The sequence below is a fragment of the Pygocentrus nattereri genome, chromosome 21, assembly GCF_015220715.1.
Source record: "Pygocentrus nattereri isolate fPygNat1 chromosome 21, fPygNat1.pri, whole genome shotgun sequence".
Classification (NCBI taxonomy): Eukaryota; Metazoa; Chordata; class Actinopteri; order Characiformes; family Serrasalmidae; genus Pygocentrus; species Pygocentrus nattereri.
The window spans coordinates 10,308,108-10,371,817 of record NC_051231.1 but is presented as its reverse complement, the minus strand read 5'-3'; the positions used below and the strand labels follow the sequence as shown (position 1 = coordinate 10,371,817).

The window sequence follows — 63,710 nt, the reverse complement described above, 5'->3', positions numbered from 1 at the left end:
CTGCTCGACCATGGAAACCCATTCCATGAAGCTCTCTACGCTGTTCTTCATCTAATCTGAAGGCCACATGAAGTTTGGAGGTCTGTAGCAATTGACTGTGCAGAAAGTTGGTGACCTCTGTGCACTATGCGCCTCAGCATCCGCTGACCCCGCTCTGTCATTTTGCATGGCCTACCACTTCGTGGCTGAGTTGCTCTCGTTCCCAATCACTTCTACTTTGTCATAATACCACTGACCACGAGGAAATCTCACGACTGATGGCGTACTATCAAGGTACCATGCTGGAATTCACTGAGCTCCTGAGAGCGACCCATTCTTTCACAAATGTTTGTTCCTGTGGCCATGGAAGTGATTGGAACACCTGAATTCAATTATTTGGATGGGTGAGTGAATACTTTTGGAAATCTAGCGTAAATCCAAGTAATGCTTTACAAAAGGCATGTCCTCATTCCCACGCATTACTGTCGACATCACGTCTGATGTCCATTAATTCCATGAACAGTCTGACAAGTTGATTCATCAGGCCACAGTACACATTTCCACTGTGCATGAGTTTGTTTCAGAGGAGCTTGAGCCCAGAGAAGTCGGCAGCGTTTCAGGATGCCGTGGATACATTGACAAGTGCTGTTTGTTGACAGGTATTCCTGAGCCCTTCCTGAGATATCATTACAGAAACATGACGGTTTTTAATGAAGTGCCATCTGAATGATTTAAGGTCACGAGCACTTGGTTGTGTTTTTAGTTTTTTATGCACAGAGATTTCTCCAGATTCTCTGAATGGTTTTGATGTTATGCACTGTAGAGGATGAAATAACAAATCCTCACAAATTACTCACTGATGAATGTTGTTCTTAAATTGCTGGATTAATTTCTCGCACATTTTAAGACTAGGCCTCTTTTGGATGTTCCTTTTATATAGGAGTGAAATGACATCACCACGTTACGATGTGTTTTGAACATTTCTCAGTATTACTATCTTCCAACTGTTTTGGAACGCGTAAAAGGAATCAGTTTCAAAATGAGCAAATCTAAAGGTTGATTAGCCTTAAATAGCTTGCTTTTTACTGTTTTTCGTTGAAATACAGGTCAGAGTGGAGAAACATGTCGCTGCTTACTGATCTTTTCTAATTTCCGTTTCTCACACTGCGTGAACTTCTTCAGCACTGAGATTTGTATATAAGTACCGCTTGAACACTTTAATCTGTGGTGCTCTGTGGCCGTTGACTGCCTTCATCCACTCAGACACAGTGAGGGTGAAATTCGACTCCAGAAGCCCTTTTAGTGCTACTCTAAACCTTTCACCTTTAGCGGCTCCAAAGGTTCAACCTTTGACCTTTACTAGACTGCTAACGTGTCTCTCCCCAGCCTTAGCCTTAACCTGAGCCTTCTACTGTAATAACAAGGCTTCTTTGAGTGAAAGTATCAGTGCATGATTCTTATTTGTATGCCACGATCAACAAACTGGAACAAAAATAAAACATACAATAGGAAATGTACCATTTTTTTGCACGGCCCACGTTTTATGTTTTACTTAGGAGCATCAACAGTAATTGTGCATTAAAATGTGCAGAAGTCTGAACTTTTACACACGACGTGTACATTTCTATCAATTTTGTAAAAACACATGACTATTCCCAAACTTTCAGTCGAACGTTGTCACTAAAAGTGTAATTTAGTCTGATTTGAGCTTGAATCTCTATGTGGGGACAACTTATTAAAGTCTTATGAATCCTATTATGCATGTTTTCGCATGTGCTGCACCACTGTTCACTCATTTCTACTACACTCGGTAACCTGCATTTCTAAGGATCAATTATTTTTCAAAAGCTTGCATTATTTTGCATGCAGTGCCACTCACTTAATGTCATGAGCCGCGGTCCGGCCTTATCGGGCTGCACGTTCATTACAGACCACAGACAGTAATCCTGAGAATAGTTCCTGACTGACCCGCCCAATAAGACTTCTATTAATATTGCTCTCTATCGGGCAAAGGTAGAGCTATTATTAGAGACGCGTGGAATGGGAAGTGGACAGTGGGTTGCTGTTGGGGCAAAGGAATTAACCCAGATCTTGTTTCATCTCAAAGATCAAACAATTACATAACTGCAAAATGCCACTACATACACTGTCCACTGCTTGTCCAGCATTTCTTATGGAATTAAGGGTATTAATAAAGTGTTTGGCCCCCTTTGCTGCAGTAACAGCCTCTACTCTTGTGGGAAGGCTAGATGTTGGAACATTGCTGTGAGAATTTGATTGCATTCAGCCACAAGAGCATAAGTGAGGTCACTCCAGCTCATCCCAAGCTCCATCGCCTCAGAGATCACAGTTCAACTGCTTCACAGCCCAGTGCTGAGGGACTTTATACCCCTCCAGCCCACACTTGGCATCAAGCATTAGTCTCATGTGCAGCTGCTTCTAAGCCCATTCTAGTGGCAATGCTCTTCTTCTGTGGAGATTATTCAAGTCATATAAACAACTGAACTCCATTGTCAGCAATTGGTGCACTAAAAAGTAGCTGGGCTCGCTAATAAATTAGATTCAGCCTAAGCCTAGAACAGATTTTCCAGAAGTGATTCACCATTAGCACCACAGTTTTGCCCAAGACTAGGCTTAATTCATGTCGTGGAAAGTGGCCCATAGTGTAGCTACCACAATAAACCCCTGCAGCAATGCTTAACTGTGAATTCTACTACTGATAAAGGCTGTTCACTGCGCTAAAAATAATTCAATCTTTGTTTTAGAGTTTGTTGTTGAAACAGATCAGTATTAAAACAGTTGCAGTTCAGGGGTTTGGTCGCATGATGGCGCCAAATAACAAATAAACGTACACAGTCAAACACGTCGTTCTCACATTCCCTCTTGGAGTTTAATACTTCGCACATGACCAAAGAGGCTGAAAAGTCACATGTTGTAGTTTTTGCTAAGGCATTTGGAGCAAAGCTGCCTGGGCCAAGCTTCAGATTTTCATTATGCAGTGTGTTTTTGTCCTTTTGTGTAGATAGCAGTGTGTCATACAACGCCTAAAACCACCAAAGCCTGTCTTTTTTAGATCTCTTAACCCTTGTGTGGTGGTGGTGTTTGTGGGACCCATTTTCAATGTTTAATAAAAGGAAAATAATACGATTTATTATTATTTCAACCCCAGATTCACTGGCCTTTGATCATTTGCTGTGAAGAACATACAAAATAACCCATTTTCAGTGTTAACACTGTTCAACCCCACACATTTATATTACACATGTGGTGTTGGGTTGAACCTGCGGGAATGAAAATGTGGAGGTGCTGCGTCTTTGACTCTGTTCCCCTCCTACATGGCCTGCTGTTAGTGTGTGTGTATGTGTGTGTGTGTGTGTGTACAACATGGACAGGCTGCTGACTGGCTACAGCTGCTAAAGTAGAACCCTACGCTGGACACTTGTGATATTTTAAACATCTGGTATTTTTACATAAATCGTTATGGCTGTATTGATTTGAACAAACAACACGAACACTACACAAGGGGTAAAGGGCCCCTATCATGGAAAAACAAAGGTTCTCACTTTAATAAGAATTTTGCATTATGTAACTTTTACTGCTCTGCTGAAAAATACATAGAAATCAAGTGTTTCTGTTCATTCTTGATGGTTTCATATCGTGTTTTGGCTTTCTTGATGGGTTGATATAACAATATAAAAGATCCTAATTATATAATAAATCGGTCAGTTCAGCTTACAGCTCGCCCTGCCCTTTCACGCTGATGTTATAAGGCACAACACAGAGCAGCCACTCAGAACAAAGGTCATTTGCATAATGCCACCTTGTATGTCTATTTTTGCTGTTTTTCTTTCTTTTCTTTTTTTTTATAATTTAAACATACTAGCTGCTGTTTACACTGTGTCGAAATTTCACGATGAACAGACGAATAGAAATGCTCTAAAATATTTTAGGGATAAAACTTTTGTCGTCTTACGCTGAGAGTTAAGAACATTTATTCCTTTTCCTGTAAAGTTATGCTTTGCCATCTTCAACATCAGTTTGATTTAAAGCACAAATCAGCCGGCGACCACTCTTAATTAATTTGAATATCGACTCAAAGGAAAGTAGCTGTTTCAGAAAAAAAGTACAAGATCACAAAACGAATTAAATAGTAAGAAAATTGTAAATATACTTAAAGCTGCAGCAGCAGTAGTAGCTAACCACACAAAATATGAATCGCTGAAATGGAGGTTCTCACACAGAATTGAATGGAAAAAGATAGTTTCAAGGTGCAAAACAAACTGGTTACCAGTGCAGTTCACTGTAGTCAGTTGCCTCCCTCAGGCAGAACATGTTCTTAATATTTTTGAAAATTGATTCATGCTGGTATGTTTGTATTTAGTGAAACTATTTAACATAAAAAAGTATTTATTATTATCATTTTTAATATCTTTAGATGTAGTCTTCAGGAGCTACTTACAGTGGGTAGATTTAAAGTTTGTTTATTTATTTTTTATTATTTGTCAAAGCTGGTTGGGAATATTTCACATATAATCTGCAAATGAGATTATTAAAATGAAGTAAAATGAAGTTTCACTCCTTTTCGGGAAAAAAAAACAGTTATATTTAAACATTTTCCACGGATTAAGCGAGTTTGGCGGGGCGGGGCCCATAATGACGATGCCTGTCAATCACTCAGGCTCAGCAAATCAAATCGCCACGCAGGCGTGAGGGGCGTGGTCGTCGTCGGTATCGCGTGTTTACCGCGACGCAGCCAATCAGATTCGCTCAGACTGTAATCCAGTTTTGGGGTCAAGACAGATTTTCTTCTTAAAAGGTCAGTCCTGGGGCAGGTTTTGTTGAGGGCAATCTGTCAGATTTAAAAGGCTGAATCTCCAAGAGTAAAGATGGTAAAGAGTGCAGAGACGGTAAACGCTACGCTAGTGCTATCTTACAGGGTAAATAAGTAATGTAACGTCGTTTTCTGAGGTTTAGCTTGTGTAGTAAAGCCCTATAGGGCCTGTCAGGCTAAAATGCTTTTAGATGCACAGTCACTGAGATATTTGAGTCCATATAATTAATGTCTTAAAGGGGAACCCCACCTTTTTCTCAAAAAGTCTGTCAAAATCTCAAAAACTCATTTAGAGTGGTTTGAGAAACTTGAAGACTCGGATTTCTTTACAGTGGTGGTGATGGGAACCAGGGGTCATAATGATTATCCAAAACCATCCAAAAACACCAGTGAACCTACGTCTCATCCGAGTGTTGATATGCTCTTGGCTGGTCTTCCCATGCAGGCCATCAAGCCTCTGCAACTCATCCAGAATGCGGCAGCACGGCTCGTCTTCAATCTGCCCAAGTTCAGCCATGTCACCCCACTGCTGCGCTCCCTTCACTGGCTTCCTGTAGCTGCACGCATCAGATTTAAAACCCTAATGCTTGCCTACAAAGCCAAAAATGGACCAGCCCCTGCCTACTTGATGGCAATGGTGAAATCTCAAACTGCACCACGAGCCCTTCGAGCTTCGAGTACAGCTCGGCTTGACCCGCCATCCTTCAAGGCGCGTGGAAGACAAGCGTCGAGAATGTTCTCTGTACTGGGACCCAGGTGGTGGAATGAACTCCCACTGGCTGCCCGAACAGCAGAGTCTCTTTCTGTCTTCAAACGTAGACTGAAGACTCATCTCTTTACACAGCACTTAAATGAGCACTGAATTATCAGCTGCACTTATATTTGATTGTATTGCACTGTGTACTGTAGTATATTGCACTGTATTTTATTGTATTGCACTGTGTACTGTAGTATATTGCACTGTATTTTATTGTATTGCACTGTGTATTGTAGTATATTGTATTTCATTGCATTGAACGGCAAAGAGTTCTGTGTTTAACTCTGTTCATTTTTCTCTGGGTATCTACAGTGACTTTTTGTTTCTAGCAGTATCTAAACTCAGGACTGTCTTTTTCTCTGACCTGTTGGTAACTAGCAAAAATACTTTCTCTAGATAGACAAAGCACTTCTTGTAAGTCGCTCTGGATAAGAGCGTCTGCTAAATGTGATAAATGTAAATGATATGTTATGTAGATAGTGGTAAAACGGGTAAATCTGAAAAACATATTTTCTTTGGGTACTAATTTACCTTAATGTACCTCTTTACCACGAATAGATTTTTAAACATCTAAAAAACTTCATCTCAACAACATTATAAAGCAATGTCCCGGGCACCAGGCAGCGTTTATGTAGTATCCTGTAGTAAACAGATTTCGAAAAAATATTAGTGATGGCTGAATACTGAATACTGTCCTAAATGAATTTAGTAATGCATTCCATTACAATACATGATAAAGTAATGTATTCAGAATATATTTACAATACATACTGGCACATGGGAAAACCTCTACTGTTGCAATCTTTATTTCATTTCACTGATCTTCGCTGTTACCTGTTGGCAGTTTACTATGTTTAATGCAAATTCTGCATATCACTTGTATGAAGTTACTATTATTATTATTTTTTGCACTAATCACCTGCTCCACTGCTGCTTCCACAATTCCCCTACCTGGGTGGAGTCCAGTAAAACACTTATGCTAGGCTAATCGCTCATTCACTACCAAAGAGATTGCATAGTTCAGTAACCCCTCAAACGAGTTTAATAATATGGAGATTATTAACTGATCACATTAGTCTGCTCAGGCTTTAGCAGAGCTCAGTAACACTGAGATAAATAACTGATCATCACATTGATTTATCAGTCTACTCAGGCTTTAGCAGAGCTCAGTAACACTGAGATAAATAACTGATCATCACATTGATTTATCAGTCTACTCAGGCTTTAGCAGAGCTCAGTAACACTGACATTAATAACTGATCACATTGATTTATCAGTCTACTCAGGCTTTAGCAGAGCTCAGTAACACTGACATTAATAACTGATCACACTGATTTATCAGTCTACTCAGGCTTTAGCAGAGCTCAGTAACACTGAGATTAATAATTGATCACATTGATTTATCAGTCTACTCAGGCTTTAGCAGAGCTCAGTAACACTGACATTAATAACTGATCATCACATTGGTTTATCAGTCTACTCAGGCTTTAGCAGAGCTCAGTAAAACTGAGATTAATAACTGATCACATTGGTTTATCAGTCTACTCAGACTTTAGCAGAGCTCAGTAACACTGACATTAATAACTGATCACATTGATTTATCAGTCTACTCAGGCTTTTGCAGGAATGTGGAAGTTTACAAAGAAGCATTGTCAATTTCCTTTTTTTGAGTATCTAACTTGCTGATTTTAAAGTAGTTAACAAACACGCTTTGATGTGTGTTTTCCAGCCCTGGTGGTAAATCATAGTAGTGGTCCAAATTTACTGTATAACATTCTTATAGAAAGCCTGTAAATACTTTTCATAAGGGGTCATTGAGCTGTATCAGTACAGCTAAATGTCTTACTGTTTTAATTGTGTACATCAGTGTCCACATTAAGAGCCATGTCTTTAGTTCCCAGTGAATTTTCTTGCAGAAAAGGTTGTGATTTCCAACTTTTCCAGTATTAGACTAAGCAGCGCTGGCTGAGGCGGAGCTCTGCACTTCCTCATCCAGGCTCCATCACGGGTGTGGAAAACACTTCAATGGTGGTTGAACTCGTTTGCTGTACGGCGAGCGGACAACCACATCGCGTTCATCATTATCATCATCCTCATCATCGCTGTTATTATACCGTTCTCTTCAGGTACTCTTCCCTCTCTAAAGGACTTTTCTTCGTAACATGGCCGCTCTCTCAGACTGGTTTTGGGACGAGAGGTTCTGGCTTCCTCACAACGTGACTTGGGCGGACTTGGAGGACCCAGCGCCCGGGGTGGAGTACCCGAAAGCCGGCCACTTGCTCAGAGCTTTACCCTTGGCCTTGGGGATCTTCGCGGTGAGGATAGTTTTCGAAAGGTACGCTGCTTTCGGGCCAGGGCGGCTGATTTTTCTCTCTCTTGTCTGTCTTTTTCTCACTGAATAGCAACCATCAGCGGATTACTCGAAAAATCAAGAACAAACTTGCACATGGAGCGGAAGAGGGGCGGTGTGTGTGACTGAACACAGAAATGCCTGAGGGACTTTTATGGTGCTTTGCTAGCTCAGTTTGCTCTTATTTTTGTAAAGGAAGCTGCATTTCTTCAGCCCATCCTCAGCTTACAGCAGCCTGTCTGCCACTTTCAGGGAAATTACGGAAACTTTTCAGTCTCAAGGCTCATTTACAGGCGTCATCTTCTTAACCAGCACCTTCTTGTTCGCATTTTCCCGTTCCACCTTAAATGGTGCAGCAGTTACAGGCAGTAGCCTCAGACGCAGGAACGTAACTGCTGCACCTTTTAAGGTGGAACGGGGAGATTCGAATAGGAAGCTGACTTCAGCCTCGTCGTTTACAGCAACGCTAGCTGAAGTTAGCTGTGTCTGAAGAACTAAGAACTGAGGGAAAAGGGCCATTTTTAAGGCTTTATAAACTTTAAAAATCGGCCTGTCAGCCTTGGCGCTCTCTCACCAACCTATAATTGAAAGCATGCCTTCGAGGCTACTTGCTGAATAGGACCTAAGGGAGAAGTATTTGTCTTGTGATCCAGTAGTGGACTGTATAATTGTCCATTGTTGAGTTTTTTGTCTCATGGCCTCCAGAAACCCCTGAGCGAATGTGAATGACAGCCGGCTGAGCCCTTTTCACAAGGCTTGCTGGCTAATGTTCGCTTTTCAGTGTGCCTTCTGTTTGGTAAAGATATTGGCAAAACAGCGACTGTAGGCTGTAGCTACCTGAACACTACACACTTAAAAAGATGGTTCTTTGTGAAGGCCGTGGTTCTGTTTTGGCTAGTGAGTTCTACATAGAACCATTTCATGCTTTTACATGGTGAAATGGTCCTTCAGGTGGATGGAGAGTGTTGTGCACAATTGAAATGATGTTTCTTCAAGGGTTTGTTAGTAAAGGACATGATTTTATATAGAACCACGAACACTTAAAGGACTCTTTGCATGATTTAAAGCATCATGAAAGAGTTCAGATTGATGGAGAATGTGTTTAAAGGGTTCTATGTAGTACCAAATAAGTTTCTTCTATTGTCACAATATCAGGCTTGGAATAATAGCATGACACTTCAAGAAGGTTCTGTATAGAACCACGTACAGCATATTCTCCACTCCAATCTGAAGAATGCTTTCATGATGCCAAGAACCGTTTAATCATGCAAAGGGTTCTTTGAGTGTTCATGTTTTCATATAGCACTGTTTTCTTTACTGAAGAACCCTTGAAGAGCCATCATTTTTATGTGTGTGTATGGTTGTATGGTGCTATTAAGAACCATTTTCAAAAAGGGTTTTGAGTAGAATCATATACAGCACGTTCTCCATCAATCCAATGGACCATTTCACTATAAATCTGAGTAACTGGGGGGAAAAAAGCATTTCATTAAATAGAGCTCATGGTTCTACCTTTTGGATTTACTGAAGAACCCTTGAAGAAGCATCTCTTTTAAATGTGTTGCTTAAATCTGTGTGGGAGAAGTGCTCTTAAGATTGCACCAAGTTGTAGGTGTGCTTTTGCAGAAGAATCTCAGTTAGCACCATTTCTCTATGTGCTAAGAACGTACTCAAAAAAAAGAAGAATTCCTTGAAAGCTGCTGGGAGCTGGATTGGATTAGATGTTAAAGGTTTACTTTAATCTTGAGATAAAAAAGGGTTCAGTAGGCCTCTGGGGGGTATGACTTGGCATGGAGTTAATTGGTCTACGTAATGATAAGGAGTCTTTACTTGAGGAACCAGTTTTAGATGATGATGCTGTCTAGCTCTTCCAGTCATGCAGGAGTCTTGCAGATTTTGTTTACAGTGGTGGTGATGGGAACCAGGGTTCACAATATCTACAGCTGAAATATAGTCATTTCATTTACTGTCCACACCCAAAGGAGAGCCTACAGATGTGTTTTGAGTTTTTAAAATTAATGTTGTTTGTGGTGAAATAGTGGTTAATCTTAAAAAATGTAAAAATAAAAAAAATGCTTTTCAAGTATGTTTTTTAGGCCAAAGTCTCAAAACTGAGGTGCAGCAAAGTCATAAAGGGAAGTGAATCACAGTTCTGTCTGTGTGACAAATTGGGGGGGGGCTCTGGTTCCTTTGACATCCATTAAAAGTAAAGTAGGTTTTTTCCTTCTCCTGTAAAGTTCTCATTTTGGAGATATGAGGTTTTGTTCCGACAGCAGTGATTATTCATAAGCATTTCTTGTCATAGCTTTCTTTTAAATGCATTAAACTCTTCAGACGTCTGGTTCCTGTCACCGCCACTGTGAGCAATTCTGACTCTAGAGCGAAGCATTTCACATCAACTACTTTGAATGATTTTGTTCATTACATTTACATTTACAGCATTTGGCTGACGCTCTTATCCAGAGCAACTTACAATTTGATCAGTTTACACAAGTAGGTGAAGGCAGTGTTAGGAGTCTTGCCCAAGGACTCTTATTGGTATAGTGTTTACCTAGGTGAGGATTGAACCCCAGTCTACAGCGTAGAAGGCAGACGTGTTACCCACTACACTATCCAACCACATATCATAACCATTTAGGTTTTCAAACATTTGGACACATTTTTGAAATTCCACATTAATGAACTTTCTGTGAAAGAAATTCATGAAGAAATTTATTTCAATTGCAGTGAAAGAAATGTGGCTTAACGTTTGCTGTGAATCTGTTTTGCTGCTTTGAGTGCTAGGCCTGGGTTAAATTTGGGCCTGGAGGTTGATACTTACAATCTTAAAAAAAGATGGTTCTTCAAGGGTTCATTAGCAAAGAAAATGGTTGTATATAAAACAATGAACATGCAAAGAACCATTTGTATGATATAAGGGTTCTTTGTGTCATGAAATGGTTATTCAGACTGATGGACAACTTATTCAGGAAGGTTCTATATAGTGCCGAAAAGGGTTCTGCTATCGTTATGATGTCAAGCTTGTTACAGTAGAAGACCCTTTTGGGCGCTGTATAGAACCCTTTTCAAAAAGGTTCTATATAGAACCATCTACAGCACCTTCTCCATCATTCTGAAGAACTTTTTCATGATGCAAAGAACCCTTTAGTAATGCAAGGGTGTTCATGGTTCTCTATGGAACCATTTTCCTCACTAAAGAACCCTCTATGACGAAAGCTAAACGTGAGATGGCAGTGGCACGGAAGGTCAGAGCCCTTTAGAAACCTTAAGCTGATTTGAGGCCCAGTCTGGGCACTGAGGGATGCTGAGTTTGCACACCGGTGCTACCTTTGAATGGGCCACTTGACTCCAAGTAGGACTAACTAATGTTTATTTCTCCAATATTGTCTGTTGACTATTATTTGATTAATCAGTGAATTGAACTACTCTCCCCTTGCCCATCACAGCACCACTGCCAATCAGAGTTCAGCAAGGGATTCTTCTCTTATGGTGCAGTGAAACAGCAGAAGCCAATCTTAAGCTTCCACATGTGATTTGTAAGGAGCAAAACCATGTTTTAGTGCTGAACTGCAGGCAAAGCCCCCCACCCAAGTCTCTTTTAACGTACAGTCAATAACAAAAGCAAAACAACATTACATGTTATTAGCATAACAGTCAATGGACCTTCAAAGTTCCAAAGTCATGCGTCATTTGTAGTTGCCTTCGTGCCTGTTAGCTGCTCCAGGTCTAAGCTGGATGGGGAAAAATGAATGGGATTTTTGATAATAGCTGCCGTCGCGCCCTGTGGTGAACAAAATGATCTTTTTATACTACGTACTTTTTTTCCCATTCTGTCTCACTGGATCCTCTGAATTCTGAGGTTGTTTAGGAGCTGAAATAGGAACAGTGCTACATCCTGCAAGCTAATACTGTTGAGCAATGAAATGATGTCACATGTAGGTAAGTCAGAACTTCAGCACTGTGTAATAACACCAACTATTGCTGCCAAAGCAACTTCACTACCACATTTGACAAATGTTGGTTTGTTTTGGGGCATTTTTGCATACTTACCTGTGTTACAGTGGGGCAAAAAAGGATTTAGTCAGCCACTGATTGTGCAAGTTCTCCTACTTAGAAAGATGAGAGAGGTCTGTAATTTTCAGCATAGTTACACTTCAACTATGAGAGACAAAATGAGAAAAAAAAAAAATCCAGGAAATCACATTGTAGGATTTTTAAAGAATTTATTTGTAAATTATGGTGGAAAATAAGTATTTGGTCAGTAACAAAAGTTCAACTCAATACTTTGTAACATAACCTTTGTTGGCGATGACAGAGGTCAAACGTTTCCTGCAAGTCTTCACCAGGTTTACACACACTGTAGCTGGTATTTTGGCCCTTCCTCCTGCAGATCTCCTCTAGAGCAGTGATGTTTTGGGGCTGTCGCTGGGCAACACGGACTTTCAACTCCCTCCACAAATTTTCTGTGGGGTTGAGGTCTGGAGACTGGCTAGGCCACTCCAGGACCTTAATGCTTTTTACAGAGCCACTCCTTCATTGCCTGAGCGGTGTGTTTGGGATCATTGTCATGCTGGAAGACCCAGCCACGTTTCATCTTCAATGCTCTCACTGATAGAAGGAGGTTTTGGCTTAAAATCTCATGATACACGGCCCCGTTCATTCTTCCCTCAACACGGATCAGTCGTCCTGCCCCCTTTGCAGAAAAACAGCCCCAAAGCATGATGTTTCCACCCCCATGCTTCACAGTAGGTCTGGTGTTCTTGGGATGCAACTCAGCATTCTTCTTCCTCCAAACACGACGAGTTGAGTTTTTACCAAAAAGTTCTATTTTGGTTTCATCTGACCACATGATATTCTCCCAGTCCTCTTCTGGATCGTCCGTATGCTCTCTGGCAAACTTCAGACGTGTACTGGCTTAAGCAGGGGGACACGCCTGGTACTGCAGGATTTGAGTCACTCTCGGCGTAGTGTGTTACTGACAGTAGCCTTTGTTACTTTGGTCCCAGCTCTCTGCAGGTCATTCATCAGGTCCCTCTGTGTAGTTCTAGGATTTTTGTTCACCGTTCTCATGATCATTTTGACCCCATGGGATGAGATCTTGCGTGGGGCCCCAGATCGAGACAGATTATCAATGGTCTTGTATGTCTTCCATTTTCTTACAATTGCTCCCACAGTTGATTTATTCACACCAACCTGCTTGCCTATTGTAGATTCACTCTTCCCAGCCTGGTGCAGGTCTACAATTGTCTTCCTGGTGTCCTTCGGCAGCTCTTTGGTCTTGGCCATGGTTGAGTTTGGAGTCTGACTGTTTGAGGCTGTGGACAGGTGTCTTTTATACAGATAACGAGGTCAAACAGGTGCCATTAATACAGATAACGAGTGGAGGACAGAAGAGCTTCTTAAAGAAGAAGAAGTTAAAGGTCTGTGAGAGCCAGAGATCTTGCTTGTTTGTGGGTGACCAAATACTTATTTTCCACCATAATTTACAAATAAATTCTTTAAAAATTCTACAATGTGATTTCCTGGATTTTTTTTTTTCTCATTTTGTCTCTCATAGTTGAAGTGTACCTATGATGAAAATTACACACCTCTATCATCTTTCTATGTAGGAGAACTTGCACAATCAGTGGCTGATTATACAGTGGGGCAAAAAAGTATTTAATGTCCTTTGGGTGAGCCGCAGTGTCAGCTCACATAGCAAAATTCATATGTCGACTTCTTAACAAACCCATAATTCAGAGGTAAAATGTACATATATAAAGCATATCAAGTACCGTATGGAAGTTGCAAAATCCTATTCATTTTTTCAGCTTAGGCCCAGAGTGTCTAATATGGGCATGATGTCAACTACAGAATGAATCAGTGGTCTGTCATGTTAATGCAGCCAAGAGTCATCTACTTTGGCCGGAAGGGGCCGTCCAACTGACACACCACAAGGCTTTTTTTTTTTTTTTTTGGCAGTATGTGTAGAGGCAAGAGATTTTCATGTGACAATATTTTGCTCGTCAGCTACTGAATGCTTAAAAAGGCCCCATACAGCTGCTGGTAGCCTACCATCAACTTCTATAACTCCAGTGCTGTCCTGCAAAGTGGGGGGGGGGGTTGGGTTGGGTTGGGTTGGGTTGGGTTTCAGCCATATTAGCCCCCATGGTACTAACTGATTTAGAACAGCATTGATGATGCGTTGTTTTGGTTTGGTTTGGTTTTGGTTTGGTTCCTGATTTTTTGGTAACAGTGCTGTGACGGTTTCAAAATGTACCAGTTGATCCAGGCTGTACATGAAAACTAAGCTGCAAGAAAAGCCCACTTTAACTTTACTGTTTTTGTGATGCCATGAAAAACAACACATTTACACAATTGCCTTTTCAGCCTAGGTAGTTCAACCCCATCCATTCACCCTAAGTTTATAAGGAGTGTTTCAGCCCAGACAGCTTAGTGTATGAGGCCCAAGATAAAGTGGCCAATCAGCAGAGCTCATTTACATATCTTTATATTTTAAGTTGGAAAATTGCCATGTAAAAATGAATGACAGTTTTTGTTACATAAAGCCACACAGACTTTATAAGTGGGCCTCAAGAAAAATGTAGGTGCAGTTTCTAGTTCTACAATTACAGACTGTAGTCCATCTGTTTCTCTGATGCTTTGTTAGCCCCCCTTTACCCTGTTCTTCAGTGGTCAGGACCCCCCATGGACCCTCACAGAGCAGGTACTTTTTTGAGGGATGGATCATTCTCAGCACTACAGTAACACTGATGTGGTGGTGGTGTTAGTGTGTTGCACTGGTCTGAGTGGATCATACACAGCAGTGTTGCTGGAGTTTTTAAACACCTCATTGTCACTGCTGGACTGAGAATAGTCCACCAACCAAAATTTCCAGCTGGCAATGTCCTGTGACCACTGATGAAGGACTAGAGGATGATTAGCTCACACTGTACAGCAAGAGATGTCGTCTCTCTCTTTACATCTACTGACAACGCAGCTGCATATAATAGAGTGGACAGTGAGTGGACACAGTGTTTAAAAATGAGTGTAGCAACAAAGAGGTGCTCATAATTTTGTCTGATCGGTGTATGTACAGACATTCACATTCAGAGTCGTTATTAAATTTCAGCAACACTTTAGCCTCAAAAACCTCATCAGTGACTGTGGCTCTGTTTGGGGTGAGAATCAGGTCTGAATAATCTCTGCAGCTCCGCACCAGAACTACATTTTTGGAGCTAACGCATAACTGCTAATTCACCAACCTTTAATAATGAAGACTGACGCACAGACTGTTGATCACACAGCATCGCAGAGAACGAAACAAATTGATAATTTGGAGATGAATGGAATTTTCTTGAATTTGCATTTATAACTCGCTGTTTTTCTGATACAGTTAATCTGCAGCAACTCGCAAAAATGAAGTCAGCTTCTCTTTACAAGCAGTATAATCTGGAGCCTTAAGCACCATTTAAGGTGGAATGGGACAATTTGAATGAGAAGCTGGAGGATTAGAAGTGACTTCAACCTCGTAAAAAGCTGAACATTGAGAGACATTTTACAAGAAAGTCAAGGAAAAGCTTCCTGAGATGGGAGAAAAGTGGCTACCCCTGAGATAAAGGTTAAAGCAGAGCAAAGTAAGTCAGAGTTTGCATTTATATTTTTAGCCTGTACTGTCAGCACATACTGAGACATACTTACAGCCAAGATGATAAAACGGACATAAAATGTTGTGGCTGTAGCAGTTACTGTAGCAGTTACAGCTTCTAACTACTAATATTTGTAGCTGTAGCGCTACTTCGCCACTCTCCCATCCCTGGAGTTGGACGATATGGCCAAAAATGTTATCAGGATAAACAAAATTCATATTTCTTGATACCGATACGTATTGAGAGAAATGTCAAACCATTATTTCTTTCCAGTTTGAAGGCTGATTTTTGCTCCTGGGTGGTTAATTGTGGTTTTAAACTATCCTTTTTGTCGGAAGACGACAAACACTCACCAAACAGTGGAACATTTCACCAATCCGTCATGGCAGTGGGAGAAAGTTTCTGATTAGAAAATGCCACCAGGGCTGTCGCTGAACGGGGAAGTGTGAGAATGGTGCATCATATCAAAAAGTTATCAAACCTTTCTTATCGCTGTTTCGAGGAAAAGTTATATTCAAAGGCTGTTTGGTCAAGAAGAAGGTTCTATCTAGAACAATGCACACTCAGCCATTTGCTTGATTAAAGGATTCTTAGTATGGTGAATTTTCTTTTTCAGATTGATAGAGTGGGGTGTAGATGGTTCTATATAGAACCTTTTTGAAAATGGTTCTATACAGGACCAAACAAGGTTCTTCTATTGTTAGAGGCTTGACAAATCAACAACAATCTGCAAGCTAAAGAACCCTTTCTTGATGCAAAGAAACCTTTAATCATGTAAAGGCTCATGGTGTGTTTGTGGCTCTCCATAGAACCATTTTCTTTACTAAAGAACCCTTGAAGAACCACCTTGTGTCAGAAAAGGCATGTGTAAAATATGTGCATTATGAAGTGCTTTTGTTTTGAGTAAACAGCTTTTTACTGTAACTGTCTTTGTCTGTGATTAATAGGCTTTCCTGACAAATCTTTGCAGCCGTAACCCCAAATATTAACACCAGTGATGCTGCAACATTGCCCCCCCTGTGACTACATGCCCCCCTCTCATGAGAGTCTTGTCACCTGATGTTTACTTTTGAGGATACCGGGCTAGAAGCTTGTTGTCGTTCCTGCAATGTTTCCTTCACCGTTCCCCAGTCATGACTCACCCTGCCTGGATGTTTCTGGCTGTGACGGCTTACCAGGCGACCCAATTAGACTAGTTGGCCTAGAGAGTATTGCTGTGGTTTCAGTGGGAGGCCTCCTGCGCAGGCTGAGAGGAGACGAGGAGTGACGGCTGGCTGCTTTTGCTCCCCAGCTGGGAAGCCCTTATCCCTTCAGGCCATGGGCCAGGTTGAAGTCAGCAGCATCTAGCCTGTTCTCTCTGACTCATTCATTTATTCATCAGTAATGATGGCGGGCCGCCGCTCCTGTTGATGTGCACTGTTGTGGGGTTAAACATGCTGGCACGTTTAGCGAAATAATCAGGGTAGGAGAAATGACTGTTACAGCATTGTATCACAGTGCTTTGAGTGAAAATGTGGTGTCGATTCATAGAAGAATGAATGTTTTATTTGTTTAATTATTCATATTTTCCTTGTGTTTTTAAGTAGTGAAGCCCTACTTTGATCCAGTGGATATTTTGTGTACTGTACCAGGCATATTTTAATGGATCTTGTCTGAGCTGAAGCAAGCCGGCTCTTTTCCCTGTTCATGACACAGTTGTATAGGTGCCCTAAATGGAAATATTAACAACCTGCAAGTTTAAATTTGAGTTTTTAATATAAGCAATGTGCCAATCAATAAATGTATAAAATATGTGGAAAAATGTAGGAAATACACTTCCACAAGGTGTTCCACCGCACGAGTCAACTGGTTAATATTGAAAGTGTTCTGAAAATATTCTGCTTGAACATTCAGAGTTAAAACCAACATTTAACGTTGCATTGTGGATTAGGATTCTGCACATGCTTTAGAGAAATATGAATTTAATAGCTATAAATATGGTTATTATTTTAGAAGTAGTCCATACTTCTGCAGTCCACTATTATGCAGATTTCAAAAATAGTGATTTTACTGCTGCATCTTAAAGTAACTGGTAGTCAAATCATCAGAGATCAATCAAACTGAATTATTTATCAAAATGAAATGCCATGAATTTAAAAATTCACAAAAGTACAACCAAAAAACATCCAGTCACGAGTGTCGCATTGTATACATAGTAAAAATGGAGTGGTTTTGCTTTTGTATTAATCAGCAGCACATTTTACCTAAATTGTTGCTGTATTACTTACAAAAATAAAATGATAAGATTGAAAAATAGTCTAAAGTTTAGTTTAACTTTGGGAGGTGCTTTACAGGTAAGACATGTAATTCTAGAGCAAATTAACTTCTATAATCCGTCAAAACCAAAACTCTGAACACAGTAGTCCAGTTTAGATCAGCTACACGTTCACATAATAACTCAGTAATAGGCAAAGCTAGATGTTTAGTGACCAGAGTATGAGGCTGACCTCTAAATCGGGACCACTTTAATCTATAACATCTTTGCCAATGACCTAATTAGAAGGAGAATTTATGTTACCAAATGCAGTTACCAATGCATTTGGTAACGTAAATGTGCCCACTTTACTAGCCTAGGTTTAAGCTATTGGGCTTTGATTTAGGTGTTTTTGTTGTTTGTTTGTTTGTTTGTTTGTTTGTTTGTTTGTTTGTTTGTTTGTTTGTTTGTTTGTTTGGACCTGATTGATTTTAGTCTTAACACCGGTGTGCATATTGGGGCTATGACATTTTGAGCAATCTGGGATCATTTGGGGAAACTGTCTAATATTCCCTGTATTACACAAAAAATATAACACGATTGTATCCGGTTACTTCAATACTACGTTTCATGGCCTCTTTAGTGATCCCCACTGAAAAAATGCTGCATTTAAAGATGTGTAACACTCATTAAGGAATTTGCGTAGAGGTGCATGTTGAGAAATCTGCTCATCTTTATTACACAAGATACGCACTCAAACATGTGGACCAGTCAGAGTCACACATGACCAAATATGTGCCTGTGCTTAGAGTTCCCCCTCACCCAGACATGCTAGACCCCCCACATTCATCACACACTGATTCACACACACACACTCATTCAAGAAAATCTTCAGTTTGGCCCCATGCGGCTTCAGTAAGGCTGATAAAGCTGAAATAATAGTGACTGAACTGCAGCAGATATTCTTGTTTCAGACCTGTTGCACAAGAGATGAGTCAGGCTGGAGAAATGTCACCCTCCACCTCTTGGAATGAAGACTCACTGAGTAATTAATGGACTGGGAACTGCTCCTCGGCTTGGGTTAGTGCTGAGCAGTGTACTGAACTGGTATGACAATGCTGTGGCTGAACCTGATTTTAGGAGGCAAAAAATTCCAACAGTCAGTGTCGGTTTTGTATTTATACTTCAGTTAGAAATTTTATGATCCGATAGCTTTAATTAAACAACTGTCATACTTCCTAAACTCAAATAAACAGTAGAAACTTGTTCTGTACATTAGTGATGCACTGAAATGACCCTTCTTCACCAAAATGGAAATTCAGGACACCCGGGTCAGAAAACAGCCGAAAAATATGAAATTAATAAGCAGTTTGTGTACATTTCTGAAATATATTACATTATGTAGGCTACAGTATGTGCCATAAAGTCCGACGTCCTGGACGACAGAGAATAGTTGGTCATCCAAGAAAGTGGGAAGTTATTATCGTAATTTTTTTTAAAGTTAAATTTTCCACATTGGCTGTTGTTTTTATATATATATATATATATATATATATATATATATATATATATATATATATAATTTTTTTTTGTTATTTAAAAAAATTGAGATACCAGGTGGCATTAATGTACTCGCAGAGATTTTCTTTCTGCGTCTGTTTATTTCGGCTAGTCTGTGTGTAGAGCTGGATGACATTTTCCAGTGACGTTAAACCTGCGCTAAAGAGAAGTTCTTGCACGTTTTCCTTAGAAACCAAATAGTTTCACATGGCGAGTGTTTCAGCAGTTCGAATGCCTGTGCATTGACCGCTACAGGGGAGTGAAGGATACAAACGGCCGCTGTATGCTCATTAAAAGTAATTTAATAAAAATAAAAAGCTTAGACATGTGGACTTTGTTGTAGTACTGCAAAAACGACTATTTTCCTAATTGAATAGTTGGTGTATTATGACACACCGATTAAATGGTTAGTTGGGAGCTTAAAAGCTACAGATGTTAGTCTGACAATAATGTTTAATTCAACAAATTAAAAACAGACTTTCTTGTAGTGTAGATCCTGCTCTGTCTTCTTATTCAGATTTTCTACTTTTATCTGTATTATCTTTTATCTTTATCAGATGGCGTTAAAGTGAAATGCCTGCCTAGTTTTGGGATTTTTTTATTTTTATTTTATCATATATGACTCTGTACTGCAATCTCCACTGTCTGTGTTTCCCAAGAAGACACTCAAGCGTCATCAAGCCAACTAACCAATAACTTGATTTGTTGGCTACTATTTTTTATTAGTGCCTACATCAATACTGTTGATTAGTTGTTGCAGCCTGACATTGTAGGCCTACTTGATCTTTGGTTTATGCCAGAAATTTCTGTCTTTTTTTTTAACCCTGATATAAATATTGTAGCAGTGGAAGCGGTTTGGGTTTCTCTTTGACATTTTTGATTTATTTGGGAAAAATGTCGTCTTATGCTGAAGTCAAGATCTGAATACATTGTATATGGTTTTGTTATTTTAACTATGCTAATGTTTTATTTTGAAAGTCACTAGTTCAGCCTGGATTGCTGTGAAACAGATCAGCGGTCCTCAGGAACTGCAAGACAGTCTACGTTTTTGCTCTGTTGCTGTGCCTTTTGGGGCTGTCCGTTCACCCACTGATATAGAAAAGGGGGGGGGGCTGTTATTGGTTTCACAGCTTTAATAACTGTCTAAGCTTTTTAACTTCGTGTCTGGAGATTAAAGGTTTGAATCCCAGGGATGCTGCAACCTACAAAAAAATAATTATCAGTGTATTAAAAATAACACAGCTGGATGAGATCTGCAAACTGATACCAGTCGGGCCTTGGAGTACCGCTATTGGTGTATCACAACAGAATTGATTTTTAGTTTTAGTGCTGTTAATGGACATCAAAACATAGTCAATCTAAATGTAATTCATTAGCTGGATGGGAAAAGTGTCTAGGACATTTCCTTTCTGTCTGGTTAATGTTCACAATACTGTGTAAGCAGAATAAAAAAGTCCAGTCAAAGCTATGGCAGGTATGTTTTTCCATTTCTTTATAAACAGATTGTCATTGCTCAGCAAGCACTGGGTCATGATTTTATTAATAAATATTTTTCCATGTAAATTTAAGTATTATACAGTAAAGTAACACTATGCACACTTATGTACTTGGAACACATTGTGGCTACAGGCTGTGTTGATTTTATTAAAACTAAGGCTTTGCTCATTGATATTTTGCCTGAACATTTGCATCAAAGACTTCTGGCTATTTTTGCTCAGACTAATTCACTCAGTCACAGTTTTAAAGCTTGCAGAAACGAGAAACCAACATGGTGCTGCATATGAACCTGAAGCTCATTGTGCCATTTTTATGACTAAAGACAAAGTTTCAGTGATTGCTCACATCATATGCAGTTGGTACGTTAACCTCTCACAGTCATAAAGAAGGGATACAAGTTAATGATTGTGGCTGGAAAGGCTGCAAAAAGTGAGAACAAATAGGCCATCTGCTCTTAGATATGACACTCTTGGATCTCACGTAGGTCTTTTGACAAGCTGTGTGAATGACAACATGCTGATAATGCCAAAAAAGATTACCGCTCTTGAATGTTTGCCCTGGCATTCTGACATTTCCTGCAGTCAGGTTGTGCCACAGTTAAACCAAGTCAGGACTATTCTGGTATTTTATTAATAGTCCTTAGACAGAGAGAGTAAGTTTGACCAGTGACCACAAACCCTGGTCCTGGAGAACCATCTTTCTGCAGACTTTAGCTCTAACCCTGATCAACCGACTCGATGCATCGAATTACTCTAATCTAATCTAAAACCATCTTACGTCTTCATCAATTATATTATTTTACTGTTATTGTCTTGCAACTGATACTTCACATAATAAGGATATTGAAAAATATTAATGGCACCACTTTCGTCTGGACGTTTCGAGACACTGAAGCAGATGCAGGAGCAAAATATGAAAGAAGAGGATGTGTTACAAGTGCATCTTATACTGAACTGCGTCTTTACATTATGTTCTTTTATTTCAGGCTCCTCTTTAATTTGGTGACGAAACGGTCATTAACATAATTTACAGATCCTGTTGTAAATGTTGTGCACACATTGCCATCTGAGAGTTTGTAGCCGCTCAGTTTAGACTGATGCCTTTTTCTCTGATGCAGTTTAGCCTGACAACATATGAAATGAGGCATATACTGATGTAAAAGAGCTGACGCATGGCTTCACTCTGAGCTGAAGCTGTTTTGTCTGATGTCTGAAACCGGACTGAGGGTGTACGCTGTAATATATAGATGGCTTTTTGTACAGACATGTTATCTTCAACCGGTGCAGCTCAACAGCCACATTCACAGTGCAGTCTTATCTATATGAGGTACAATAAAAATTATACTGTACATGTTACAGTATATATCTGGGGATATCGCCTCAAACATGTTTAAAAGTTCTGCTATGTTTGCATTTGGGAATCTTGGCATCTTTCCATAGTTTATGCTAAATAGATTTGAGTTAACTCTGTTTTAACTGACACTGGGGGCTATTACCACAGTAACTTGGGTAGCCATCACTGGCCATGGGCTAATGAAGGGGGATTACATCTGCATGCTTAGTTAGAATTTTTTTGGGGGAGCCTTGCATTGCGCAAGTAGCAGGCTAGACAGTGTTGTCATCCAAACAATCACTGCTGTGTTGCTTTGGCTTGGGAAAATTGAGAAAATTCAAATCTGTTTGTTCTAAATTGTACAAGAATTTGGGAATTCTGGGCTGCTGGGGATTTCATGTATGTGTTTGCTACAAAAAAAAAATCTAGAAATAACTAGATTGGCGACTGTGTGATTTTGGCATAAAACATTTTTAAAAACAAATTCATTGGAGATTTCTGCTATTTTACCATCAACATTCCCTATAAAAACTCTTTTGGATAGTAAATAAAATGTCTATATAGATATGGTGACTTCTGGTTCCTATCACCACCACTGTAAAGAAATCTGAGTCTCCACATTGAACCATTTCACAGAAAACCACTCTGAACGACTGTTTACATCTCAGTGATTAAATTAATGCAGAAATGTAGAAAAATCTGTGAAATTCCATATATGACTCTGATATCACCGTGCATCCCTACTGATAAGTCTGCACTCCTACACACGTTTAGCCCTGATTCCTCCATCTTTGTTTCCAGATGTGTGCTCGTGTTACAAGACTATTATCTGCTGCTTCACTGAAGCACTGAGCATGGTGCAGATGGTGAGGGGGGTCAAAGTATGTAGCTCATGCTCCAGGAGTTCAGTCCATTCACTGGAGCATAGCATAAACACGTGACGTAAGAGAGGATGTGAATGGGTCAAGAGACAGGCAAGCAAGAACTTGATGGTAAATGTGAAGCTACTAGGCAGGGGAGCTCTCAACTGCATGCTTAAGAATAAAGGTTCTCAGCTTGGACATGCACTCTTAAATACAGGTGCTCCAAGCAATGTGGCCGAAGAAGCACTTGTGGTTCCTTAAAGTTCCCTAAACATTTGTGGGAAAAAGAGATTTGAGAGTGTAAATAACCTTAGTGAAACTTTCCTAAGACCCAATCCCATTTCACATCTCACCCTTAGCCCTACCTAGGGGTGATTTTTGATTGAGATAAGTTAAGTTAAATGAAACTTTTTGATCCCACAACCGGGGAAATTCCACCTCCGCATTTAACCCATCCGTGAAGTGAAACACCACATACACACTAGTGAACACACACACACACACACACTAGGGGGCAGTGAGCACACTTGCCCGGAGCGGTGGGCAGCCCTATCCACGGCGCCCGGGGAGCAGTTGGGAGTTAGGTGTCTTGCTCAAGGACACCTCAGTCATGGACTGTCGGCCCTGGGGTTCGAACTGGCAACCTTCCGGTCACAGGGCCAGATCCCTAACCTCCAGCCCACGACTGCCCCATAGAGGGGGGAAGGTGAAGTGTTAGGCCCTCCAAACAGAGGTTTTTCAGAGGCACTCCAAATAGTGTTATGAGGGGGAAAAAAAGAAAAGCTGGCAAGGCGGCTGCACAAGCGACCAAAGAAATCCACAAATGTGAGGAATTTCTCCAATAAAAATTATGATGACCATTGTATTGTCTTAGTTTAATGTCGTTTCAATGTATTCCAGTCCTTTATGGAACGGAAAATTTGTACGAGTAACTGACGAGTAACTGACTTCAGCTTCATGTCATTGAAGAATTATGATTGAGTAATGATCAATGATTGTCATTCTCCCTTTGATGCCCAAAATGTAACTGAAGCCCAGCAGTGGTGAGCCAAGTTTTACATTTACGGCATTTGGCTGACACTCTTATCCAGAGCGACTTACAATTTGATCATTTTACACAGGTAGGCGAAGGTGGTGTTAGGAGTCTTGCCCAAGGACTCTTAATGGTATAGTGTAGGGTGCTTGTCAAAGCAGGAGATTGAACCCAAGTCTACAGCATAGAAGGCGGAGGTGTTAATCACTACACTAACCAACCACCACTTTTACCGTTTAACCTCCTCTGCTGTTGCTGCAGACTGGCAGAGTCGCCTACAGAGCAGTGCTAGTAGCTGATAATGAAGCAATGCTCTTTTTCTGTTTGAGGGTCCCATTTCATAGGGAAGATTTCAACCACTCCCCTCTGTAACTCTGTTCTAAGAGGCAAGGTGGCACTCGAAAACAAGGGGTAGGGTTAAATGACATAAACTGGATTGGGCTTTGCTGTTTTATTTACATATAAGTCACTGTTTATCTACACATCAGATTTTCCTTGGCTTCCTAAAGAACCCCTTCAGCACCTGTTTATTAGGGAAGTGATGTGCCAGTACAGTCCCCTTTCAGCCTGTTTCTCAGGTCAGGTTTGCCCTTAAAAACAAACACTTGGCTTTAGCTTTATTAGAATATGAGTAAATCCTGCGCACTCTAAAGAATGATGGTTTAGATCTGATTCTGAGGCTTTCGGCTCCTGCACGTCACACTACAGTGAGCAGAAGAGCCTGTTTACACCTTGCATTAATGTGTTTCATGTCTGGATATCGTATCTGAAAATGTCATTCCATTTTTCACTAAAATGTGTCCTCAGTTTGAGCACATGAGATCTGATTGTGCTTTACCCGCCTGAAAAGCATGCATGCGTCATTTCCATTTTGCTTTTGTTTACTTTTTCCCCCATTACGATACGAGTCGACAGGCTTGGCTTGGACACTTACTTAGTTTGGGACTAATTCAGCCTCATGTATCCTCCACTTTTCATTTCCTTGTTTATTCTGTCACCTGCTGCTCAGCTCAGTTTATTCTGATTTTAAATGTGGTTCAGATCAGTCTCTGACCCCCTCACCATCTTTGCAACTTGTGTAGTGGCTAGCTAACAAAGTGCAAGAGCTGTGTTGACCAAAGTACAGTACCTCTCCAGCTAACTGTTAACTCATAAAGTATCCACGTTAGTGTAGTAAATAAAGTCCAGGGAAGAATATCTGACCTGGCCCGTTCATTGTCCTCCTTTTCTTTCTGGTCATTCTCTCACTGTCTTCTTTCCTTTGCTGTCCCTCAACCCTGAGTGTGTCGTTCTTGATACACCTGAGTGCACTGCCAAAGTATAGCCTACACTCTTTAAAAAAAAAAAAAAGGTTCTTCAAGGGTTCTTTAGTAAAGAAAATAGTTTTATATAGAATCACAAATGCTCAAAGAACTGTTTGCATGATTTAAAGAGCTCTTTGCATCATTAAAAGGTTCTTCAGATTGATGGAGTGTGCGCTGTGGATGGTTCTATATTGAACCTTTTTGAAAATGGTTCTGTATAGCACCAAAAAAGGTTATGCTATTATAGCAAACTTGATATCATAACAGTAGAAGAACCATCTATAGCACATTCTCTATCAATCTGAAGAAATTTGAATCATGTAAATGGTTCCTTCAGTGTTCATGGTTTTATATAGAACCATTTTCTTTGCTAAAGAACCCTTGGAGAACCATAGGTTTTGTGTGCGTGAGTGACAAGTGTTGAAATGCTGCTCTGTCTCTGTACAATAAACACATCAGATGTGGGTCATATCTGCAGATCTGTCCGATGCTGATGTTTGTTTACATTTTAAAGAATGTATTAGCCAATGCTGGTACTTTTCTAATGCTGTTGTGTATCCCTACAAAGAGCCATTCTTTGGAAGTTTTTTGTCTATGACATCACGCAAACAATTTCTGGCACCATCAGCTCTGACTCAGTACGTTTCTCTAGAATGGCATGTTTCACTGCTCTGAATAATTTTGTTTACACCATAACGATTTCATTTTAATGAAATGTTGTAAATTTGGTGGACTTTCCCTTTAGGTTTATCTCCTAAATATACCTTTTTAAATATACCTTTGGTGGGTAAAGAACCTTTGCAGTTTGTGGAGGTTCTGTAAACTTTTTTTAGACTAGTTCTTCCGACTTAGATCCCTCTTACGTTAATTACATTAAGGACCACATATTAAAAGGTTCTTTAGAGAACTGAAAATGGTTCCAAGGCATTACTCCAAAAATAACAACAAAAAAAAGAAAAATTTTTAAAAGTGTAGCTCTCTCTCTCTCTCTCTCTCTCTCTCTCTCTCTCTCTCTCTCTCTCTCTCTCTCTCTCTCTCTCTCTCTCTCTCTCTCTCTCTCTCTCTCTCTCTGTGTGTGTGTGTCTCTGTCTCTCAGCACTCACCCTATAGCAGGAGGAAGTTAAAAGTATTGGACCCCCTAATTAAAATGCTACATTGTCCATGTCAGCCTGACTTGCTATGCAGGAAGTTTGGTATATGTCTGAGATGCATCTGGGATCATGTTCTCAGAAACATGCCTAGATAAGATCCATGTTACAGATAAGAAGTATGTTGAAGGCCCTGATGAATATACTACTGTAGGTTTTTTCTGGAGCTCTAGCCATTTTCTTTTTTTTTTGTCTTTGAACAAAGGTTTACTTGAAGTTGATAAAAAAAAAATAATAATAATAATAATGAACAGGCAGCTGATGATTTAAAGAGCCCAAATCATGGAAAATCACATTTCCTTTGCTTTTATTTAAATAAAAGTATTTTCAGAGTTTCAAAATGTTCATAATGTTCATATATGGCAACTAAGCTGTAAAACAGCCTAATTTGAATTCACTGGTTTTGTGATGTCACAACAGCCAGCATATTTGCATTAATTCATGGGTGTTCATTCATAGTATATAGCCTATGCTATATTTGAGTTAATAATGCTGATGCAAGCGGTAGCTTGAACTGAATTCGTGCAGTTCACAGTTCTCGCTAGACGTTCCCTGAGAACGCCTTCGCGTCAGGTGAAGAACACAACTGATGGCACAGCGTAGCTCTGTCTGTTAGCCAGCTGCTAGCTGTGAAGATCAGCTAGCAGGACCTCAGGGTCAAAACAGTCTAAGTAATAGGACTAGTGTCTGCTAAATTTAGCACGGTCTGACACGGAACTGTGTTTTTTTGGACCCCATTCTAATTAAAACGCAGTCTGTGAATCTATTTATGGTCTGTGTCAGATTCCTCAGCCCTCGTGAAGCAGGCTAGTGCTAGCAGAGGGGAGCAGGCCCAGGCAGACTTTTCATAATGCTAATGCTACACTAATGTGCCGTTGGGAACAGTTGTTGGCTCTTGTGTGGCTGTGGTTTTGCATATTGGTGGCTCAGTGTCAGTGTGCAGTGGTTTCTAACGTGTGGTTGATGTTTGAAAAGTAGTGGACGGTGAATTCCATCTGCCAGGGCACATTAATCTGAGGTGCTTTTCTTCTGGTCATTTTCATACGTTACCGTGCTAAAAGCCTTCTGAGTAAGTGATGGCTAACCGCCTCTCCAGGCAGTGAACATTTTATTAATTTGGGAAAAAATACTAGAAATGAACTCTGCATTGTGATTGTATGAGTGAGTGGGTTAGCTAAACAGTTCGAGCGCTTCTCAGAGAAGTGCAGTGTTAAAGACTAGGCTTAATGTAAAATGATTTAGTTGAAAATGTTGACAGTGTGCTGGATTAAAACGATGTACTGACTAATTTGCGAAGTATAACTAAAGAAAGGAAGGAAGGACAGAGAAGTAAATTAGACTGTGAGTGAAAACTGAGTGGTAATAAGTGGAATTTTGTCTGATACTCTGGTTAACAACCAGCGGACAGCCAGGTGTGCCATCAGCAGGCCAACAGTGGCCCACTGTCCTTTTGCTGTCTGGGTTACTGTTACCTATAATGTTATATAGTGTTTTACTATATTTACTGTATTCATAAGTTGTTATTCAGGAACCTCGCTTTGTGTTTTTCAAGGAAATCTGCAGGGATATGTTTCCATATTTTTCCTTTTATCTGCTTCTTACCAAATGTCTCAAATGATCCCCAACACATTCCATGATGTTGAGGTCAGTGATGGGGTGGTCAGTCCATTGTTCAGCTTCTTTGTTTGATGTGTCTGTCTCGTTTTCTCACAGTGGAAGGATGGACAGAAATATCTGATGTTTTTTAGATCTGAAGCAGCTTCATTTTTCTCTCTCTGTGCTGTTTATCTGTTTATCTTTGTGCTGTTTATCAGTGATTGTGTCTACAAGGTGTTGCAGGTGGTTTATTTCAAAGCCTTGTAGTTCAGCTTTAATTTACTATCATTTCCTTCCGGCTTAAAGTGTAGAAAAATATGCACCCTTTGCTTATGCAAATTACAGCCATTAGTCTCCATGGTGTGACTCTTCGTTTCATTCTCAGCATAGCTAAAAAAACGACACGCAGAGTCAATACAGTCTCATCGGTTTAGCCAGTCATTTTTTCTCTGCCTTCTGTCTCACAAGCATTTGACAAGTGTGTTGCCTCACAGTGGGCAAATCACAGAATACATTGTTTTAGAAATGTGGGAAATGCAGAACATCTTGCTAGTCAAGTTGGTTCATCAGCTATGACCTCACTTGAATGTTAAAGGAACTCTTAAGCAACCGAAAGGAAATCAAATAACAGAATTTGTATTGTTAGGCAGGGAGTCCTTCATTTCACCACTGTGCTACAGTACTGAGGGTCTGTCGTTATTGAGGGCAGGAAGGGGAAGGGTGGTTTTTAGACTTGAAAGTGTTTGTAAATCATGTGGTTGACGCATTTTATTGCTCATTTAAAATAAAGCCTGATTTTATTTAGTATCTCACTGGTGCCTTAAAAGGAACACTAATATAAAAAAATAACACCCTGCTTAAAGGAACACAATTTGACAATCTTGAGAAACTGTTGACTAAAATATTATTATGAATATGATTTAAGCTTAACATTTTGCTAATGACAGTAATTACAAGTCATTTTTTAATTTCAAAATCAGGCCAGAGGACACAGGAGTGAGCTTAGTCAGTGGTGTGTAACAGTGTTCACATTTTAAGCACATTTAGGCCGTTTTAACACCTAGCTTGTTTCTAAAGTCCCAACAAGAGGGACACTATGTGTGGTTTGTGGTTTGACGCTCAAAAGGCTGACGTGCAGGGTTGTATATTGTGATAGGTCAGAAATTTGGTGGAGACACAAGCGCTCTGTTACTTTCACATCCCTGCTCTTACAACTGGGGAGCTTGATGTGCGTGAATAACTTGCTTGAGCTCTTTGATGGGTTTAATTCAAATTTACAGACCTGTCAGGTCACTAATATTTGGCCAAAAAATGTCCTGTGGTCCCTGTTTAGAGTGACCTTTTTGTCAGAGTTGATACAAAGAAATAAAACGGATGTACATAGCATTTCACAGTTGTGTGAAAGCCTTAAGCATAGGTGAAGAAAAAGGCTTGAAAGATTGAGATCTGACCAGTTACGAGTCATTGCTGTCAGTGGTAGACAGCAAAGTTTAAGACTTTAATACTGAAAAAATCCAGTAAAGAATTAGTAGAAAAAATGTAGTAACACTTTTTGAAAATATGACTGACTATATGCAGTCTGCTTTTGTAAAATGGAAATTATGTCGCTCACTAGAGCATGTTTCTTGTTTAAGGCTGTAGGAGTGATGGCGGTGATGGATTATAACATGCCAATGAAACACAACATTGATACAGCAGAGGTCTGTCAGTACTCTGAGTTTGAAAAATAGCTGCCGTTTGTAGTGAGTGATGCGTTTTTGCTTTAGATATCTTGCAAAGTCGGTGTTGAACTCAATGTGAATGTCAGCATGGTATTTTTAAATTTTGTTTTAATGGACAGTTAGAAATGCACCAATTATGAGTTGAGAATTGAGTGAATTGTGGATCTATGCTGAAATCTGACATTTTCGCTGGACACAGTATAATTTGAGTAGAATTAGGACACTCTGAGCAGCTGTTCATGAGAGGTTTACAAGACAGTATTGCGTCCTGCTATGATGTATGGTTTGGAGACTGTGGCTCTGTCTAAAAGACAGGAGGCTGAGCTGGAGGTGGCGGAGATGAAGATGCTGAGATTTTCGTTGGGAGTGACTAGGCTGGACAAGATTAGAAATGAGCAGATCAGAGGGACAGTGAAGGTGGAGCAGTTTGGAGATAAAGCCAGAGAGGCCAGGTTGAGATGGTTTGGACATGTGTTGAGGAGGAATAGTGGATATATTGGGAAAAGAATGTTGGAGATGGAGCTGCCGGGTAGAAGGAGAAGAGATAGACCTCAGAGAAGGTTTATGGATGTTGTGAAGGTGGACATGGAGACGGTTGGTGTGAAAATAGAGGAGGCAATGGATAGGGCAAGATGGAGGCAGATGATCCACTGTGGCGACCCCTGAAGGGAGCATCTGAAAGAAGAGCAGCTGTTCATGAGCCTGTGGTCACCGTGTCTGGTGCGTCTGCTTAGAGGTGAATGGGGCATTGGGCTGTGGAGCAGTGGAACTGCATTTTCTGGCATGATGGAGCTCCATCCAGTGCCTTTGGGAGGAGTTGGAATGATCCAGAACTGACCATCCAACATCGGATCTCACTAATGCTCTTATGGCTGAATGCAATCAGATCCTTGCAGCAGTGTTCAACTTCCAGTGTAAATCCTTCCCAGAAGAGTAGAGTCTTACTGCAGAAAAGAGGGACAAACTACCTATTAATGCCCTTCATTTCAGAAGAAACGTGGGTGTCTACAAACTTTTGTACATATTGTATCGCTCAGCTTATAGTTTCAGGTGTGTGGAACAATCTGGGTGACCCGAATGTTAGAGTATCTCTGACAGCTGTGTTTGATCTCTCAGGTTCGTAGCGGATCCCTGCGCTCACATCCTACACATCCAGGCCGAGGTGAGCCGGAGAGCGCAGCCAAACGCCGTCTTGGAGAAAGTGTTTACATCCATCTCAAAGGTACCGCTAATCCACCTCTTTTTATCTCTTCCACTCTGTAAATGTCATTTCCTTGGATTGTACAGCCAGACGCTCCTAGCCCAGTGCAGTCGTCCATAGTGAGGGAGTGTGCCGTGTTTATGGCTAAGCTATGCTTTGAAGCGTTCGCACTTTTTGTTCTCTGTTTATGCTCCAATTCTTCTTCCTCATGTTCTGCTGTGCTTTAATTTCCTTTCTCATTTTAGCGTTTCTCGCAGATTTGATGGATGCTTTGGGGCTGATGCAGAGGGCAGAGTGAGACACCAACTCCAAAGCAAAAATGAATAACAAAATTCATAATAATAATGTCTTCTGTTTCTGTTTAAATGCTTGCACTCAGCTCTTATAAATGTGCAGTTTTTCATTCACAAGACTGTAGGAACTTCAGTTACATAGGAATATGAACACTTTTTTTTTTATAGCAACCATAAATGCAATAATTTTTGATGGGCTTGTATTTTGTTTACAAAATAAGAAATAGGCTGGGTTTTTGTCTTCATGCAAGCCAGCTTTTATAAAATAGCTTTTTATTGTGTTTAAATGCTTTATTGTGGCAGTTGTACAGGATCGTTTGATATGAAGAACGCTGCAGTTGTCCATTTTATCTCAGCATGGCTGTCTGTGTGGAGAGGTGTGAATAGTTGCTCGCCCCTCCACTTTCGCCCCTCATTGCTCACCAGCAGCTCAGTAGAATCGTGTCCAAGAAAGTGTCCAAGTTAATTTGATAAGAGAGTTATAGACAGAATATTTCATTTCTTTAAATTGGTAAATGACGTGTGAGTCGCCTTCCATTCTTTTGATCCATTTCCGAGCCTTTTTGCTCCAGTTGTCACACTCCAGCTGTTTTTTATACACTTTGTCAGGAGACTAACAGTGAACTGTAGTGTTTTAGGGCTGACATAAGAAACCATAATCTCTAGCAAAAAGAGGTTAAAAATATGTCGAAAGCAAAGACACAAGTTAAACTTTGGCCCAATCCCATTTATTTTTATCCCTACCCCTTGTTTTTGAGTGTCACATTTCCCCTTAGAACTGAGTTAAGGGGTAGTTGTTGAAATCTTCCTGTATGAAATGGGACCCTCAAATAAAGCATTACTTCATTTACAGGCTACCAGTGGTGCTCTGTATGCGACCCTGCCAGTCTGCAGTGACAGCAGAGGAGGGTAAAGCTCAGCAGCGTCAGTGCTGGTCTTTAGTTTAGATCTTTATCACCCGCCCCTATCCTTCAGTGATGTGAAGGTGACGTCAGCTGTTTGCCAGCTTTCTTGTTGAAAATGTCCTGTTCCACCTTAAAAGGAGCAGCAGTTATATTCTGGTAAGATAATACAATGAATATTGTCATTTTTGATGATAATCCTCACGTTTGCGGGTTTCTTTGGTTGCTTGTGCAGCCATTTTGCTGGCTTTTTTTTCCCCCTCACGACACTCGGTTTGGAGTGAGCCTCTGGAAAAACCTCCGTTTTGAGGGTCATGCAGCCCTAACACTTCGCCCTACCCCTCTATCTCAACAAGAATCGGGACACCTTACCCCTAGACATGAACACACTAAATGGAAAGGTAGGGGCGAGGGGTGAAATGGGAATAACATATTTTACTCCAATATTGAAATGACCAGAATGCACTTCTCTGCACAGCACTCCACAGTAGATTTGTGGCACCTCAACAACAACAACGTGATGTTGTCGTTGTCGTTGTCGTTGTCGTTGTCGTTGTCGTTGTTGTTGTTGTTGTTGTTGTTGTTGTTGTTGTTTGGCTTTTTTTAAAATGATCTGTGTATTTTAAACCTGTCACACACTCACCATCAAAAAGAGAACTTCCAGCAAACCTGGCTGAGCATCAGCTGTGCAAACTCCTGCACTCCAGGCCTAGAAGACCAATATCCAGCAGAATAGATACACAGCAATATAAATACTCATCTACATGAAGGAAAGAGACGCTAATGTTGGTCCCATAAATGTTTGAGGACTTTTACCTGCCTTAATTAAGTTTTAAGATAATTGCTCTCATAATTTTGAAGGAAACCTGGTTGTAATTGTTGGTTGTTATGAAGTTTCTGTTGGATATGGATAAATAAATGACTTCAGCTTGTAAAGTAAAAAATAAACCAAACATATATCGCATTCAGAGAGTGCGCCGAGGCTGTTTGAGCAGTAGAGTTAAAGTAGGCTTACTGTAGAGTTTAAGTTGGCTTACTGACCACAAAGCACTGCTCTGACTGAATTTGTACACATCAGGGCGCCTGAGCTATGAGTGTGTAATCCTCCTCACACAGCTTCTTGTTAAAATACTTCTCAGCACTCATTTGTTAAGTGAATATTGCATGAATCATTTGTCTAAACCGCAGCTAGGCATTCTTTCAAACTAAGAGAAAGCAAATTGTAGCCCAGGCAGCTTTGCTAGTTGTAATAGTGACCTAAATTTCCGCTCTCTCGCTCTCTCGCTCTCTCTCGTGCTCTCTCTCGTGCTCTCTCTCTCATGCTCTCTCTCTCATGCTCTCTCTCTCTCTCTCTCTCTCTCTCTCTCTCTCTCTCTCTCTCTCTCTCTCTCGCTCGCTCTCTCGCGCTCTCTCTCTCGCGCTCTCTCTCGCGCTCTCTCTCGCGCTCTCTCTCGCGCTCTCTCTCGCGCTCTCTCTCTCTGTCTCTCTCTCTCTCTCTCTCTCTCTCTCTCTGTCTCTCTCTCTCTCTCTCTGTCTCTCTCTGTCTCTCTCTCTCACACTCTTTGGCTGTGTCAGTCACACTTTCCTGCTCTCCCACTGTCTCCTTCACACTCTCCTGCTGTCCCTCCATTTCATTTGCTCTCTCACTTTCCCTCCATCTCCTTCACTGTGTCTTGCTCTCTCACTGTCTCTTTCACTCTTTCCCTTCTGTCTGCATCATTCACTGTCTCTCTCCTGCAATCTCCTTCACTCTCCTGCTATCTGTTCAGTGTCTGCTACCATCTCGTTTGATTTCTCTCCCTCTCATGCTGTCTTCTTCACTCTCTCCCACTCTCTCGTCATCACCTTCACTCTCTTTCTCTCTCCTTGCTTCCTTGACGTCAGTTTTGTTGTTCATGCAGTAATCAGATTCAAAGCTTATTGGTTTTTTTCTAAATGGATTATTTAAAGATTTCTAAAGAGTGCTAAAGATTTCTTTAACCAGTTAAAAAATACTTGTGCAAACGTTCATACATCTGAGCTCACTGCCGAAGTATAGTCTAAGTGTGGGAAGCACTGGATTCCTATCGATTTTTCCTAAGACCCCCTTTCAACAAAAGCATCTTTTTTGTGCTCCCAAGTCCGAAGTACTCCTGTCTTTTATTGCAGAGGACCTTTTCGTTTATTATGAATATTCACAACAACTTGATCCCTACCCAGCCTATAGCACAGACAGGGAAACATGGTGCTCCGTCTTGGAAGGTTTACCAGTACTGCGTCAGTAGGGTCAAGTTCAAAGCACTTTGCTAAATGCAGTGCCTCTTTTTTCCAGTGTCCTGTGACTACAAGGGCCAAACTGAGCCAAGCTTTAAAGCCTTGGCTATAGGCTTTATATATAACACAGACTTTAGCAGCACTGTGTTATTGCACAGTTCATATGGGGTCATTAGGTACATACAGTGTCCTGTTGTATAGTAATGGACAAAATGAACTCTTACTGATGTCTGCTACCAATGTTTTTAGTCATCAGATACTTCTGTCCATGTTTACAGGTAACTCTGTCTTAGAGTGTAAGAAACCTCATACGTTTATTTGAGGTTACTTAAAGGGTTCATTTAATAGAAAACCACATTTTCCTCACTTTTTTGGAAATTAATGTAGCATGTAAACATTGTTAAAGTTTCAAAGCATGCCATTTACCTCCCCCAGACAGTGCTCTTTGGATGGGGCCCAACACAGGACAGCCAATCAGAACATAGCTTTTGTCACAAAGGCAATAAAATAGTAAGCGATAAATAGCGATTAGAAGATGGTCTTGTAAACATGATATTTCTGTCACATAAACCTGCCCATATTCAAAATGAACACTTTAAAATAAAACAACCTTTTGATTGGCATGATGTTCGAATGCTGCTAAATGGTGGGATACAGTATAAGCTTCTGTTAGGCTATATATTTACTACATTAGCCTTCACGTGGCTACAATAGTAGAAGCATTATTGAAGCCAGAACTTTGTCTGTGTTTTTGTCACATTTTATATTTATACAGTTCTAGTGGGTGTACATAAGCTTCCATTATTTTAAGCTTCATTAGCTTGTAGCTCCAGTGCAGTACTAGAGCAACATACTTTAGATACCAAACATGTCTTGGCTAATTGATGTAATTTGGAGTAAGGGAAAATTGTTATTTATTTATTTATTTATTTCCTTTTAAAGTGCAGGACTGTTCATCAGTTATTCAGTGTGTGACATTGTTTGGTAAGTGCTATATACTGTATTGAGGTTGGACAAGCTTTAGAACATAACTCTGTTACAATGCCCATAATTCAAATGATATTTATTTTGTTTGTGTATAAACAGGGACTGCCACATGTTGACTGGGCTTTTGCTGGTGTTCTTTAAAACCTCTCCAATTTCCCTTTGTTTTAGTCCCCAGACTCACGGCAGCTTGATGGGCTTTCCAAGCAGTTGGACTGGGAGGTGCGAAAGATCCAACGATGGTTTCGACATCGGCGGAACCAGGACAAGCCCAGCACGAGAACCAAATTCTGTGAGAGCATGTAGGTTCCCCTGCACGGGTTCTGGTCTTTACTCCACACCTGCCTACATGTAACCTTGCACCTTTTGTCACTGCTGCCAAAGTAGATTAGAGTGATAGGATTGTTGTCAGTGTCACCCTCGACTTGGAGCGATTCCAGATGAGAATTTCAGTGTGCGCGTGCGTGTTTGTCCAGGTGGACGTGTGTCTGTTTTAGCGACCGTGTGTGTGTGTGTGTGTGTGTGTGTGCGCGTGCGTCACTTCTTTCACAGTCTTAATGAAGCTGATGCCTTTGTCTCTATGAATGTACCTTCATTTAACTCTAAGCCTGTGATTTCCTTTCAGGTGGAGGTTTACATTTTATCTGTGCATATTTACCTATGGGTTCTGCTTTCTGTGGCAGGTGAGCTACAAACATGAAGTGCAATACTGAAAGAAGGTGTTCAGTTACACAAACGTGGGCAGGGCAGTTATGGCAGAATGATCAGTAATTAGGTATCCTCAGAGTAAAAGGAACAAAGGAATGCAGTTTTACCAGCTACTGAACCATAAAGCACATTTTCTTTCTTGTCTAGCTTTAGTTTGCAGGGAAAAATCAAATTTACACAAATTTCCAGATGTCGTCGTTGATATGTGACATACTGATTTCTAAATTAAAAATGATAAAAATGCATGAAAACAAAATTTATGCTACAGAGTTGACTGCGTATAGTGATGCTGGAATGAAAATTACTTCCCATAACTGTGTTTCAGGGCACATTTTAAGCTTTTACTTAAACTCCATTAACAACAGAGAACAAGGCACATTTCATTATTTTATGTTATGATTTACTCCTAACTGCTGTTGTGTTTTCATGCAGTGTCATTGTAGGCCTTTTTATTCCTTTTTATTATCAGGCGGCAGAAAATTTTGCCTGAAAATGATCAAAGATACTACTATAGACTTTAGCTCGACTGGAAATTTACAGCGGCCGAAATTTCAGTGCACCCTTTTTCAGCTAAAAGGGTTCTGTGTAGTACCAAAAACTGGTTCTTTGGCTTGTAACAATGGTGGAACCTTCCTCAAAAAGATTCTATGTAGAACCATCTACATCACATCTATCAACCTGATGAACCATTTTACATTGCGAAAAACCCTTTAATCATATAAAAGATTCTTTGGGTGTTCATGGTTTTATACAGAACCATTTTCTTTACTGAAGGACCCTTAAAGAACCGTCTTTTTTAAAAGTTTTTGTTCAGGTTTATAGATAAAAGTTATGTGTAACAATTTGAGGGAGATTTTAGAGACATGAAACACTTCAGACGTCTGGTTCCTATCACCACCACTGTGAACAATTCTAACTCTGAATGACTTTGTATACATTTTAACAATGGAATTATATGGAAATTGAGTTCCCCTTTAATATGGCTGCTGCCGTTATTCTAATGTCAGTTTGTCATTTGTTTTTAAGATAACAATCGGTCATACAGTGTCAGAACCACATAAACAAGTCTATTTGAGATAGTTAACAACTCGACATGGTTTGAGGCAAATGTGTAGTGATTTAAACATGCTAATTGGTGGGGTATAAACTATTGTTTGTTAGCCATATGAGCATCTTGACTGGGTGACTACATTTGGGGGAAGGGGACATTGTGTAAATTTGACCCTTTGCCAAAGTGTCGCTTTAATAAACCTGATATTTTGACTGGAATCGGATATCCGTTATTACTTTGTGTATTTTTTTGGCTGTAGTGTAATGAACAGGAAGCTTTATATACAGTGTGTGAGCAAACCAGGCCTGAAAAAGTCCTTAAATCTTTAAAAGACTGGTAATAAGGACATAGTTAGTCTCACTCACAAGTTCAGTGCAAGATCCAGCAATGTCCTCACTAATGTCCTCACTACTGATTCCTACAGGGAAGCATAGCCATAGTACTGCTCATTGTCAGTAAAAGAATGGAAACTGAAACAGTTAAACGAACAGCGCTGTGTGTTTGTGTCTATAGAATCCCTGGATGTGGGACACACAACAGTGCTGGTACAACTACCCCTTTCAGGTGAAGTAAAATGAGCCGCAGTTTAGCACTGGGCCTTTGATTCTGTCAACAGATGAATGTTTTTACTGTATCTTGCACTGTTGGTGTCCCCCAGCATCTGTTTAATGTGTTTGTGTCATCCTGTAAAGGTTCTCACTCCTGGTCTGTATCACTACTATGTGATGGAGCTGGCCTTCTACTGGTCTCTTATGTTCTCCCAGTTTACAGACATCAAAAGAAAGGTGAGCATGTTTGTGTCATTACTGCTGTACTTGTCACTTCTGGGGGTTAAACAGCAAAGAATATATAAAACTTTAACTCCTCCACAACATTTGTTGTGCCCTCACACAAGACATGTAAACAGTTGTATGCAAAGGTTGGGTTCAGATGACCTCGTGTTGATTTTTCTAAGTGAAATAAGCGAACACTCTGCAGGGAACACACTGCTGCGCATTTTAATGCACAGTTTCTGTTTATTTACTGAATTTTACACCTTGGGGGGAATAAACAAAATGAAACACAGCAAATAAATAGAAATAGTTCACTAGTATTTTTCCAAGAAATACCATATTTAAGATAGTTCTCTGTCAAGGATGTGTTCACTTATTTTACTTAGAAAATGAATAAAACCTGTAATTTAGACATTTGCAAACTTATTTGGCAGTATTTTGTTTCACAGGGGAAAAATACATCACTCACTCTCAAAGGACCAGTGGCCTAGATTAAGCCTCTATATAATAAGTGTACATAGTGTGTGTGTGTGTGTGTATATATATATATATATATATAATATAATATAATACGTGCATGTGCGTGTTATGGCCTCGAGTGGCCTTGCCCTTCGCACTGTGTAGCGTCAAATGGACTTTCACAGTCCCTTATTATACTGATAACTTTTATCCTTACACATTGATTTACATTCTATACAGTGTAGCTAATATTATAGACATCAAAAATATGTTGTACAATGTTTAATGCTTCAAATGTTTGGAGAACAAGACAGCATTAGAACAAAAATGACACCCGTTTTTATGTTTGCAAAATGCCATTATCTTAACTTCATTCTGGATATAAATTTTATTAATTCTACAAATTATTTTGATGTCTTCATTCTGGATATTACATTTATAAAATACGTCAATCTGGGACATACTTTTATTGTATTGATCTTCGGCATGTTAATTACGTTTTTTTGGATATTGCCCATTTCTTATTCAAATATTCTGGATATTAATTTTATTATCACAATTTTTAATGGTATAGAGTTTTCTCAGTATTTTTAGACTCTTGTACAGCTCTGTTCATTATTCTGAATATGCAAATTCCTAGTATGAAGTTGAGAATGGCTGAGGATCATTTTATTCATTAATCTGCAACCAAATTGGTTTTATATTGTAATAAAAATAGTCAAAGTATTTCAGACATGCATGATATCAGGACATAGGTGAGTCTGGCAGGGCCTAATGTGCTTTTTTAAGTATGTAACTATGACTCAACACTCACAGAAGCACAGCTCTGTGAGTTTGTCTTTGTCTGTTTGTCTTTTTTGGCTTTATTTGTATAAACTAAGCATCTGCATTCAGTAGTTCTGCTTATTGCTGCTGTCGGAACAAAACCTCTGCAAAATGGGGACCTTACAGGAGACGCAAAAAATACATTCTTTTCAATGTAAGTCAATAGAACTGGACTTTTTTCCAAGTCATTTTTGACCATGTATTTTGGTCCGTCCTTCATGAGATTTACACACAATATAAAGGCCAACATGCATTTTCAAATGGTCAGAAACTTAAAATCAACAAAAATGGAGGTTTTGTTACGACAACAGTGATATTCTGAGAACTGTGTTATTGTGATTAGGTGATTCTGAGCAGCTATGTGTTCTGTGTTCCTGTTGTTGTGGCTCTTGCTGTGCCTTGGTTGAGCTTTGTCCCAGGTCATTGGTTATTTATTTTTTTTTGTTGCCATGAATCGTTCACTTTTATGGCATAATAAACTCTGAAAGGTGTTCTCAGTAGAGTGGTTTATTGTAACACTTGTATTGTTATATTGCAGGTTTCAAGGTTCTAATGACTTGTATTGAAAAGGTTTAGGACAGAGCTGGAGACCTGAGCTGTGTTTCTGGACTCAGCAGTAGAAATCTGATTAGTCATGTGACCCTGGAACATTAACTCTATTAGAATAATTGAAATTCTTCAGTTTCGTGTGTGTGTGTGTGTGTGTGTGTGTGTGTGTGTGTGTGTGTGTGTGTGTGTGTGTGTGTGTGTGTGTGTGTGTGTGTGTTGGAGGGATTTGTAAGTCACTGGTGTGTGTTTGGTGGTATTAAAGTAGCTTTTTGTTCCCCTATTTCTTTCTACTATCTGCCTCTTCTGCATGTGTGCAGGCAGGACAAAGTGGTTAATTTTTAGTCCTTGCTAAAAATTTTATGGTCTGATGCCAGTATTCAGTATTATGTATTAATCACTTTACATTTTCGTTTGTCATGAGGTCTTCAAATCTGGACCTTAAATCCAGATTCTGGTACTGGATTTTGTAACTGCTAGTGAACTTGTGATGTAACTGAATAGCCACCTAGTGTCAAACCTAATGGTGATTACAAAATACAGTACCGGAATCTGGATTCAGTGTCTGGATTGAAGACGTCTGAGCTTTTCCTGCTGTAACATGCCCACTTCAACTCTTGAAAGGCTTGTAATGGCCTTGTAAAGGCTTAAATGGCCAGGCCCAAAGGCAGGGCCAAAGTGTTCTTACACACTTCTGTATGAATAGCTTGGCTAGTTTGCATTAAAATCCCTGTAGTTACTGAATAATAAGTCTTAGTATGTAATCAGCCTGATTTTAAAGGGTTAAACGTTGCTCAGATTAAAAGACAGCATTACTGAGAAAACAATACTATATACAAGGAGAAAACAATACTATATAATATATATAAATAATAAAAACTAAAGATAATAGACAGCAGACAATATGTGAGAATAGCAGTCTTTGCATATAAAATGAGTGAAGTATAATATAATGTCTTGTATCTGAAGAGCTGGGTGCGGTAGCTTTAGTGCAGTAGATGATTTAGTTTTACTAAACTTTGTGAGGTAGCCATCAGGTAGATCTGTTCAGCAGTCTGTCCTGGTCTGGACCAAAGTTGACCAATAAGGATGTTTGATTTTCTTTCATTAGAATGTTATGCTAGTGCCGCACTAATCACCAAGTGAGAGATAAACATGTTTTTACACTATTCTGTACTATACAGTCATATGCAAATGTTGTTGATGATCAAACTCAACTAATTCAGGCCAGTGTGTTTTTATTTTTATTTTTTATTAATTTTTTGCAGTGCGATAATCCAAACTGGCTATTGTTTATTCAGAACCTCTACAGTAAAATAGACACTTGCAGTAAACCTGCAAATGTTACGTAAAATACTTGAAATATTAAAAATTTAAATGTTCTCAGGTGCTCAGTCTTTTAAACTTACCTGTTTGCTTGAACTAGACATCTGGCATCCTTTCTTTCCTGCAAGTCCATCAGTACCTGGGCTCAGTTTCTGAGCTGCTGAGCTAATGCAAGAATAGAATTTGCGTAGTGAGTCCGGGCGCACATTTGTGTAGAATTAAGGGAGTCCGGGTGCACATTTGTGTAGAATTAAGGGAGTCCGGGCGCACATTTGTGTAGAATTAAGGGAGTCCGGGCGCACATTTGTGTAGAATTAAGGGAGTCCGGGCGCACATTTGTGTAGAATTAAGGGAGTCCGGGCGCACATTTCGCTGCAGCACACTGTGAAACAGTATGTAATATTAATAGAAAATAAAAATACTTTTACAGGCCAGGGGTCTTATGTTAGACACATTTAGGAACACACTTATTTACTTATTTTCTGTTTACATATTGTTACATATTGCAAATCAAAACATTTAAAATGTCCTTTAATTTCTACATGGAACGCATTTTTGGCTTACTTTTTTCCCCCAATAATTTATTTAATGAAAAAAAGAATAGATCGCAATCCAGGAATTAGTATAAAAACTAAGGTACCTGTATTGGTACCTATAACATACAGGTACCTATACAACATCTGTTGTGTAATGTGACAGTTGCTATGCAGTTACTTGCTATAGCTTGAAATGCTAAAGGAAATGTATACTGTTAAATGACATCCAATCACAACCTTGTTGTGCTTAGAATGTATTTTTAATTTATAGTGCAGTTCATTGTCGAGCTTAACGTCTGCAGATGAGCTTTTTATGTACATAAGTGATGTTCCAAGCACATATGGACACAACAGCTGTCAGGCACACAAGGCCAATGTCTGTTATTGTCCTGTTTGCTGGTCTTTTGTGGGCTATTCGTATTCAGCCTGTTTTAGGTCTGTGTGACTGAAGACAAATAATGCCTGGAGTCTTTCACTCTGGCCATGGCCTGTAATGTCCACACTGGGACCAGACGGGGATTAGCACTGTGAATTTACTCAGGGTAGTGTTATGAATCAAGTAACGAAGGGAAGTTCACAGCGCAGTGGGTGCTGTACCTGAACAGGATGATATGAAGTGATTATTGAGTATAAATGTAATGACTCAATGCAGATTTAGAAGTGAAACTGGGCTGATGTAATTGCTTTGGATACATTTTCATAGAATTTACATCACAACATGCAAAACCCCTGATGTTAAGATATGCAAAGATAGTCTGATAAAGCTGTCATTGTGTCTCATGTAAAAGAAATCATCTGTTAAAGTTGGCCTTCTTGATAAATTAGCAATTATTAGTTTACATTATAATCAAGTAAAGAAGTATAATATAAAGACGTCAAAGCTGCACTCTAAGTTTTGGGGATTTGGGGACCCCTCTGGTGAAAATGTGTAATTGCATGCAACATGAACATTTTGTAACATGGGTTGTGTGATTACACAAATCAGTTGAATCCTGCATTAATGCTTGCTTGACAATCTGTCTTGTGATGAAAGTAATACATTTAATTATTTAACAGTGTAGTGTTTTATTGTTTTTAATTTCATTGTCGCTTTCAAGGCATTCAGTGCCATATTCTCTATTGTGCCTGGCTTTACACAGTGAAACTTTTATGCAACAAATTGCATGTTGTGAATTGCCTGTGGTAACATAATATGCATGCAACTTGACAGTTAAACGAAGCAATTCAAAAACATTGCATGCAACTTATTCAGTTACTTCACTAAATTAGCATCTGGTATTTTTTCATACACTATGTGTATTTTCAGCATTTCTGTCTGTCTTTTTTTTCCAGCTGTTACTGCTGTTCATTTTTATCATTTGTTCATCCTCCTTTTCAGCAGCCTAATAAACCATATTCTTTTATTTTCTTGTCCACTGACCAGTGGTTAAATAGTATGTCATTTAACAAGATCACAAAATGAGGCATTTTCATTGGCTGTGTCTTTGAGTGTAAGTCGCTTCCAACCGAGTTCCTAATGAGTTGCAGGACGTTCAAAATTCAAGTTTCTAGCAGGTAATTTTGCATGAAAGTTAAAGCCAGTAAACTCTGGAAAAGCAGTACGTCTCACCTTTTTCTCCTTCGTTTCAGTCTAAAAACTGTCCAGAGTTAATTCTTTGTTCTCTTCGTTAGTTTATTAGCTGATGACGCATGTGATTCATTCACGTGACTTTGCTGAGTAGGATGTGCGCATGTGGGTCATTTCAGGTGGCTGGTTTGTTCACATTAATGACGGGTTTGAATCACTTCCCTAAAGAAGTGTGAACCATTGTCAGAGAGATGAGATTTAAGTTATAAAATAAAATAAAAATTATGTAAACGTTGCCTTGAGATTATTCAGTTACTAATCCTTAGACCTACTATTCTAAAATAATCCAGTAATTGATCAGGCTGGAGGTGGACGTTGTGCCAAAAATATAATATTGCAATACTTTTCACAATACATGACATCACAGTTTTTAAGCATCAGTTGGAGCAGTGAAAAAGAACCAGAAGTGCTACATTTTAAAACATACCATCAAAAACTGAACAGAATGGATTTATTTCATTTTTCACCTACTTTATTGCTCTAAATCCACGAATTTTGCTCTTTGTAATGAAGCATGTGGTTGTTCATTGTTCTCCAAGTACTTACCATAGCCACAGTATCTTCAGAAAAACTTTATTGTATTGTGACACAATTTATCAATATGTTATCGTGTTGCCCAGCTGTAGACCAGGCTGAACCTGTGTACAGAAAAGCAGCTCACGGTGTGGCGCTGTGAAGCGTTCTGAGGCTAGCTCTGGATCAGGGACGAGGGAAGCACCTGCTAGATCAGCTTTCACTCTCCAAAACGGTTTCGTTATTGCAGAAGAGGATGTTTGTAGTTCTGCTCTGGTGTCTTGGTACAAAACTGTCTCGCTTAGCGTTGATGTTGAAAGTTTGATTGAATTAGAATCTTCGAGTCCTCTTCAGTCTGTAGTGGTTAACAGTGTCCTCGACTAATGTGTCAATGTACCATGTTCTTATTTTAACTCCTGTGTTTTCAGGACTTCCTCATCATGTTTGTGCATCACCTGGCCACAGTGAGCCTGATCAGCTTCTCTTACGCGAACAACATGGCACGCGTGGGCAGCCTGGTCATGTGTGTTCACGACGCTTCTGACTTCCTCTTGGAGGTATGACTGTAACCGCGTAATTTTAATATGTCTGTGTATGTTTGAGTTGCCTCTAGGGGCCGACCAAAACCAAATAAGTTTTTATTAAGCAGTGCCTCACTGCTTTACTGACTGAATAGTATCCATGTTATTATTTATATAAATGTTCCCAAAGCTTTGAGCTTTAACTGTGGGATTTTTACTAATATTGATACATACATCGGACGGTAATATCACTCATTCAGGCCAATTCAGCACTGTGCAGAAGTCAAAAGGCACCTGAGAAAGTGATATGTAAAGCTATTTATCTGGGCAGTAAACATGTTTCTGTTCATAAAAGACAGATTAGAATAAATCAGTATAAATCAATGAACAATACATTGTGATAGTGAAGTGTAGGAATGAAGCTCGATCACTTCCAAAGCTGTCCTGGAGGTAGTACAGCCTTTAGAGTTTACCATCCAAAACCTAATTTTAACCTAGTATATTTGTCATATAAACAATCCTGATGTTAACTGTATTCTGTAACTGTAAAAAGGACAACAATCTTATTGTTTGTTGCATTTGTGTTCATTTGCATTCATTCCAGTGTTACCTAGTGTTTTTACTGGAACTAGAACTTTGACACAGTACTGCATGTTGGATGTATTGGCACATCTATTTGGCTTGTTCATTTTCTTTTATTGGCGTATACTTAACCTCCTCTTTAAAGGATGTAATCTGTGTACAAGCTATGAGTGTACGAGGAATGCCATACTGTACAGCATGACTGTACGTACTGTATGTATCCATTTTTTTTCTTCTGTTGAGTATTTTTCCAACAACAGGGAAGATTAGGGGACAGAAAGACAGCGTGGGGTTCTTCTGAGGTCCTCATTATGGAGTACCTTAGCATTCTTGGTGTTATACGTTTGTTAAATGTTGAACTTCTCTTTCTCACAGGCTGCCAAGTTAGCGAACTATGCCAAATACCAGCGCCTGTGTGACTTCCTGTTTGTGGTGTTTGGAGCATCCTTCATTGGAACGAGGCTCATCATTTACCCCTTTTGGTGGGTATAAGTGTGTCTGCACCTCTTCCTGTATGTGGTCCTTCTCTTCTGTGAGGATGTAGGGCTGCGTAATGTGTTGTGGAGCGAGCATTTGACAATATTTATTGTGTATACCACAGTTAGTTCCAACCTCACATTGTGATTGGCTGAAAGGCATTCTGGGAGCACCAGTATCTCCCGATAGTCCGAATGCATCTCTTCAAGTAACAATATACTGTTTTCACCTGTAACGTAGCAACAACCAGCTGTAAACACAGCCACAACTTTTACTACAAGTAACAGGCCTAATGAAAAGAACTGTAACAGTAAGAGACCTGAAATGCTGAAGTTAAACCAGTCACATTTTCTCAAAACATGGTTAAACTAGCCGGGCGAGAAACTGACCCCTGATGAAGAGGAAAGGTGAGCTGGATGAACGTTGTCTAAATGCTAGCCTGCTAGAAGTTTGCGTAGCACCATGTTTTTGGTCTGCTCTGAGCTTCTGATATTGCTTTTCAATGAGTTACACACATCTACAATGTATAGCTGGTTCTCTTAAGCTATTAACTGGTAAGTCTGTAGTTTGTTCCAGAAGTTTCTGCAGTGTTATTCCATTTAGTAGGCCTGTAGCGGGGCTAGATCACAGGTCATTTTCTTTCAGTATTGTAAACTTCCTTATTAATAGATCTTTGGGTCAGGTTTTTCCTAAAATCTAAGAATAAAAATGAATAATGTGGTAGGAGAGGCGAGCCAGCATCCTCAAGGTCTGTCTGGGTCTACCTGACTGAGCCCTTGGGCAAGACAAACCTAAGCTAAAGCATGTTCACCACTTAACGGCCACAGCAGAGGGTCATTCAAACGGGCTGTGCTTGTTGATGGACATGGACTGAAAACTTGTGGACTTCATTGACAGTTTGTCTTACACTTCATAAAAGACCCTCTAAGGCTCAATCCCAGCCCACTCCTCACCCCTACCACTTAGTCCTTAACCCTCCATTTTGCATGTTCACGCTTAGGGGTAGGGTATCCTGGTTTTTGTTGGGATAGAGGGGTAGAACGAAGTGTTAACTAAACAGGTTTTTAAGAGTTTCTTCAAACAGTATTATGAGAAAAAAAAGAAACACTGGCAAGATGGCAAGGGACCAAGGATACCCACACAGCTTGGGGGAAAATGACTATTTTCTTAGTAACAACTACAATAACCATTTTATTATTTTAGTTTTAATGTTGTTTCAATGTATTATGGTCTATGGTATCATAACATGCCTAAAAATGGCTAGTAGTTTGCTGATGTCTTTGTAGCTAGCTGGCTTTATTTCACCCGTTTCACCATAAATGGTTACGTTCTGGCGCCTCATGCATCAGAACTGCTGCTCCATTTCAGGTGGAACGGGAAAATTTGAACAAGAAACTGGACCTCAGCTGGACCTGAAGAATAGCTGACCTCAGCTATAATATTACTGAAGAATTAGGCGTGGGTGATGAGTAATTGTCGCCTCACCCTCCCTTTTTACTGTTTATTGTTACTTTCGTTTTTGGGAGTTAACTGGGATCTTGAGTAAACTATTTTGTTCCACCTCATGTACCATGTGTGATGCGAATGACAAAGCCTTCTCTTATCTTATCTCTTCTCTTCTCTTGTCTTTAAAGGCATGTAACTATCAGTGTATCAGTGAAAATATTTTTTTAACTTTATAGAACTGCATTAGTAATATAATTGCAATAGGTTAAACATTAACCTGCATTATTTTGACCAGTATAATTTGCTTTTATTGGATTATACGAAAGCACTGATTCATCAAAGCACCCACAAGAACACCCATCTGAAGCTGTGATTGTGTGCTGTGAGCATCCTGACCAATGTGATTGGTCAGAGGCCTCATTTGCATGTAGCAGCCTTCTGTGATATCAGCTGCACAGGCCACCATTGAGAAATCGCATCCCTTACAGCTACAGCATATAACTTATAGTGAATGAGTGCAGGTTGGCATGGCGTTGTGTGGGGTGGTGTGCATGTGCCCACATATGTGCTTGTAAAAGCGCAATTAGGTGCTTTTGAGGCCGTGTAGAGGGATGGTTCAGATTGCCTCCAGTGGGAGACAGTAACGTGAGCAGGCAGATTCAGTGTCCAGGGTTTTGGGTTCGAGCACTGGTGTCCTTACTGCCGACTGAAATCTATACCGGAGTGCAGGCGACAGCGAGCGTTGACAGCACGTTGACTCACAATGGCCATGCAAACCCGACCTAAAGCAGGTTCACCACTTAACAGCCACAGCAGAGGGTCATTAAAACAGGGGCTGCGTTCCAAACTGGGTACTTGACTTCTGACTAGGAAGCTTAGCTTGTGCCTAGTTGGGGCCAAAATTATGCTAGTGTGTTTCGGCATTCCTGAAAGTGTCGTATAAGAGAGAATTCAGTTAGCATATTTGGAGGACAGAGGAATACTAGCGTGAGACATCATTCCCAGAATTCCCTTAGCTGTTTCTCCGAGCACTGAGAAAGAAACAACCTGTGTTTGTTTTAAAGTTAGAAATGAGCATGTTGGATTCAGCTGATCGCTTGATGGCTGTTGAACAACATCATGGTGAAAAAATGTGCTAAACCATGTTTTCCATGTAATGCTTATAGCGTTTTATAACTTTTTTATTTTTTTGCTATTATAGGACGCAAGTCCTTTATAAAATTAATGTTAAAGTGTGTTTCGGCTGCCCCAGATAGGAAGAGGACAGTGGGCCACTGCTGGCTTGCTGATGGCAAAGCTGGCGCCACAGTGGCTTTTTGCTAAATGTTTTGTAGGTGGCCCATTGGTGGTTAAGCAGAGTGTTGGGTAAAATGTTTGTGTTCAAAACGTTCAATGCTCTTTGTCCACTCATAATCCAGGTTACTTATTTATCCTCCATTTCTTCTTTTCATTATCCTTCATACATTATTTTGTAAATAATTTTAATCAGCGTCAATAATGTTTTCAACAGAATCATTCATATTTGGTCTTGTCATCATTTTTTTTCTCTCAGTAGTTTAAGTTACTCTTATTAATCTTATTAATATTAATTATTTCACCTCCACATTTAACCTACCTGTGCAGTGAAACACCACATACACACTAGTCAACACACACACTAGGGGGCATTGAGCAGCCTGGGGAGCAGTTGGGGGTTAGGTGCCTTGATCAAGGACACTTCAGTCATGACCGGTCAGATCAGATTTAAAACTAGTTTGACCTTGTGTGTAGGACAGTAGTCTGGGTGACCTGTTTAAACATGGACCAGTAGTGGCATGCAGTGAGCCGTGGTATCTGGGGCAACAGTCTGTGGTCTCACTGCTAGATGCCACTAAATCTTACCCACTGCACCTTTAAACATAGCCAGTCTAGCAAGTACAAGCGATTACCAAGTTTTTCAGTACACAGATATGCAAATTGAACCATATCCAGATAGTAAAATTATTTGATGTTTTGTATCCTAGATCTTTTTGAACAGAGGTCAGTCAAAAATATTAATGACACTAGCATTGTTAGCATCTCTCATTTGTTGTTAGCATTTGTTTGCATGGTGCTGTCCAGCCCTGTGAGCTTTTATTCAGTGTTAGTATTTGTGTTACTTCAAAATAGGTTGAAAAACTATTTAGCTAACAAACACTGAAAGAGTAAATTTATCCATTCATTCATCCTTCATATAAGCCGCTTATCATTATGGGTCGTGGAAGTGCTGGAGCTTATACCAGCAGACATTGGGTGGAAGGCAGGAAACACCCTGGACAGGTCGCCAGTCCATCACAGGGCAGACGCTCTGACATACACATTTATATACACACACACACACACACACACACACCTTGGGGCAGTTTAGCACCTCCAATTGGCCTGACTGGATGCCTTTGGACTGTGGAAGGAAACAAACACAGGAAGAACATAAACATGCAAATTCCACACGAAAAGGACCCCACTGGCTCGGCCAGGGAATCGGACCCAGACCCTTCTTGCTGTGAGGCGAATGATGCCACGCTTGACGTTATCCAACTCGGTTTAATTTTCTTTATTAAACATGCTTTTTCTGAAACTCTTCGTTTGTGCTCACCAGAATCTTAGCTGCATGCGTTTAAAAAAACTCCAAGATATTAGCATGAGCTTAAAAATCAAGGCTGTGCTCATGATATGGCTGCTTATAACAGCTTTTACTAAACTAATAAGCCATAAAACACTAAAATAGGATACACTACACCCGTGTTTAATAAATGATGTATTAGTCATAATAATTGAGCGTGATTAACCCATATTCAGTGAGGACTTGCACGTGTGCACCCTCTAGTGTTCAGTAATGATTCTGGTATAATGAGGGGAATCGCAAGTGACCAGGATCCTTTAAAACTGGCTCTGTGTACAGAGTGGCTCAAACAATCAAACTGAAACCAGTAGTTTCACAGTGACTAAGTAACTCTTGTCCTGTTGGGTGATGCTGATAGATGTGAGCTGTAATGTTGTACATGTTGTGTGTTTGATTCAGGATCTTGAACAGTACGATGTTTGAGAGTTGGGAGATCGTCGGGCCGTTCACCTCATGGTGGGTCTTCAATTCGCTGCTGCTAGTGCTGCAGGTGCTGCATATCATCTGGTCCTACCTCATAGTCCGCATCGCCTTCAACGCCCTCATGAGAGGAAAGGTGAGGAACTGCTGATTTTTAAGAATATCTGTAATTATTTGGTTAAGATGTAAACAGTCATTCAGAGTGGTTGCAGTGTAGACATATTAATATTATTAAACATATTTTAAGATTTTCAGATTTTGTACAGTAGTGCGGATAGGAACCATGTAATGTTAATATTGAAAAAATATTTCCCCCCTGCATGTACCTCTCCACATTTAACGCATTTTAAGCATTTGTTTGGGGCAAAAACCTTCAAAAATGTAGTGTACAATACTCTGAACTTCTATATTGTGTGGCCTCTGTAACAACAAGAAACCTCCAATTTCACATTCTGAAAATAGTCCAATTTCATGCAGGTGCATCAGTATCAGAATAAGGCTTTTTATGTGTGATCTCAGGACAGGCATTGGTAAGAAGGAGCTGCGGGTGCGTGTTAATGCTCACTAGGAAAGGCAGAGCAAGAAAACGGAAAATAAACAAACAATATAATCCCATTTATACCTGGTTAATCACATCTGACCAAGATTAAGCAAAATTGTATAGACTTTGAATGAAAACCTGAAGATTGGAACTGTGGCAGAGAGTTGTATGGTGTAGTTGGCTAATTTGTTTTTCTTTGTTCCTAATATAAATAAGATTATAGCCAAAAGACAACAAAAGGTTGTAGTTGATGTTGCTTGTTATTAACTAATTACATGTTTCAGGGCATTTCCCCAGACCCAGATTAAGCCTAGACCATACTCATTAATAAGATGGTGCTTCAAGGGTTCTTTAGTAAAAAAGAGGGTTCTATTAAGAACCATAAACACTCACTGATCCCTTTGCATGATTTAAAGGGTTTTTTGCATCATGAAATAGTTCTTCAGTTTGATGGTAAATATACATGAATGTGCTATAGAGGGTTTAATATAGGAACCCTGCAACCCTTTCACGATGCAAAGAACTCTTCAATCTAAAGAGGGTTCTTTGAGTGTTCATGGTTCTATATGGAACCATTTTCTTTACGAAAGTACATTGGATCATTTTTAGTGTAGGACTGCTGAAATTATATATTTGAAGTACTTTTCAATCACATATATCACATATATCTGCGATGTGAGAAGTCAAGCTGCTGGCGCTCAGCAAGACGCTCTCCATACAGCTGGAGCCATCAGAGTTCCTATATTCATATACAGGTGTGTCGACTTGGTCCCTCGGCCCACTAAAAAAACTATGCTTTGCCCGCCAGGACAAAGTTTGCACACCCCTGGTGTAGACTAAACGGTGTTGTAAATGGTGAAGTATCATTGCCGTTGTCGTGCTGTCAAAGTCCAGTTCAAGATTAGCTTTAAAACAAGTCGTCGCTTAGGCTTCTTGCAGAATGGCAGAACAAACAGCTTCACACTGCAGTCCAGTTGTAATCACTCTGCACGAAGTTCAGAAGGTACAGCCTATAGTTTGGTGTGTCCACTGTCTTTTCTCCAGTCTATACAAGCTTCCACTCTCTCACTTCTCCTGTGATACCTCTCCCTCTTTCTCTGCTGCAGAACTTCTCCACTGGCTTCTTTCCCTCCTTCTCTACTTCTTCAGAAAGCAGTTGCTGTCCTTCCTTCGCTCTTTCCCGGCTGAGATCTCTACCTTTTCTGTCCACTCTAAGCACACTCGCTTTTATCATCTAGTAGACCCCTTGTGTTTCACTCCTCAGCAGTAAGTGTTTTACTCTCCCACGCTTTTATATGCACCCTTTTCTATGAGCTCCCATGTACATTCATCCTTTTATAAGGAAATTCTTCTGAATTCTGTGTTAGGATTAAAGAGCTTCTTTGAGCTTCTGGTCCTACTCTAAACTGCAGATGTGTTGGTAAAATCAGAGGTGTGAACATGGTTTGATGGATCATGAAGCACTGAACTAAAGGTGGTGATTCAGACATATTTTGATTACTGACTATAATCAGCTAGAAAAATATTTAATAATGTATGTGCTCATTTTTTTGGTCAAGGTAAAATTTTCAGGCTATTTTTTAAATGTAAAAATGAAATAGCATGATGGATTGTTTGACTTGTCTGTATTCCATTACTGTGTAAATAGTTCCTTCTCTAACTTTTGTGGATTCAGTGTATTTTTTTAATAATAATTCTGAACTGAAGCAAAATAATTTGATGGAATCATGTTTGAAATCTGAAATTTCATGATGCATTTAGTCAGTACTGTACTGTGCAAAAGTTATAGGCATCAGACAAATTCAGAGACGTCATAAAATATATCTGTATTGGGCTTATGTACATTCATATGCAAAAGTTTGGACGCCCCTGTTCAAATGACATTTTGTCTAGTTTTTAAAAGAAATGCATCTGTTTCGGCCACCGCTCAATGTTTCAGCGTCTGCACTCTGCAGCCTCTAAAGAAAATAGTTTCAACTATTTATCTCAGCCATGTTAGAACATTAGAATATATAAATACATATCGCTGTTGTCGGAAGAAAACCTTGTATCTCCAAAATGGTAACTTTACAGTAGAAGGGTAAAACCTACTTTACTTTCAATGTAAGTCAATGGAACCAGAATTCTTTCCAAGTCATTTTGGGTCATTTCGTTTAGTCCATTGATCGTGAAATTTACACACAGTGTAAAGGACAACATGTACTTTCATATTATGTCAAAAACCGGAAAATGTAAAAAAAAATGGAGATACTAGGTTTTCTTCTTTATGGATTTGTTCAGTTCCACCAGCAGCACCTGATTTAATTTATTGAAGGATGGTATTGGAATGGTGGAGAGTGCTGGAAATGGTTGAATCTGCTTTATTTTTGATTTTGAGATTTGGAGATGGTGGTGGTGGTTCCACCTGGTGGTGGAAAGAGGAAGAACATTTTTAACCTTTTGAGTGGTGTAGGGGTCTGTGGGCCCCATTTTTCAGTGATTACTAAAATGAAAAAATTATGCCATTTTCAATCTCAGATTAATTGGCCTTTGCTCATTTTGTGTGAAGAACATGTAAAATAACACATTTTTAATAACTTCACACTGTACTCCCCTCTATATGCTGTTGGGGTGAACTAGGGAATAAAAGTGTGGAGGTGCTGTGTCCCTTCGCTCTGTTCTCCTCCTATATGGCCTACTGTGTGTGTGTGTGTGTGTGTGTGTGTGTGTGTGTGTGTGTGAGAGGGTGGACAACATAAACAGGCTGCTAACTGGCTACAGCTGCTAAAGTAGAACCCTATGCTTGCCACTTGTGATATTTTACACATCTGGTATTTCTACATGAACTGTTATGGCTGTACTAATTAAAAAAACACCAAGCTCAGTCAAAGAAAAGGATGTGAGTGAATTATCTGCTCTCATCACATCTTTATCAGTATACTTTTAATTTTGCAGACGTAAACATTGAGTTGGACCTGCTTTTTTGAGTCTGTGTGTGTGATGTTATTCTGTACAGACCCCCGACACCTCTGACTTTTAAATGATTATTTCAGGCTTTACGTGGTGATGCGCAGCAGCACACATGCCAAATTTTAGTGTGATTTCTTTACATTTCAACAAAAAAATATTTAATAGACTTTATTTAAATGATTAGGTCCTTACCTCCCAGAGAAACGGCTTTATATATCATCCAGACTTTTGCACAGTACTGCATATATGAAAAATACAACTACAGACAGCTGACAGCGAAGTGACTGTAGCTTCCCACAAAACCAAAACTATTCATTCCTTTGCTTCCAGGTATCCAAAGACGTCCGTAGTGATATCGAAAGCAGCTCAGAGGAAGAGACTGAAACGAACCAAACTCGCACAGCTTCACCCAAACGAGAGAACGGCACCAACGGCCATTTCGCCGCCAAGCCCTGGACCCAGAACGACGACAGCTGGTGACCCTGCGTGACCTCCCTGCCACTCTCAGAGCTGCTGTCACCACAGCATCTTAATTGGACTTTCATTCAACTGTTCCCAACCAAACCATGAATATCATGGGACGCCTGAGACTGTGTGCACATTCCCCAATTTTACTACACACTTTGAGTTGACATGATTTAAGCCTTATTACGGTGAAGAGTAAGATGGTCTCGACGGCTTTACGGACACAGATGCTTAATGTGTGGAAAACAAAAAAAAACAAAAAAAGACACAGAGGACGAATGTGAGAGATTAAACGAGTGATTTTTGCATTCCCTTGTTTCAGAGGCGAAAGTGCGCTCACTGTCTTCCTAAAGCTTCACGTTTTACTGGAGTCAGGGAAGAAGTCCTTTCCCACTTTTAATTTTATTCCCAATGTCTGATGTACTTGAGCATTTTTTTTATGTATTTCACCATCCAGTTACTTTTTGTGTGTTTTGGTTTTCTTTGCTTGTTCTGTTTTTCAAGTTGCTTAATTTTCTTATTTGAGAGACCAAATAAGTTTATTAAATATGATTTGATTGATGCTTCATAGTGTGAGGAATGATTTGGTTCCAACATTGGTTGGCTTTTGTCACATGATTTGGTTCGATTACGTATGATTTTCTGGGTAATTTAAAGGAATAGTTCAGCAAAAAAATCGAATTGCGTGGTTTTCAGTTTAAAATGTAGTTGATTAGGCGAGACATTTGTTTGCTTCTTCAGTTTTCTGAGCTGTGAAAATGTTTAACATACTGTTATTTTTTTGAATTGTAGGATTCCAGATGACTGCTGATAACCTTTTCACCTATGCTTATTTTTTTGATTACCACATAGTCATAAAACACAACATCTTTTTGAGATTACTCAACAACTCTACGTGTTTGGAGGCCTGTGTTGATGATTTCAGGTATTCAGTTTGCACAATGCTAAGTGGTCATTATAAGCTTCTATTATTTGTTAGCTACATTAGCCTTGTAGGTCCCGTGCAAAATTAAGTAGCATCCAAACCTGTGTGATCAGCTACATTTGTTATTGGCTTGTTTTTGCAAATAATTCCAGGAGCTGAAACGACAGCATACATTCCTCCTGGCCAGCAGATGACCAGAAAAGGGCAGTTTGTTTTGTACAGTGTTGACTTCTGCTTACAGGTTGAGAAACCTGTGACATCATATTTCCATATTTACAAAAGTGTGTACACGTGTTTCTTCTGAAATTAAAGGTGTTCATACTGAGTTTGCCCCCCTCCCCCCTCCCCCTCTTCTGCAGTAACAGCCTCTACTCTTCGAAGACTTTACACTAGATGTTGGAAGACTGCGGTGAGGATCTGATTGAGCATTACTGAGGTCAGGTACTGATGTTCTCCAGCTCATCCCAAAGGTATCTGATGGAGCTCCATCACTCCAGAGAACACTTTGGGCATGTGCAGCTGCTTCAGAGTGTCCCATTCTTTTGGTCAGTGCTTTTCTATGGAAATAATACATGCAGTTTGTGTAAAATCTAACAACCATTCTGTCAGCAGAGTTGTTTGATGTGAAACTCTTCATTATAGAGAAACTTAGACATTTTCACCACAAAGAGTGGTGGTGATAGGAACCAGGAACCATATATACAGCAGTTTTTACATATAAAGAGAGTTTTTCAGATTTTGCCACACAATGTCCTACATATACCTCTCTGCCATTAATGTATTTATATTAAAAAAATGTAAGTAATTTTAGGAAACTAATTCTCAAAACTATCATAAAACAATGTCTCAGCTACCACACAGTGTATGTGTCCCCACCTCATGAAACAGCTTTTTCGGTTGAGGTAGCGTTTATAAGCATCAAAGGTTTTAGACGTCTGGTTCCTATCACCACCACTGTGGTAAGTTTTTCCTAGAACAAAGCATTTCTCATCACAATGATCACTTTGTTTACATGTTAATGACTGAATTATGCTGGAATTTTGACAAATCTGTGAAACCCCCCCTTGTAGCATCTGGATTCACTAATTTAAATAGGATGTCTGGACACAGTTGACGTATAGATTCACTCATTACACTACAAAATCGCCAGTGCAGAATTACTCGTACACGTGCAAACAGAAGTTCACTGAGGTAAACAGTTTTAACTCGCACACCATTTAATATATGATGACCATACATAAACCACAGGCTGTGAGACAAACACCATTTTTACATTCTTCCCTGCATGAAAAGGTTACAGATGTTATCCATGAAGGTGGAGCTGAGCTTCACGCATTTTTTGGGGTGAAATCTCTGGTCGGTTTTGGTTCCACCCATGTGACATGATAATTTAATGTCTGTTTTGGAGACTCCACTGATGACCAGAAGGCTCAGTCCTTGACCACCTCAGAGTCTACTGTTTGGTCCTGTGCTTCCAGCTGGAGCTGTTTCTGCCTCTGCATGTAGCGAGAGAACCTCATGCTGCACAGGTAGCCTCCGTACACGGTGAGGAGCATCATGGAGCCGGAGAACAGGCGGTAGCCCATATCAGCCATACGCTTCGTCCTCAGCATGGTGCTTCACTGAAAGGAGACAGAGTTAGCTTATGAAAACACAATGCTTTAGCTGTACAGCTATAAATGAATGTTCATGTTTCTCCAGCTTTAGGAGTTGCTAACTTGCTAACTCACCCAACCCTGCAATTCAGATTTCAGGTCAAGACCGACATTTCCAAGAGCCAAATTCCCAATTCCTATTCAATCCCTGACTATGAAATGCAATGAATGGGAGCGAATGGAACTGAGCAACTAAAAAATATTCATTTAAAGGGGAAATTCTTCAGCTTCAGATTTCTCAAAATTAGATAAACTGAGTCATGCGGAGTGGTTTGGTGTGAGTCAGGACTGTTGACAGTGGTGGTGGATAGGAACCAATCATCTAAAGAGTTTAACAACTCTAAAATCTCCCTCACACAGCTTTATATGCTAAATGGTTGTGAAGACACTGCCTGACACCTTTCATTTTCATTTTGCTTTAAGAAGGCTTTGGCCTACATTGAGGGAGCTGGAAGGCATAAGAGTTTCCAATAAGAACTACTGTTTTCAAATTTAGCATAAATATTACATATATAAAACACCAGAAGGCTTGTGTAGGTTTACTGGTGGTTCTGGACGGTGTGTGTGTGTGTATGTATATGTATGTATATATATATATATATATATATATATATATATATATATATATATATATATATATATATATATATATATATATATATATAAAATTTGCTGTAGACATGGTGACCCATGGTTTCCATCCCCACCACTGTAAAGAAATCAGCGTTTCTCTACACTGAACCATTTCACATCAAACCACTGAATGACTTTGTTCACATCTCAATGACTGAATTATGCAGAAATTCTGACAAATTGTAGAATTCTCCTCTAATATTTCTGTTTATTAATACTGGAACATCCTTTTTTTTTTTTTTTAAATGATGCATTATATTCAAAGTTCTATGAAAACATCACCAATTTTTCTTCAGCCAATAAGTTGGTGGCTGGTGGGCGAGTTGCCTCACAGCCTCTTCAATCACCTGAATGCATCACTACTCACAGAACATCGTTCAGATGCTGTTAATTCCTACAACTGCAGCTGAAAAGTGGTAAAAACTGACAGCGGTTTTGAAACATTTTATGCTGATCAGAACATGAAGATAAAAAGATGAACCATTTACAAAATACAACTGTGAACAAAGGCAAGTACACCTTTGCACAAAGCCCTGGCTTTCTCAAAAGCACCTTCCAGTGTCTGATCAACCCGGAAGAGATAAATAAGTGAGACAATTCCTAACCAGAAATAAGATCTGTGTCTTAAATTCATAACCATGTTCATGTAATAACATTTGCTAGCAGAGGCTTGCTGCTTTGTAGAAAAGCTATTTAAAGCATTTCCATGAGGGCAGCTGTGAACTGGAGGTTAGGGAACCGGCCCTGCAACCGGAACGTCGCCGGTTTGATCCTCTGAGCCGACAGTCTGTGACTGAGGTGCCCTTGTGCTGCAGATAGGGCTGCCCACCGCTCTGGGCAAGTGTGCTTATTGCCCCCTAAGGTGTGTCTTCACCAGTGTGTATTTGGTGTTTCACTGCACGGATGAGTCAGACTGCGGAGGTTTCTATTGTGCTTTATAATACTTATATAATAATCTACGACACTTTTCGTCTGACCTATATAATGCTTTTAAGTGGTTTTCCAGCCCACCAAGTCAACTTTGATGGGATCAATGCTAAGGATGATCCAGCTATCCAGTACAGGAACAGATTTACACCATTAAACAATGACTACAGCTCAGACAGTTCAGTCTCTTGTTCAGTAGCAGTAACATAACTCAAATCTAGACATATCTAGCTGGCTGTTTATCATTTATTGCGATTAAAAGCAGTATAAAACTACAGTCTTGTTAAGATAACACAAAATTCCTAAACAGAGAGCATTATATGTGCTTAAGAGTAAAGGGAAAAGAAAAGGTCAAGAGACAGAACACATGCATTTACAACAACATTAAGCAAAGTGCATATATTGTTTTGACCGCCTTTTCTGGTTTTGAAGAGAGTAGAAGAATTTATGTACTGTTCCGCTTGAATTTCTACTTCAAATCTGAGGAGGACAGGTCTGGATTCAAGGTCAGAGTCCATAATAAAGATACCGACATTTTTCCAGAGCTTTGTTTGGGTGGGTCCCAAAACGGGTGGAGAAGAGTTCCTGGGTAACGTCCACCTCAGAATGAACAGCTGACCCAAATTTGCTTCTTAACCTTAAGAAGAAACGGCTTCTCTGCAAAATATCTGCGTAAAACCGTGTAAGACTTTTTCCTTTTTTATGTTTACGTCATTTATGTATTCATAGCTGCTATATAAAGACGTTATCGTTCGACTTTCCTCGCCTTCACTACGGCCACGTTTTGGCACAATAGGGTTAATTAAACGACCGCACGGCTGTTATTAATGCTTTATAAACACAACACGTCCTTTTAGCTTAGCGCGCTAACCCTGCTCTCTGCCTAACGGTCCTATACTTGTATGTGGGTTGAAATGGCGCACGGTAAAGCGTGGTAAAGAGTTTAGTAAAGAGTTTTGTGAGTCCTCACCTGTTTATTCCTCCACCTTCTCTGAAACGCTCCACTCCGCAGGGCTCAATGTCAACACGCTTCCGCCGACAGATGCTATGGATACGCGCCCGGGACAAACTTCAACGAAGGCGTTTTGCATTTCTCATTAAATATGAACGAATTCGTCTCCCGGTAAACAGCCGGATTCAGTGATTATCCACTGTAATATCTGACCTTTTCTCTTCCGCCGAGCCAAAGTCCTCAGTTTTAACAGTTTAAGCAGATCCGAGTTTCAGGAACTGTCCCGCGGTGGAGACTCCGGACTGGTTTTGAAGACGGACAGACCGAGCATGGCCGTGCCCGCTGGTCATGCTGGAGAAGAGAGCTCAGAGACTGGGGATCCCGGAGCGGCTCCGCACGGAAATTTCATCAACTATTACACCTTCAACCCCCCGGAGAATCGCCTCAGTCTGATACCGGCCTCTCTGCTGGAACAGCTCCGATGGCGCCGTGAGAGTGAAACGGTTCTGATGCTCGACGTGGGCTGCAACTCAGGGGTGAGAAATCACAACAAACCAGCCGGCCAGCCGACTGTCTAACCAACAGGCTCACTCACTCAGTCACTCACTCATTAACTAACTTACTAACTCACTCACTCAGGCAGTCATTCACTCAGTCACTCAGTCACTCACTCAGTCAAGCAGTCAGTCACTCAATCACTCACTCAGTCACTCACTCATTAACTAACTTACTAACTCACTCAGGCAGTCAGTCACTCAATCAGTCAGTCAGTCACTCATTAACTAACTCATTCACTCACTCACTCATTAACTAACTCATTCACTCACTCACTCATTAACTAACTCATTCACTCACTCACTCATTAACTAACTCATTCACTCACTCACTCATTAACTAACTCATTCACTCACTCACTCATTAACTAACTCATTCACCCACTCACTCATTAACTAACTCATTCACCCACTCACTCATTAACTAACTCATTCACCCACTCACTCATTAACTAACTCATTCACCCACTCACTCATTAACTAACTCATTCACTCACTCATTAACTAACTCATTCACTCACTCATTAACTAACTCAATCACTCACTCATTAACTAACTCATTCACTCACTCACTCATTAACTAACTCATTCACTCACTCACTCATTAACTAACTCATTCACTCACTCACTCATTAACTAACTCATTCACTCACTCACTCATTAACTAACTCATTCACTCACTCATTAACTAACTCATTCACTCACTCACTCATTAACTAACTCATTCACTCACTCACTCATTAACTAACTCATTCACTCACTCATTAACTAACTCATTCACTCACTCACTCATTAACTAACTCATTCACTCATTAACTAACTCATTCACTCACTCATTAACTAACCCATTCACTCATTAACTAACTCATTCACTCACTCACTCATTAACTAACTCATTCACTCATTAACTAACTCATTAACTAACTCATTCACTCATTAACTAACTCATTAACTAACTCATTCACTCATTAACTAACTCATTAACTAACTCATTCACTCATTAACTAACTCATTAACTAACTCATTCACTCATTAACTAACTCATTCACTCAGTCACTCATTTAATCACAGTCAGTCACTCACTAACTTACTCACTCACTCAGGCAGTCAGTCACTCACTCACTCAATCAGTCAGTCACTCACTCATTAACTAACTAACTCATTCACTCATTAACTAACTCATTCACTCATTAACTCACTCATTAACTAACTCATTCACTCATTAACTAACTCATTCACTCATTAACTAACTCATTCACTCATTAACTAACTCATTCACTCACTCACTCATTAACTAACTCATTCACTCAGTCACTCATTTAATCACAGTCAGTCACTCACTAACTTACTAACTCACTCAGGTAGTCAGTCACTCACTCACTCAATCAGTCACTCACTCACTCATTAACTCACTCACTCACTCATTAACTCACTCACTCACTCATTAACTCACTCACTCACTCATTAACTCACTCATTAACTCACTCATTAACTCACTCATTAACTCACTCATTAACTCACTCATTAACTCACTCATTAACTCACTCATTAACTCACTCACTCATTAACTAACTCACTCACTCATTAAGTAACTCACTCAGGCAGTCACTCACTAACTCACTCACTCAGTCACTCACTCATTTAATCACTCAGTCACTCACTCATTTAATCACTCACTCAGTCACTCATTTAATCACTCACTCAGTCACTAACTCAGTCAGTCACTAACTCATTCACTCATTAAGTAATTCACTCAGGCAGTCAGTCACTCACTAACTCACTCACTCAGTCACTCACTCAGTCACTCACTCATTTAATCACTCAGTCACTCACTCATTTAATCACTCAGTCACTCACTCATTTAATCACTCAGTCACTCACTCATTTAATCACTCAGTCAGTCACTCATTAACTAACTCACAGTCAGTCAGTCAGTCACTCACTCATTAACTAACTCATTCACTCACTCACTCACTGTCTGTCACTCACTCACTCACTAATTACCTAACTCACTCACTAACTCACTCAGTCACTCACAACATAGGTTAACTAACTCACTAATTCACTAACGTTAACTTACTAACTAACAACACAGGTTAACTAGGTTAACTAACTGACCAACTAATTCACTAACTCAGTAACTAACGTTAACTGTGTGTGTGTGTCTATATATATATATATAGTATATATATATATACATTAAGTGCTGAATTTCCGAATTCCAAAAATTAGTCATATGGGAAGCTTTTGCTCTGCCCAGCTTGAGAGTATGAAGTGCTATTGTGGGCATCAGGGATGTTAAACTGGGTTCCTTGTGGGCCACAGCTTCGTAGAGATTAGCATTTCACATCTAAACTGAATTTATGAAGCTCTCTCTCTCTCTCTCTCTCTCTCTCTCTCTCTCTCTCTCTCTCTCTCTCTCTCTCTCTCTCTCTCTCTCTCTCTCTCTCTCTCTCTCTCTCTCTCTCTCTCTCTCTCTCTCACAACAGGACTTATCCATTGCACTGTATAAGCATCTTCTTCAAGAGCAGCCACTTGAAACTGACTCTCCAAGGAGCGTGCACCTTCTTGGATTTGACCTCGACCGAGACTTAATCTTACGGGCCCAAAACTGCAACCCGTTCCCCCAGAACATTCAGTTTATCCCCCTTGACATCACGCAGGAGTCGAGCCACACTGAACTCACTTCTTACGTGGAGAAGTTTGGATGCAGTCGCTTTCATTTATGCACTTGTTTTGCAGTGACAATGTGGGTCCACCTGAACCACGGTGACGCTGCGTTTTTAGCCCTCCTTTCCCGACTGGCCTCTCTGTGTGAGTATCTGTTGCTGGAGGTGCAGCCATGGAAGTGCTACCGCTCAGCCGCCCGTCGATTGCGTAAACTTGGCCGCAGCGACTTCGACCATTTCAAGACGCTGGCCATCCGTGGAGACATGGCAGCGCATGCTAAAGAACATTTAGAAAAGCAGTGTAGCATGGAGCTAACTCAGAGTTTCGGGAACACCTCGTGGGACCGAAGTCTTCTGCTTTTCAAGAGACGATGATGAAGCATTCAGAAGGAAAAATAATACACCAAAAGAGACCATTAATGGACGTTTTTTAATTTGACCAAAAAATGACATTCACAACTTTCCCCAAGCTTCAGCTTGACGTAGCTTCTTTGTAGTGGAGGTACAAGGTTAATATGGCTAACAAGTAAAATGTTGGCCTTGGTCAACATAGAAAAAATTCAAATAGACAAAAACAATTGGATGAAAGTAACAGACAGACATTAAAGGGTAATTCCACCAGTTCTACAGAGTGGTTTAATGTAAAATGGTCCAAATTCCAGTCACAATGTCTGACACAAATATAGCCGTTTCATTTATTATCCATAACCCCGAGTAAACCTACACATGTCTGCGGAGTTTTTATAGGTAATGCTGATGATGGTAAAATAGTGAGAAAGAAATGTCTTTGGAGACTGTTTTTTACCACGCCCTGCATGTACCCTTCTGGCATGAATGAATTAAAATCGATTAATCGATTAGGGACATTAAACTCCTCAGATGTTTGGTTCCTATCACCACCACTGTGAAGAATTCTGGAGCAGTAAATCTCTATAGAACAAAGCATTTCACACCAAACTGCTTGGAATATATATAAACCTTTTTTTTTTTCCTTATGTGTATATATTATATTATTTACAATTTGTTGTCCTTTATGTTTAAGACAGTAGGATGTCCTACAGTGTCAGAAACCAAATAAATTCTTTTGAGATTACTTAACAACTCAGCACAGTCTTGCGTGTGACACTTCTTGGCTACATTAGCCTCAAAGCTCCAGTGCAGGCGCTAAACTTTAGAAATCAAATGTGTCTTGGCTGATTGATTATGTTTGAAATTAGGGGAGAATTGCGTAAAACACACATGATGTTTGTAATATTAGCGGCAGAGCTACAGTAATAGACATTGGTCACGTTCTGTTTTACAAGCAGTCAGCTTAGATATTTGCCAAGTAAAAATAAATAGATAGATAAAATATTAATAAGGGAGACATTAATGAAATCTAATAAGACTGAGAACTGTTTCAGATGATGTAAAAGATCAGATTTAGCTTTATTTGCAGGCCTGCGAGTGTTTTCAGTAACTGAACACAAGGTGGCACTGTTTCATCTGCTTCAGTTCAAGAAATCCACCTTCTTTTAGACATTC

At 39.8% G+C, this 63,710-nt stretch overlaps 3 protein-coding genes across 5 annotated transcripts; 2 read left to right on the top strand and 1 right to left on the bottom strand.

The window, feature by feature from the left end:
- The first annotated feature begins 7,729 nt into the window (after positions 1–7,729).
- Positions 7,730–54,439, top strand: cers5 (ceramide synthase 5). Of its 3 annotated transcripts, XM_037531978.1 has the most exons (11): positions 7,730–7,902; positions 30,949–31,054; positions 35,637–35,767; positions 36,091–36,148; positions 37,738–37,788; positions 37,917–38,009; positions 44,258–44,386; positions 45,308–45,414; positions 49,896–50,052; positions 51,564–51,723; positions 53,737–53,875. In XM_037531978.1, the coding sequence occupies exons 1-10, from the start codon at positions 7,730–7,732 to the stop codon at positions 51,693–51,695; spliced, it is 1,137 nt and encodes a 378-aa protein (XP_037387875.1). In that variant the 3' UTR covers positions 51,696–51,723; positions 53,737–53,875. The 3 variants fall into 3 exon arrangements, with proteins under 3 accessions (XP_037387875.1, XP_017580519.1, XP_037387876.1); XM_017725030.2 differs by lacking the exon at positions 51,564–51,723 and having other exon boundaries at positions 53,737–54,439; XM_037531979.1 differs by lacking the exons at positions 7,730–7,902; positions 51,564–51,723 and adding an exon at positions 30,792–30,829 and having other exon boundaries at positions 53,737–54,439.
- A 1,551-nt stretch (positions 54,440–55,990) lies between these two features.
- On the bottom strand, positions 55,991–59,115 carry LOC108444058 (cytochrome c oxidase assembly protein COX14 homolog). Its single transcript, XM_017725028.2, has 2 exons — positions 58,982–59,115; positions 55,991–56,418 (listed from the first exon to the last, which is right to left on the bottom strand). The coding sequence occupies exon 2, from the start codon at positions 56,407–56,409 to the stop codon at positions 56,227–56,229; it is 183 nt and encodes a 60-aa protein (XP_017580517.1). The 5' UTR covers positions 56,410–56,418; positions 58,982–59,115; the 3' UTR covers positions 55,991–56,226.
- Positions 59,116–59,266: 151 nt separating this feature from the next.
- Positions 59,267–63,158, top strand: LOC108444057 (pre-miRNA 5'-monophosphate methyltransferase). Its single transcript, XM_017725027.2, has 2 exons — positions 59,267–59,499; positions 62,007–63,158. Exons 1-2 carry the CDS (start codon positions 59,293–59,295, stop codon positions 62,559–62,561), a joined length of 762 nt encoding a protein of 253 aa, XP_017580516.1. The 5' UTR covers positions 59,267–59,292; the 3' UTR covers positions 62,562–63,158.
- Positions 63,159–63,710: the final 552 nt, after the last annotated feature.

Coding starts and splice junctions, on each gene's coding strand:
- LOC108444058 (XM_017725028.2), bottom strand. CDS start 56,409: ATGCTGAGGACGAAGCGTATGGCTGATATGGGCTACCGCCTGTTCTCC.
- cers5 (XM_017725030.2), top strand. CDS start 7,730: ATGGCCGCTCTCTCAGACTGGTTTTGGGACGAGAGGTTCTGGCTTCCT. Junction 37,789..37,916: donor GGTACAACTACCCCTTTCAG/GTGAAGTAAAAT, acceptor CATCCTGTAAAG/GTTCTCACTCCTGGTCTGTA. Junction 38,010..44,257: donor TTACAGACATCAAAAGAAAG/GTGAGCATGTTT, acceptor CTGTGTTTTCAG/GACTTCCTCATCATGTTTGT.
- LOC108444057 (XM_017725027.2), top strand. CDS start 59,293: ATGGCCGTGCCCGCTGGTCATGCTGGAGAAGAGAGCTCAGAGACTGGG. Junction 59,500..62,006: donor ACGTGGGCTGCAACTCAGGG/GTGAGAAATCAC, acceptor CTCTCACAACAG/GACTTATCCATTGCACTGTA.